The 72,089-nt window shown below is 35.5% G+C and overlaps 4 protein-coding genes across 4 annotated transcripts; 3 read left to right on the top strand and 1 right to left on the bottom strand.

Moving 5' to 3' along the window:
* Positions 1-13,602: 13,602 nt before the first annotated feature.
* LOC132281182 (cysteine-rich receptor-like protein kinase 10) lies at positions 13,603-48,633 on the top strand. The gene is made up of 7 exons (XM_059782910.1): positions 13,603-14,452; positions 14,739-14,876; positions 14,987-15,108; positions 15,242-15,458; positions 15,718-15,955; positions 16,187-16,337; positions 46,531-48,633. Exons 1-7 carry the CDS (start codon positions 13,603-13,605, stop codon positions 46,840-46,842), a joined length of 2,028 nt encoding a protein of 675 aa, XP_059638893.1. The 3' UTR covers positions 46,843-48,633.
* LOC132285549 (cysteine-rich receptor-like protein kinase 25) lies at positions 44,532-46,013 on the top strand. Its single transcript, XM_059787738.1, has 3 exons — positions 44,532-45,440; positions 45,646-45,780; positions 45,892-46,013. Exons 1-3 carry the CDS (start codon positions 44,552-44,554, stop codon positions 46,011-46,013), a joined length of 1,146 nt encoding a protein of 381 aa, XP_059643721.1. The 5' UTR covers positions 44,532-44,551.
* A 7,106-nt stretch (positions 48,634-55,739) lies between the features above and the next one.
* LOC132281181 (vignain-like) lies at positions 55,740-58,474 on the top strand. The gene is made up of 4 exons (XM_059782909.1): positions 55,740-55,788; positions 57,279-57,514; positions 57,608-57,748; positions 58,018-58,474. Exons 1-4 carry the CDS (start codon positions 55,740-55,742, stop codon positions 58,279-58,281), a joined length of 690 nt encoding a protein of 229 aa, XP_059638892.1. The 3' UTR covers positions 58,282-58,474.
* A 398-nt stretch (positions 58,475-58,872) lies between these two features.
* On the bottom strand, positions 58,873-70,611 carry LOC132283291 (peptide methionine sulfoxide reductase-like). The gene is made up of 2 exons (XM_059785227.1): positions 70,163-70,611; positions 58,873-59,339 (listed from the first exon to the last, which is right to left on the bottom strand). The coding sequence occupies exons 1-2, from the start codon at positions 70,493-70,495 to the stop codon at positions 59,085-59,087; spliced, it is 588 nt and encodes a 195-aa protein (XP_059641210.1). The 5' UTR covers positions 70,496-70,611; the 3' UTR covers positions 58,873-59,084.
* Positions 70,612-72,089: the final 1,478 nt, after the last annotated feature.

Genomic DNA, 72,089 nt, shown 5'->3' with positions numbered 1-72,089 from the left:
GTTTTAATTATCAGTCAAGCATACATAAAAGTTTGTTTAAGTATTCATTTAAACTCCTGGAGTCCATCTAAGCATGCACAGATCACAAGCTTAAGGGAAAGAGAAGAACAGAGACTTGCCTTGAGTTTCAGTTTTGAAACTCCAAACCACTGCCTCTGAATTGTCCATCAACGTTGTAGACCGTTGTTCCATCTTTGTTGCTCTTAGTTTTACCAACGAACAACCACGCCTTCCTCTTCCTTGGTCCAACCTTGGTCTAAACCAAACCCTAGCTTTCCTACCTCTGCTTTTCCCACACAACTCTCTGATTCTCTGTGTCTACGGGAACTGTTTTTTTTTTTTTTAAACCCTTGGCCATCATACTATTCTTTAAATAGGTTAACGTTAAACCCTAATCCGCTTATAATTGGTGAAAGCAAAACCCTAGTTCAATTCTAGTCGACCACAACAGAGAGAGAAAAATAAAACAAAACCCTAAACTATAATATGTAAAACTAATAAACAATTTACACAATAATTAAACCCATTAAATAGTTAACAATTAATCAAGTAATATAATTAATGCACAAAATCAATTAAATAATTAAATTAACCAACAATTTTAAGTAAACCATTAATTTAAAATAAATACACACTTAATCATTTAAGCAAATCAAAACACATAGCTCACATATTAAAAATGCCATAAAAATCAAAATTAAATTCCCATCTTATCCTTTTAAAAACTAGGGGTATTACATTAATTCACAAAAGCACAAGAATGCATGGATTAGAGACCCCTATCTCAATTTGTAGAAAAACCCCAAAATGGGTCCAATTTTCAAAAATCGTAGGGTGGCCAAAAGTGTGAATTACTTATATCAATGCATAGATCTCGCCAGGCTCTTTGATTTGCCTCAAACAGCACCCAAAAATCCTAACAATTGAAGAAGTAATCAAGGATTTAAGTTTGCAAACAAAGAAAAAAGAAAAAAGATGAAAAAAAGTGAGGGAGAGAGATATCTTATGGGGAGAGAGAGAAATGAGACCAAATGTGGTCTCTTGACCATTAAAAATGGTAGTGGTGGGTCCCACCATTTTAAAATATCTTTTTCTTTTACTACTACAAATTCATATACATTCTTTAATTTAATACAACCACACAATTAAACACTTAAACAATTTACTTTGGCATAAAAATAATTATGCATGGCATGCAAATAATCCGAAACATAACTCCTGTACACAACAATTCTGGTAGCGGGTCTCACCTAGGACCGTCCGACCTGAAAAAAAAAAAAAAAAAAGCCAAAATACCAACCTTTACATTTTAAAGAATTCTGAACTCAATGAAATGTCCCAATCGACTCTCAAACACACCCGGCACACCCCCACGGTGTCCGGTAAGAAAACGAGAAATGACGAAAATGCCTTTGCAAAAATAGAAAATTTTAGAAAATAAAAAAATGGTAAAAAAAAAAAAAATTGAAAACATTACAATCTACCCTCCTTATGGTGAAGGCCCACAGCTACACACTTTATTAGAACATCTCACAAAACCCAAGACCATGAATTCACTAACTTTATTGCCTTTGACATCGAATGTCACCATGCAATCACACACCACTGCCATTAAAACCTAATGCTGTACCCATCTCTCACCTCATCATAACACAAGACCAACTAGACCTTACGCCTAACTCAAAACGAACATCCGTCTACTCTACACAGTGATGAAAGGATCCAAAGCCCGAGAAAAGAACAGTTATAAGACCACCCAAAAAGATAACATCAAACCTCAACTCATCCTCTAAAGGACACACAAAATCTCAATTCTATACATTTTCGCCAGACCAAGCACTTGCTATTAACCACATAGCTACACTACCGTACCATATGATAATCATTACACTTAGCAACCTCCAGATAACCAAATAACGAATCTCCTAATGCCTGCATAAACATCAGTCACTAAATCAATAAAGCGCACTATCCTATACCTAAGACACAATTCCTCAAAATGAGATCTTTAATAATCAAATGGATTGGACACTTGGTCCCACTTAACACACATTGTCACCCGAGATAACTACCTAAATCCACACCACCATACCGACACACGTCCAATACTATACTTTCGCTATTCGTGACAACTCGAAATAATCATTTAACCTTTGACCCGACATCGTGCTAAAGAGGGATTGATTCAAGAGAAATGGTTGGTCAGGCCATCCTCATCCTCGATCCGACCTCAATATAGACGTTGTTCATGTCTTCAGGTCCAAACTTCAAACACAATCTCACATAGTGCATAAAACAATAGTGAGATCCACTCACTATCCCTCCATCGCTATACGTAACTTCAACAACTATACAATCACATACTAGCTTTAATGATCTAAAATTTTTTTCTATCATACCATTTGTAACTAGCTACAATGACATAGAACCAAATGTCACACTCATCAACCAGCACAAAAGATCTTTAATTTTCTCATAATGCCCATATCAGGTAGACTACTTCATAACATCATTCGGTTTAATTCTTACTTCCTTAAAACACATAACACGACTATCTTACGCCTGAAACCTCAAAACCAAAGTCAATCATCCTCATTATTCCTCAATGGAATCACACACTCACTCTTTAGCTGTTTGGCACTCAAATAATACCAACATCTGTCCTCAAGACATTGCCTAAATCAAATATCAATGAAAACACCCAAGAACATAACTCACATCACATTACCTAATCATCTTTAAACTGCTGTTTACGACACATTCCCTAGCTATCACCGCTAGTACTACACACTGGAAACATACAATCCCTATTCGGCAACCCGTGCTTCTTATTCTACCAGTCAAAACCACTCTCAAAACAAACACTATAAAAACCAAAGACTCCACCTCCCTCTGTGGGAGTGAGTTGACCCTCTTCAATCAGGACCTTAATCGATCAACTCTAACAACACAACAAACCATTTACAAATCCGTCCACCCATGGATGTGCGCAACCTCTAGATAGAGAATAAGTCTCACGACAAATAATGTCCTTACCAAGACTAGAACAAACGGAAAGGGTAGCGAACCCCGCTCTCACAAGAGATCGACAACTCATACCTGAATCCACCCGACACCCTATCACACGCTACTCACCAATTGTCCAACCGTAGACACCCAATCTCATCTGAGACGAAATGAACTCCCTACGCACAAGGAGGATAACCAACTAAAAACACATACAGAGCTACAACCTCAACTGTAGGCGACCTCGCCACTAATGAACCGTCATAATTTATCTATATAGAAACCTCGCATACGCTACATCACGATACCCATGCTAACCAAAATCAATCAGATAAAAGCACCAATGCCTACAACATACTAACACCAGAAACCATCACTGCACGCTGGATACTGCATCCCATTCTTCCTAGAATCAGTCACTCCCAAATGGCAACCTCAAAGCCATAAAAGACACTTTACCACCCATTCCACCTTTACCTTTCAAAACGACACTACCTTGAATATCGTGCACACAAGACCCGTGACCTCAGTCACAACAGTCCACTAACTCATCTAAGAAAAAGGTGCCTATCCGGTAACACCGCTCTCGCTGGCTCTAAGGACTAAACCGTCCATAGTTGCCTCAACTGGCGCACAATCCCATTACCTACCTGACAACATACAACACTCACAATCTCTAATCCATCCTCGGATCATACTTGAAACCATTATGCTCATCATTACAAAACATCCCATCATTGCACCTTCATTGCCATTCACTCTAGACAATAATTCAAATCTATCATCCCACCGGGCTTTCAAGCCACTACCAAACAATTCTACTTTCAACATCCTCAAGATAATACCATCATAACAAGAAATAACTATTACTCTCGATACTTCCCCAAAACAACAACTATTTACCACCAGGAAAGAACCTTCATGCGGTAAAGCTCAAATGAAAATAAGCACAATACCCAAAATGCTCAACACCCAACTGTCTCCTTAAAACCACCAATGATACTCCCTTCCTAAATATTGGGGTCACCCCTAAACTGACTTACTCTCCAATACAGGAACCTCAAGTTCTAAAACCCCCATGATCATCCTTCCCAAAATAACTGCACAAACTCCAATCCCTTGGAAACAACAAGCCTTCACTCACCAACCTCTTCCTCTAAAGTGACACTAACTCGACATAAAAACACACATCACTTATGATACCCAACACCATAGTCTATAAGAATAGAATCATACGTAGCACGCTATAGAAATAGTCCCTAAGAGGGAAACAAACACAACACCAAATGGTTAATCTCATAAATTATACCCCACAAACGGCTACTACATAATGAACTATCATTGAGATCTAACTAGACACCCGAGTCATATATCCCAAATGACATTCTCAATGACTTGACAGATCCATCTGTTCCAACATTATCGTCCTTATCATCACTATGCTCATTACCCGTCGGACCAAACACCAATCACAAGAAAACATTAATATCCCTCTAGGGACTCAACAGAAGAAACAACCAGACTAACTATACGACCATGAGTCTCCCATTCCTGTGACTCTCTAGGCTGAACACCAAACTGTAATACTGAAGGTCGAGTAGGTCCTTGCCCTGAACCTACCCCACCAACTGGAGTTTCACCTCTGTTGGGACAATCTTTCTTCCTATGATCAGGCTGACCATATTTAAAACATACTTCAAAACTAGGCCGACTCCAAAGGCACTCTACCTTTAAATGACCTGTTTGCTTGCACCTATAACAAACCCTCTCCAGCGGTAACGTAAAAACAACGGGAGAATAAGACGAGTCACCCTTTAATATCTTTTGTGCATGACTCTCAAATAATATTTCCTCCTCCTTAGCCTGACTCCACGAGCCCCTATCTCCCTGTCTGTCCGTAACGTCTATTCTCTTCAACTATACCATCGACCTCTGAGTCTCTATGACTACTGCACGTACAAAGTTTGTCATGACATCAACCAAATTCTTAACCAAAGAATCCTAATCAGAGAGCTCATCCTGCTCCCCACCATCATCTGTTTCTCTACATATTTTCGGAGGCATAACTCTAAAAATGATAATAAGGAAATCATATACAACACAATCATGTGACCCAAACTGAAAACTTTAAACACTTACATAACTCGAAACTGAAACACAACACTTAAGAACACATCAAATAACTCACCCCATAAAACCATACCCTTCACAAGCGTAGACACCTATCACAAAATCGTATACAATGCCGCATATTAACCAGTTCTAAGTATATATGGCGTACGACACCATCATCATAACTTAAGCCTATAATGGGTGATCAAGTTATAATTTCCTAACATATAAACACATAAAAAAAAACATGCTTCCACTTAACACATACGCTTCTTTTACATATACCAACATCTAGACACGTAAGCACATAGGAAATAGGTATGCCTTCAAACTGTAAACATATAAGCATGTGATCATGTAAGCAAATAAACAGGTAAGCAAATAAACAAGTAGGCACGCTTCTCAAACATTTAAACACTTTAACACGTAACACATAATCATGCAATTCAACTCCCCTATGCAATCCCAAATAGTCCTCTACCCGTCGTCCTAATGGTATTTGTACCATTGCTCTGATACCAATTCTGTAACTGTAATACCCCTAATTTTAAAAGGATAATCTCGACATTTTATTTATTGATTTATTTTATTTTTGTGTGATTAATTGCGTATTTGCTTAATTATTTAATTATTTTATTAGTTGTTCTATTGCTTGTATTATTGGACTTAATTGATTATCTGCTTGTTTGTCTTTTTATTTGAATTACTTGTTGATTTATTTTATGTAATGGTGTTTTCATTTTCTTTAATTAAATTAATTGTTTTAATTTGCTTAATGGTGTAATTGTATTATTTATTTTGTTTATATGCATTATTTGGTTAAATTAGTTTTATTAATGGTTTTAACTGTATAAAATAATTATTAGATTTTTATTTTTTATCACGTTGTGGGATTTAGCCGACTTATAGTTGGTTTAGGTTTTCAAGTAAAGCCTATAAATACGTTATTATACGTCTGTATAAGGGTTACAAACAAACTCTATTCACGTATTGAGGCAGAGAGAAACATAGAGTAAATTAGAGAGAAACAAAGAGTGAACCTTGAGAGACTTATAGAGAGGTTCAAGGAGAAAGGAACGTGTTTGTTTCTAGGTTGAACCAAGAGCACCAGAGGGGTGGAATGGCAGTCTAGGACGTTGACGAAAAACTCAAAGACGGTTGTTTAGAGTTTCAAAATCTGAAACTAAAGGCAAGTTTCTGTTCTACTCTTTCCCTTAAATCTGTGTTCTGTCCATGCCTAGCTAGACTCCAGGGGTTTAATGAATGCTAAAATTGAGTAATTATGCATACTTAGTTGGACTAAAACAGAGGGTGTATGATTTTGTTTTCATATTCCTGTTTTAAATGATTATGGAAATTCTTGATGAACAATTGATGTTTAAGTTTAATCTTTGCATATTAAAACATCTAAAATAGTTTAGTGTGGACGTATGAGACTTAGGTTGAAGCTTAGTGGCCTTAACAATGAAATTTTAGGGTTTACAAAGGCTGAACAGACGAAGAAGACGACTTCAGCAACAACTCAGCCGACTAAGTTGGTAACTCAGCCTGCTCAGTTGGACCGTGACCTGAATTTTGGTTTTAATTACCCAGAATTATTTCTAAACCTATTTTAATAATCTAAATGGGTTTAATGGACTTAGGAAGATCCCAGAATGTATCTTATATCTATATATGCTAAGAAGGTGGATGGTTTGGAAATTAAATAACTTATATGTTGTTTAGATCGGATGGAAGGGTAAATTTAATTGCTCTGACAATTGAAATTAATGTTTAAACGGATTAAACAATGTTCATGAAACGTTATATTTGTTTATCTGAGATGTATATTAGTGACTTGGAGGGTAAGTTAGTTGTATGCTATTTATAATGTGGTATTGCTTAAATAAATGCAATACTTATCTATATGATGTGTATCATATTATCTGTGGATTAAATTGATGTATTATTTTTATATTGCATCATTTATTGGACTGGATGGTTTAATTTTGTAGCATAATATTTCTAGTTTAATTGATGTATTATTATTTTGTTGCATCATTTGTTGGACTGGATGGATTAGTGCACCGGTATGGGACGGTGGCATTCTAAGGACGGATTAACCAAAGAAGTTAAATCCTACCTAATCTGGATTGAGGTATGGATTAACCATAAAGGTTAAATCCATCTCCTACTTGTGTCATGTCAATAAAATAATTGAATGACCTATATTGGTTTTTAGATGGATTGTTATACATATATTAGACCACTATACTAGATGGATGATATTTTGTATTTGGAGTATACAGATTTTATATATTTATGATATGGTGCCATGGTATGAGCTTGAGTCTCAGAACCATGGTTAGGGTGCGTAAATCGCCTAGGATGGATAACTGGATATAGGTGTTATTCCCTGGTAGGTCTAGGTACTCATGCCCACCTTTGGGTGCATTTTCGCATGTTGCCTTCTATGCAGGTTAAGACAGACCTATTAAACTAGCAAGCGTCCTGTAATGTGTAATATATACATATATGGACTACTTCAGATAGTGTTGAGCTATTTAGGATGTATCTGCGTATTAAATTTCTGTATGGATCGTAGTAGGATAGGACTTGCATGTAGGCCTGACCCAATCTCTTATTTTTTCAGGTGTTCGTCAGTTCCAGGGTTAGAGTTTGGACATACAGAGCAGATACAAACACTCATTCCTCCAAATTACGTAGGATTGCTTTCAATGTTTAGTTTTAGATTCTACTTCAGTTGTTTTAGTTTTAGTTTGGGATTTTCATAAGGGGTCTACTGGATGGATTCCCGAGTTATATGGATTGGAGGTTCTGGAAAGTTTGGTTTTAATGATTAACGATTGAGGATTTTATTTTTTGGTTTTTGTTTAGCGTTATTATTTATTTCTTCTTAATTCATTTTGTAATCTGTGTTCATTTAAAATATTAATTGTTTGATATTCCCTCGAGTTTGGGTTTGGGCCTGATCAACCCGTGTCTCAGATCCGAGGGGTGTCACAGTAACAACCCAAACCCCATAGGTCCGAACTATTAACTGGATCCTTACCCGAACCCGAGGCCACCTAAGTTGAATTTCGTTAAGTTTAGTGTCATTACATCATTTTTAAAATCATAATCATGCTTCACAAAGGTTCTATGTGACTTCCCACAACTTAGGATGAATTTTGCCGAAGTGGAACAAAATGGGACAAGGTAGCACAGTTCGGTCGACCGAAGTGGAGCTTTGGTCGGCCGAAGCAACCTCCCCTGTACCGGTCGACCGAAACAAGCATTTCGATCGGCCGGATATGATTTTAATAGTAACTGAAGTCTCTGGAAGAACCGGTCGGCCGAAACAGGCATTTTGGCCTGCCAAAATGTCTTTGCAAACTGGTCCTGCTATTGGAAATGTTGAAATTTGTGGAAGTGATAAAAGAAGACTTTGAAAATGCTCTAAACCTGCTCTAAGAACACTTCAAATGATAAAACCACCTACCATAGTCATGATCATCAACATTTTAATAGGATACAACATCCTTAAAATACTTTCAAATAGAAAATCATGCATAGTTTTTACATTTAATTCAATTTACATCAAAATGGTGCTAAGGCACATAGTTGAATTACAAGGCCATGTTTACTAGCTTAAATACATTTCCAAAGTGATGTTATACAAAAGAATGGCTTGAAGACAAAAATAGCAAAAAAAAATGGACTCCTAGTATCCATTAAGCTTGTAGCGGATTGTCATCCGCCACCTCCTTCCCATGACCTGAAAAATGTTAAATATAAAGGGGTGAACTAATTGCTCAGTAGGTGGTACCTAAAACACACCTCTTGTGACCCCATGAATTCAAACAATGAATAAAATAATAGGGAATTGGATCATGCTATGTTGGGAGAAAATACAACAAATTACAAGACCAAAATGGATAATGGGATGATATGAAATACTATGCTATGCTATGTCGCTTCACATTTTCAAAATCACTTTCATTCTCCACTTTTAAAGCTGTTAACATAATCTGTCCTTCGGTGACTCCTCGACGACACGAGAGAAGGATTTGCTACTATCCTTGACCCTTAGTAACTCCGTGGCGTCATTTGGGGCCCAAATAGCTCAACTACGTTAGGGTGATTTTTCTAATTTCCTCTAGGTTACATTAACACCACGGACCCTCGGTACCTCTTCGGCGTCTGTGTTTTCTCAAAATCATTTATCAAAAATCTTTCTTAAAACCCCTTTTCATTACAAAACAATTATTTTCTATTTTTTTTCTTACTCAATGCTATGCATGAATGCATCATGCTTTTCCATGTCATGTCAATGACCACTATCATACATCTAATTTAAGTTCAAGTCGCATAGCATAATTTTATAAGAACTCCCAAAGGAAATATCATGCTTTCACATCATGAAATTTGGTAAATTCTAAACATAATAGACATAAAATATTATCAATTAAGCATGTTTTTCATATAAATCAACTACTACACATAGTCATGAACTTCATATACCACATTTAAATCATTTTAAGCATAATCAATATGAATTAAGCATGCTTGATAACAAATTACATACAATTAGTTAACAAAAGTACAAGAATGCATGGATTAGAGACCCCTACCTTAATTTGTAGAAAAACCCTCAAATGGGTCCAACTTTCGAAAATCCTAGGGTGGCCAAAAGTGTGAATTGCTTATATCAATGCATAGATCTTACCGGGCTCTTCGATTTGCCGCAAACTGCACCCAAAAATTTCAACAATTGAAGAAGTAATCAAACAGAAGCCCTTATTTTCATATTTGCCCTTCCTTGCCTTAATTCTGAATCTACTTCTTGGAAGAAAATAAGTAGGTTGACTCATTTCGCTGCTATAGGAGACTCCACTTTTTCCATTCTTTGGTCGTATAAGTGCGGAAATTGGGTTTACAGCTTTTCCAGCTATATCTGACAGCATTTTTGCTGTTTTCTCTTAGTCTTCTTAAGTAAAAGGACGGTTAGGACGATTTTGTGGGGTTTTTAGCCCAACTTCCACCTTTGCTTGGAAAGCTATGTTGCATGCATCAATCACTATGAAGGCCATTCCCCCAACTGAGTCAGCAACAGGAACTTGAACCAGGGATGCAAACTCAAAATCTGGTGAGAAGTATGCAAGAAGCTGGAAGGCTGAGGGAAGAACATTTTTTTAGTATATCATCCCCTAATTCAGCTATTGCTACATTCATTGTCTTTCCGGTATGGGTTTGGTTGCGAAGATGGATAGCGTTCTCCTCTCTGACTTCAATGACCCCCTTTTGGGGGGTGAATGAAAGATTGAGACCTTGAACAAGTTGCAAAGCGAGTTCTTCTCTCCATTCGTTTCGGTGTACATTGATGCGTTGAACTCTGTTAGGAGCATCTGCCCTCGGGCTATCTTTAATGTCAGAGAGGGCTTCTCAAATATGTACTTCAGGGGGTCCATCCTTGCTATAATATAAGCATGGTGATTGAAGTTTCCAAACAAAGGATAAAGAAAAAAGATAAAAAAAAAAGTGAGGGAGAGAGATATCTTACGAGGAGAGAGAGAAATGAGACCAAATGTGGTCTTTTGGCCAATAAAAATGGTAGTGGTGGGTCCCACCATTTTAAAATATCTTTTTCTTGTAAATTTTCTACCACAAATTCATATAAATGATTTAATTTAATATAACTACACAATTAAACACTAAAACAATTTACTTAGGCATAAAAATAATTATGGATGGCATTCAAATGATTTGAGACACAACTCCCGTATACAACAATTCCGGTAGCGGGTCTCATCCAGGACCGTCCGGCCCGAAAAATGAAAAAATGCCGAAATGGTAACCCTTACAATTCAAAGAGTCCTAAATTTAATGAAATGCCCCAACCAACTCTCAGACCCACCCGGCACACTCAAAAAAAGACGAAAATGCCCTTGCAAAAACAAAAAATGAAAAATGGTTAAAAAAAATAAAAAAAGAATTGGAAACATTACAGAATTTTCTTATTTATTATATATATATATATATATATATATATATATATATAAAGTAATATTAGGGGAGGTTGTTCACTTGTTCATCAAATCAAGAAAATAATTATTTAAATGGCAGGAAATAATAAATTTTTCGTTGGATTGCATTTATATTACGTTTCAGGGCATCTGTTTTAAAATTGGAATTGAAAATTTTTTAATATAAAATTTGAATTAAATTTTTTCCAGTGTAAGCTTTGCACTTGTTTTATATGATATTTTTGCTTCGTGATATCAAAAGGCTATATAGAAGATTAACAGTACACATCAACTTTGCATAACATTAAATTCATTGATCATCAAGTCGCCAGCTAGCCCTCTGCATACGCAAGTTATTTATGAGGTCGGAAGTGGGGAGATGTTCATCTCGTCCATATTATTAATCTATCATCCTAACCTATCAGATGTTTTAAAGATGAGGTAACCATATTCATTATCAGATGGAAAAAATATTGGTTCGCATTTTTTTTTTTTTTGTGTGTGTTGATAAACTGAAAATATAGGTTTTATGATGATGATGATGATGGGGTGATGGTTGTGGTTGTGGTTGTGGCGGTTGAGGTGTGAGATGCGGCGGTGGTGGTATATGTGGCGGGGGTGGTTGGTGGTGATGTATATATACATATATGTGATATATATATATATATATATATATATATATTGCGTGTGGGTGATTGGAGGTTGGTGGTCGTCTGGACGTCGCCTCTTCTTCTCCGACTCTAGACGTCACCGCTTCTTCTCCGCCATTGAATCCATTGCAGACGATGGTGATGGTTGTGTTGGGGAGAGTTTGCGATGCAGAGATCTTAGAGAGTGAAACAGACTTAAAATCCAAAAAATAATACTAATAATAATAATAAAGTGAAATAAAAAAAAAAAAAAAGGTCAGCTACGGATGTAGACACGTGAGTGAATTGAAATAATATGTGAGGTATAAAAGTTTAATAAATTAAGGATAAAAGTATACATAAAATAAATGAAGGGTAATTCAAGTATTATATTTTATCAATTTGAAAAAAATAAATAAAATAAAAGTGCCATAGTTAGATAAACCAAATGAGAGAGTGTCATAATAAAAATGGTTGAGATTTAATATGAAAATAATAAATCCAAACTTAAAAAAGCATGAGAGCGTTTAACCCATTATTAATTTATTCACTGCAATAAAGGGAAAAGTCCTTGGTCCAATTGATCGCCTTGTTGTGGCAAAGCCCTATCACCACCTTCTTTCTAGTCCAGTCCCTAATCCCTATAAATGCAATTAGTCTTTCTTATAAAATTACTTTATTGACTGCAAAAGTCCTCGGTTTACTAGTAACGACTCGTTTCCCGTGAGTGGTGGCGGCAGGAAATCGAGTTTTACTTCGAATTGTTGCCCAACAGCTAGGTCAGCACCTCTTAGGGCCAATATTACAAATTATTTTGTAGTCTATAGTCACATGATTTCGATTAATCCCACCGTATTCCAATTAATGTGTTAGTTTTATTTAAATTTTTAATTGCATAATTTTCTTTCATTGGTGGAATCAGGAAAAACCAGAATTTTATTTTAAAGGGGTACAATGCACTTGTTAAAAAATAATAATAATAAATTTGACAAATATGAAGTATAATTTTTTTAAATCAAAGACAAACAAAAATAAAACAGTTATAAAATAATATGCTAAATAAATACTTTAAAAAAAAATATAGTTACAAATATAAGAATCAAAATATTGATTAATAATATTTTAATTAAATATAATTACAAATGTCATCAATAAAAAAAAAAAAAATTAGAAAAATACATAATTATACATAAGTGAAAAAGGAAAAAAATTAGAAAAGGAAAAATATATGGTATCCTTGACGAAGGGGATATATGTAATTTTTTGTTTTTTTTAAAAGGAAATTAGAAGAATTTGAAAATTGTAAGGGGATATTATTTAAAATTACCATATAAGTATATGTATATAGCAAAAATATGTATTCATGTATAGTAGATTGGAGCAAGTTGGGGGGGGGGGACGTATCTACTCTGGCCTTAATTGACTCCGCTTCCAAGATCGCATAGAATTTTTAATGTCACTAAGAAAATTTCCTAATTTTCAACCACCGTGCACGAGAATTTATGCTACTTCAATCATAACAAAGATGACGTTCATTTGTTTCAGTGGAAGACCTGGAATTTTATAGCAAACAACTGATAAGATGGTATACCATATTAGTCAGGCTAGTCTCTAATGACTTTTCCGTTCAAAGGGAACAATGTAAGGAGACCATAAATTAGGAAAATAATGTGCATTTTTCACCATCTTTGAATTTTGAATTTCTGATTCATTGACTTCTTAGATCAATTACGTGCTGTGACAGTTTCTAGTACTTCACAACTCCACCATTTTTATTTTCCTTCCTCATTTTAGGTTTATGACAAACGGTGATCAACCACTCATTTTAATTATCATTGTGGTTAATTACCATGTTTTCTTACACATACAGTTTCTGTAAGAGTTTTGTGATTGTTTCCGTGCTTTGGTTGTTCTTTCCCAATACTATTATAACAGAAGCTGCCCCATCCTACCGCGCCCATATATGTACTAATGAAACAACATACACTTCCAATACCACTTTTCAATCTAATCTCAATCTCGTCCTCTCTTATCTTTCTTCCAATGATACCACCATTAATGGATTTTATAAAGCAACAGCTGGTCCTGATGTCCCTGACGTGGCTTATGGCCTCTTTCTGTGTCGTGGCGACGTTGCAGGTACTGATGTGTGTCAAGACTGTGTGGCTCATGCGGTGAAAGAAACAGTCGAGCAATATTGCCCCAACCAGAAAAAGGCAATTATTTGGTACGATGAGTGCATGTTACGTTATGCCAACCAGTCTTTTTTCTCCACCATGGAGGAATCACCGAATGTGAATGTGTGGAATCCAAATAATGTGACAGAACAAGATCGGTTTGAGCAATTGCTGGGAGAAACGGTGGATGATTTAGCGAATCTGGTTTCAAATGATGAGTCTGGAAATGTTACGAGGTTTGCAACTCAAGAAGCTGACTTCACAGCTTTTCAGAAGCTACATAGCCTGGCGCAGTGCACACCAGATCTATCCCGGAGTGATTGTAATAGATGCCTTAGAGTGGCTATATCTATTCTACCAACTTGCTGTGTTGGGAAGCAAGGGGGGAGGGTTTTACTTCCCAGTTGTAATATTAGGTTTGAGATTAGCCCATTTTACACTTCCGTAGCCACCGTGCCACCGCCTACACCAATACTACTTTCTCCTCCTCCACCTGCTCGAACCCCTTTAGCAAGTCCTCAAGGTAAAATTTTAAAGAATTAAAAAAAAAAAAATTAGTTTTCAAACTGGTAGTTAAAACTAATTAAAGCAAACTGATTTAATTTCCTTAGGTCGAATTCAAAAAACTATACAGGAAGTGCTCATCTGCTCACTGATTAAATTTTCACTTCCTCTTTGGAGAAATTCTCTTTTACCTTGTTTGATATATATATATATATATATATATATATATATATATATATATATATATATATATATTGCTTTTCTAGAATATTGAAGGGATTTTTTTTTTTTTTTTTTGGATGCAGGGAAAGGGATAATTTCGTCGCAAACAATTGTTGTCATTGTTGTTTCAGTGGGTGTGTCCGCGGTACTTCTCTCAGTAGGTTGCTGCTTCCTAGTTAGGAGAGCAAAGAAACGGTGTTATGCCATGGAAGAAGAAAACGGTGAGAGACAAGTTAACAAGTTTATTTCCTGAAGCATATAATAATTCTGTGACATTAATTTGTGCTTCTTTTGTGATGTAATTCAACACTCGCATTATTTGGCTGTGTAGTTGGGAGTGATATGACGACGGTAGAATCATTGCAATTTGATTTGGGTACGATTGAAGCAGCCACGAACAACTTCTCCATTGAAAACAAGATAGGTCGAGGCAGATTTGGTCAGGTCTACAAGGTAAGAAGTTAGTAACATCTAATGTACTACCTATAATATATGTTAACCAAATCTGATCAGTTTAAAGAAATCAAATATTCTTAAAGATGAAATTCTATGGGGAGATCTTAAAATTATTATTGCATATTTACAGGGTACTCTCCCCAGTGGACAAGAAATAGCTGTGAAGAGGCTGTCAAAGAGAGAGAGTTCTGGCCAAGGCACAACAGAATTTAGGAATGAGGTGGTCGTTGTAGCAAAGCTTCAACATAGAAATCTAGTGAGACTAATGGGATTTTGCCTTGCTGAAGAGGAAAAGATACTCATATATGAATATGTTCGCAACAAAAGCCTAGACCTCTTTCTGTTCGGTTAGACCCTTTGAACGTATCTTTTGAATTATCTTTTTGCCTTTTGAATCCAATAACAACAGGTGCATGATTTCCATGGTTGAGTGCATTTACTGTTTGCACAAGACGAAGTTAAAACTTAAAATGTGCCAAAGGGCAATTGAATATATAGGGAATACAGAATATCGTTCCTTTAGGAATTAAACCCCTTTTATTTACTTGAATCATTCTAACTCTGATTCTTCATATTTTAGTTGAGTATCTATTACTATGAAGGTAGATGTTGAAAAACAAGGACAATTGGACTGGTCGAGACGCTACAATATTATAGGAGGTATAGCCAGAGGGATGCTTTATCTTCATGAAGATTCCACGCTAAGAATTATTCATCGTGATCTCAAAGTCAGCAATATTTTGTTAGATGGGGATATGAACCCTAAAATTTCAGATTTTGGCCTCGCAAAGATTTTTGGTGTGGATCAATCTCAAGGAAATACAAGAAGAATTGTTGGGACAGTGTAAGTTCTTGATTCTTCCATTCACTTTTCTATGTGTGTTTTACAATTTACAACCCTCTGTGAAGAATCATTGGCATTAAGAACAATGTTACCAATTTAAAATAACAAGTACAAAATCATTAGCTAACTGGGTAATTTCAAGAAGCAATCTTCCTAGTCTTTTAATTTGTATTTATTTGCTTTTTTTCTTTCTTTTTGGGTTCTAGACTAACTGATGGTGCTTGCTTGTAGTGGTTACATTTCTCCAGAATATGCAATGCATGGAAAGTTTTCTGTGAAGTCCGATGTGTTTAGTTTTGGCGTTTTAATTCTAGAAATTATCAGTGGAAAGAAGAGTAGTAACTTCTATAAATCACGCACTGCCGAGAGCCTTTTGAGTTATGTGAGTACAAAAATGAGATTATTATTGTTTTTTTCCTTTGTCATTGCTGTTATTATCATATCCATGTTGAAGAAAAAAAATGGAGGAAACAATATCAAAAGTCTGAACACCACTTCATATATAATTGTAGGCTTGGAAACAATGGAGGAATGGGACTCCATTGGAATTGATGGATTCAACATTGAAGGACTCGTATTCAAGAAATGAAGTGGTCCGATGCATCCATATAGGTTTGTTGTGTGTTCAGGAAGATATGAAAGCAAGGCCCTCTATGGCATCTGTATGTCTCATGCTCGACAGTCTTTCTGTGAGTCTTCCATTGCCTCGAAAAACTGCATTCTCTGCTTACAGCAGAACAGAGTACTTGAGCGTGCAAAGCTTAGGCAATCAAGGGAGTGGTCTCTGAATGAAGCATCCATGACTGAGTTTTGCCCCGGATAAAGTGAGAAAGCTTAGGCAATCTAAAAATATATGTATGGACCATATGGTGTGGAAGTGTGAAATCCATGTGTAATCTCACAGTATATGAATGTACTGCCTATGGTTGAATGGTTTTAATTATATCCAATTCATGATAAATAGATTCATTCACTATATAGGAGTTATGTTCTCCGGAGGGGAGAAAAATCAGATCAAGTTTACAGGCGTTGTTAAACTAAAAAGAGCTAGCAAAAGCTCAAAATATGTTCAGCAACTTTGTAACAAGTTTGCATACATTTTAGTTTCTCATAGCTCGATAATGCTCGTATATGAGAGAAGATAATCACTACATGTCCAACTAATTAAAATATACTATTATATGAAATTGGTGACACTTATTTTTGAAACTTATTCTCAATATCCACTCCGCATCTGTCAATTCATAGGCATAATTAGACTGACCTTCCCTCTAAATATGCTAAATTACACAAACCTCCATTTAGTTGTAAAAAATTACTCTGTCTCCCTTTTAACAAATCTATAAAGAAATTGACAAAAAGATTTTTCAATTTATTAATGCATCATTTCTTATTCTATAATGTCAAACTACTAGTTATACAATTTTCACTTTTTTTTTGTTTTTTGTTTTTTTTTTTTTTCCTTAGCTAGTAATTACACACCCATATCTCCATGGAGGCTCGAACCCTAACCTTCCTTTGAGAAATAGAGATCTGGTACCGTTGGGCCACGGCTCGTTGGTCACTTTTTTTTTTTTTTTTTTTTTTTTTTAGAGAGGTCTTCTGAAAGAAATAATTTATTTAATTTTTACTTGTAACGACCCAAACCCAGGGGTCCGAATTGTTAACCAGGTCCTTACCTGAACCCTAGGTCATGCAAGGGTACCTTGGTCATTTCCCATTAATTTAATACTCTAAGGCCCAACAAGGGCAAAATGGTCATTTAAACATAATTATAATGGTTTAAGACCCAAAAAGGGTAAAACGGTCATTTACCAATGTCATCCAATGATTATTATGAAGTCCGAGGGTAATAGAGTCATTTTCTTGGTTAAAAATAATTAATGTATTTTATTGGGCAATATAGTAATTACAAACAACTTTAAATGGGTGATAAAAGATAATTAGGAAAATTAAATCACAAATGTGTATAAAACAGGAACCGGTCAACGTGTGTACATTACACGTTGACTGGTTTGGGTCATCTACAGTGACGTTGCTCACTGCCTAAAAATAAGAGATACCAGTCAACGTCAACTAATAGAGTGAATCGGTCGACGTGAACACTTTCAGGCCGATCGGTTTGTGCCGTGTACAGTGGAAGCACACTGTCCGAAATTTGGACATACCGAAACTTCCCAAATTTGTGTGTCTCTGTCTTTATTTGGCCAATCAATACGCACTCAATTATACGCACTTACACCACCACCAAAACACTACTCATTTACCACCATCGGACGCATTTAATCCAATTACAATTTTAATTGTACAAAACCCAACCATCCAACAACAAAAATAAAATACGTGGCATACGTTACATGTTTAAGACCATTAAAGTCTTGAATACAATGCTTATACAAAATAAATGAAGTATCGACATTTTTCAAATAAATTACATCTACTAAGCATAAATTACAAAATTTCCAAGAATGTATCAGCCAATCATAACTATATTTGTGAGGTCCGTCTTCAACCACGTCATGGTCATACCCTTAAAAATGGTAATAATGGGGTGAGCACAACGGCCCAGTAGAAAGTGCCTAAAATGCACTCCTTAATGACCCCGTGAATCCAAACAAAGAATGCCATAAAAAGAGAGGGATCACATTTATTTCGGGGAAAAAATATATAATTACATACAATCCACACATCACAAATGCAATGTTATGCAAGTCCATGAAATGAGATGTCACTCCCCATTTCCAAAGCCTTTACCCAAATCAATTTCCTTTGTTTCCAAACCAAATTCCCCTTTTCTTGTCTCGTGCTAATGCATGAATGCCACATACACTTCAATACCATAAAAACTCATAAGTTACACGACAAACATACTAGCATGCCTTATCCATCAAACACTACCACAATTTTCATGTTCTCAACTACACAACCAAAACAGGTTAACAAGTAAGGCATAATTTAGATATGTAAGAAACTAGCACAATTACCAAATAAGAACACCCAACTCATTTTTCATAGAAAAACTTCAACAACCATAACAAAAATTCAAAATTTTCACATGCTATACTCACATCATAGGAAATAATTCGCTAAAAACAAAGGTTTTACGGTTTAGGAACCCCTACATCAAGGAAGCAAGCCAAACAAGCCCTAAGCTTCCCAAAATTTCGAAATCCTTCCAAGCCCTAGCAATATTGGTCTCAATTTGAAGGTTATGCCAAGCTCTCCACTTTCCCTTATATGGCTACCTTGAATTTTCACTCTAAACTCCTCAAATCAAAGGTTTTAAGCATGGAGGTGTATATAGTTTTATAGATATAGGAAGAAAGAAAAGGAAATCTAGGGGGAGGGGGTTTCCAAAAAAAATTGAAGGAGAAGAGGTTGATATTTGGGTTTTGCCTTTTTGCTCTAAGGCCACAAGTGTGCCACTTGTCCTAACACTACAAGAAAAACTGTTTTTTACCATGCTTTTTTTTACTATGGTTTTAAAAAAATCGTGGTAGAAAACCCTTTTTACCACGGTTTTAAAGTAACCGTAGTAGAAAGTATATTTGTTACCACGGTTATTTTAAAACCGTGGTAGAAGACCCTTTTTACCACGGTTTTAGAATAACCAATAACCGTGATAGAAAGTATATTATTTTACCACGGTTATTTTTATAACCGTAGTGGAAAGTAAATTATTTTTAATATAATTTAGGTGGGTCTTTCTACCACGGTTATTTTAAAACCGTGGTAGTAAGTATATTCTTCTACCGTGATAGAAAGTAGATCACAGTTTTAAATACTTTCTTCCACGGTTTTAAAATAACCGTGATAGTAAGTATATTCTTCTACCAAGGTTATAAAATAATCTTGGTAGAAAGTGAATTATTTTTTATGTAATTTAGACGGGTCTTTCTAACATGATTATTTTATAACCGTGATAGAAAATGAATTTATTTATCCTACCCCGGTGTACGCACCATGAGAGAAAGTGAATTTACTGTCACCCGCTTAAGCGCGGGTCTTATTCCCGCTGGTTGCCTAAAAAAATTTAAAAATATATATATTTTATATACAAAAATATATTTACTCACATGTGTTAGGGAAAATCATTTCAGCCCTCCCCAATCGCCTCCATCTCTATTCTCGTTCTTAACTTGGCCCTCTCTCTGTCTCTGCAACTGCAAAGTACAAATTCTACAAGAATCAAACCCATATCGGCATATCAGATATGATTTTAAATAACGATGACGATGATGATTTTGAATCACCCACAAACCCTCAAGCTTCTCCGGCGAGGTCGCACCACCGAATCCACATCGGCCACCCAGAGGCGGGAGTTATGGCGTAGTGTCAATGAAGAGATTGAAGAGTTTTCTTCACAGGAGGATAAGGGTGAAAGTAAGACTAGTGACTTGTCTAATCTTTGAATGCTGTTTCTCTTTTGTTCTTGAATGTTATTGCTCGTATGGTTGCTGGGAAAATGTGGAAAAGAAAATGAATTGAAAATTCACATTTTAGGGTTTCATTCATTTGGTACCCAAGTATGTATCTTTGGTAATTCGAGGTTTATTAAACTATATTTAGCTTGATTGAGATGGGCTTTTCGTTTTTCTAACATCCTAAAATAATAAAAGGCATAAGTTTTAAATTTTAATTTGTACTTTCTGTTTCCCCTTCTCATGTTGCCTGGCAAACAAATGGAAAATGATACTCTGTTTATAGTGGAAACTTGAAATCGCCTCCATCTCTATTCTAGTTCTTAACTCTGAACTTGCCCTCTCTCTGTCTCTGCAACTGCAAACTACAAAATCTACAAGAATCAGAACCCATATCGGCATATCATTTTAGATTGTTCAAAATATCAAAACCATATCCTTCAGCTTTCATCGCTTGCTGTTCCAGTTCGGGTTCGCCGTTCGCAAGCTTCAGCCTCTGGTCCGCTGTCTCTCAACTCTCAAGCCCTCTTTTTGCAACTGCTAACTTGTACACAGCCAGTCTCAAGTAAAGTGATGCACTTCTTGCAAGGCCATGGTAACACAACTTGTAACAGCCAACGTTGAAATTACATGCTATGGGTTAATATTATGTGGACTAGCTCAATTAAGGATTAGGCTTTGATGATTTTTTTGAGACCCCTTGACGATGAGCTGCTACGTAATAGCTCTTGCTTAGTTTGAATTCACGTGTATTGATGGACAACATTCTTTTATGATGTTTGTATGTATTTTTGGAGGAAGGAAAAGATTTAGAAACCTACCCATTTATTTTGGTGTGGCATAAGAAGCTAAAAATTTGTATAGGGTTAATTTTTGTATAAAACAATGATTTGGAATTGGTTATATATATATATATATATATATATGTATGTATGATGTTATTAGTTAGTTGTAAGTTATTTTGGTTATAATGCTATTTTAATTTATTTAGTGTAGTCTTCTGGAGTCTTTGCAAGGCCAGCAGTAAGGAAAAAAAAGGCCTCGTGGGGGCTGCACTATTTTATTTTTAAAAAATTTATATACACTTTCTACCACGGTTTTGAATCGTGGTAGAAAGCCCCTTTTCAACCACGGTTCTGCACTGTGGTAGAAAATTGACTTTTTAACACGGTTTTGCACCATGGTCAAAAATAGACTTTCTACCACGGTGCGGAACCATGGTAGAAAGAACGACTTTCTACCACAGTTTTGCACCGTGTAAAAAGTCTCGACTTTCTACCACGGCTGTTTCTACCACGGTTCAAAACCGTGGTAGAAAGCCTTTTCCATCGTAGAAAAAATGACTTCTACCACAGCTGTTTCTACTACGGTTCAAAACCGTGATAGAAAGCTTTTTCCACCGTGGTAAAAAGTCATTTTTCTTTTAGTATATAAATTGGTTGATTTCTAATTCAAGCCAAGTTACTATAATGCCCCTCCTCTTTCAATGAAATGCCATTCTTACCCCACAAATATCTACCTCTAATATATAGATATAGATGTATACATATATGTGAGAAAAGTCCATTATGCCCCTTTCTTGAAATGACAAAACCGGTAGAAGTTCCCGAGTCTGGAAATCGTCCCGACTTCTAAAAATTCTAAAAAAAAAAATAATATCGTTACTTCTAATTGACTTAAAATGATTAAAAAATAATAATTTTTCCAAAAACTTCGGCTCGGTGAATAACCAAAATGCCATTCGGGGCCCACGTGGCACGCAAAATAAGGTAAGGATTAAAATAATCCAGAAAAATTAAATAAATTCCCAAAAATAGGAAATAAGAAAAATTGGTAACATTACATGTAATACTCCTAATTTTAAAAGGATAGTCATAGTATTTAATTAATTGTTTATTACATTTTTAATTATTTAATTGTGTATTTGTATGTTTATTTGAATTAATGGTGAATTATGTTATTTAAATGAATTGTTAAGTTAATATGTTATTTAAATGAGTTGTTTAATTTAGTGGTTTATTTAAAGGAATTGTTGATTTGAATGAGTTGTTAATTGTTTAATTTAATTATTTAAGTATTGTTTTAATTATATAACTGCATTGGTTGAATTACATTGGGGTTTGGTTTTTATTTATGAAATCACGGGATTTGGTTTAGCCGACTTAGGATTATTGGGGAATTAGAATTAGGTTTTCATAAGACAAAGCCTATATATATATGAGTATGTGGTTGCCAAGGGTTTTAAAACCCTAAACACGTAACAGTGGAGGCGACGAGATACAGAGAGTTTTGAGAGTGAAACTTAAGAGATAAACAGAGAGGTTCAAGGAGGATGGGACGGAGTGCTTTTGGGTTGAACCAAGAGCAACGGAGGTGTGGAACGGAAGTTTAGAAGGTGGTCGGAAAACTCAGAAACGGAGGTTTAAGGTTTTAAACGAAAACCTAAAGGCAAGTCTCTGTTCTAACTCTTTTCCCTAAACATGTGTTCTATGCATGCTTAGGTAGACTCCAGGGGTTTATTTAATGTTAAAACAAGTCGTTTATGCATGTTTTAACTATATTTAATTTTGTTGAATTAAACTGGGTTGCAAGTTGTTACAGTTTTGTTAATTGGTGCATGCTGTATTTGAGTTTAAACTTAGTTTAATTGATGTCGTTGATGCATGTCGATGCCTTATAACTGTTCTGGGACATTGATTAAACACTGGAACAAGTATTAAAAGAATTACAGAGGGCCTGGGTATCGCCGGAGGCAAGGAAGACGAAGCAGAAATCGCCGAACGGCTTTAGGGAATGAGAGAGAGGGCTCCCAAAAAGAGGGAGCCAGCTCCCTCACCAATGGAGCCGGCTCCAAGGGGTGTGGAGCCCGCTCCTAGCTCCATAAAGCCTGCTCCCTAAGTTAGGGAGCCGGCTCCCATGCCAAGGGAGCAGGCTCTCAATTTGTGAGAGCCTACTCTCGCCCAGAATTGCGTACTGTTGGATTTTAGGGCGCTGTTTAGACTGTGCAGGGTATTTTTACTTCGTTTAAGCTGTGTTAAATGATGTTTATGATTATGATAGACTTGTAAAAATATAGGGGAACAATAATTCATAAATGGATTAAGGACTGCACAGGGTGAACTTAGGAAAAAATCCTACATGTTGCGCTTTGATTGTTAATCAACTTACATACTGGAACTTGGAGGTGATTCTATATGATTTTAAATATTGTTAATCATATTTAAATAGAGATATAAGTATAGTGAATCACTTGAAATTAACTATGCTTGATTTGGAATAAATTAATACTTATTTGCTATTTAACTGCATCAATTTATGGACAATTTGGAGGTGTAAATGCTTAGATTTATTTTCGCAGTTTACATTGTTGAAATATGATTTTTAGGTTCTATAATGAATGCCTAATACTGATATATATGTATGAATTTATATTGATGCATATTTTGGAGAATGGTTGATGAATACCAAATGTTGTTTTATCAACTTTGCTATTCGGAGGATTGTATGCACCGGTATGGGACGGTGGCATACTAGGGATAGATTAGTTCAAACACTAAGTCCTACCTATTCTGGATTGAAGTATGGATTAACCATAAAGGTTAAGTCCTACTCATATTTGTGTCATATCAATAAAATAATTGAATGACCTACTCTGGTTTCTGGATGGATTGTTATATATATATCAGGCCACTATACTAGATGGATGACATTTTATATTAGAAGTATACGGATTTTATGTATTTAAGTTATGGTGCCATGGTATGAGCTTGAGTCTCAGGAACATGGTTAGGGTGCGTATATCGCCTAGGATGGATAGTTGGACAGTAATTGTTGTTCCCTGGTAGGTCTAGGTACACATGACCAAGTTATGTACGATTTGTATGATATCTCTACTCAGGCTGAGACAGACCTATTGGGTTAGTGAGCATCATCTAGTGTGCACTTATACATTTATGGACTACTCTAGATATTGTTGAGCTATCAGGATGTATCTGCATATTGGGTTTCTGTATGGATTGTAGTAGAATAGGAATTGCATATGGGCTTGACCCACTCTCTTATTTTTCAGGTGCTCGTCAGTTCCAAGGTTAGAGCTTGGTCGTGCAGAGCAGATACAGTGACTCATTTCTCCTACTACGTAGGACTACTTTCTATATTTAGCTTTGGATTTTGATTACAGATATTTCCTTTTTAGTTTGGGATATTTGATAGGGGTCCACTAGATGGATTCCCGAGTTGTTAAATATATGGAGGTTTTGGATTATTGGATTTTAACATTTATATTTTGAGGATTTTTATTTTAGAATTCGTTCAGCTTTATTATTTATTTCTTAACTCTTTTTATATTCTGTGTTCGTTTATATATTAATTGTTTAATATTTCTCTCGGGTTTGGGTTTCGGTCTGATCAACCCATGTCTCGGATTCGAGGGGTATCACATTACACCTGTACAGAACTATGAACTCAATTCTAGGCGATTTCACCACTAACGGACCATTATATGCTATCAATACCAAAACCTCGCATACGCTATACTGCAATACCATACTGGGCAAAACAAATCAGATCCACACCACCCATTCGTCAAGTACTAGGATACAGCTCAAAACACGACCATCAGATAAGAGTTCCAATGCTAACAACGTACTAACACTAAGGACGATCACAGTATATTGGACACCACATCCCGTTCTACCTAGAATCAGTCACTAAATCACTGATAATCAATTCCTTTATTCCAAAAAACTAAATCACTAATAGTCATGCTCCAATTCCCTTCCTTTCGCAGGTTGTCCCTTTCCATCCAATATACACTCCTTCAGAATGCAGCATAAACTACATGGTTTACCAATTGACTTTGAAAACTCAGGTTGTTTTGTCCTTAAACATTTGAAATTACAAAGAGGTACACAGATTTCTTCTGTATTACATTTATATAAAAATTCAAATGAGAGATGCCTAGTTACCTCATTTTATTTCTTGTTTTATACATTTCGTTGTTGTTCTTTAGTTCCGATTAAATTTACCATCTTCAAAAAACTAAGTGAGAGTTTTTAAAACGAAACAATCAATTCACTCCAAAACATACCTCAAGGGACTTTCCTTGATACAATAGAACAAATATATAAGGTTTTCAGATTGTTCCTTGTTGTGGAATAATGTAAACCAGTATTGCATAAAACATGCATTTAAGTGCAATCTTACTTACTTTTAAAAAAATAAAAAATGAAACATACATTTTAGTGGTATACTGAAGAGGACCAATTATGTGATACTGTGAAATGCTCCCTAAAGAACTCATTATTGCAATCATTAGATATTAATATCGTGCAAACAAAGGGAACTCATAAAGAAAGGAAAAGAACAGATGTTCAGTATAATTAGAAGTGGGGTTGGAATATGCTTAATTATGTGATTTGATTTGAATATGCAAAGCTAAAACATATTGAAGATGGTTGCTAGAATATTATTTCATAATGCAATCCATCTTTATATTTCTTATATTTCCATTCATTATTTCTCACACACCCAACAAACCAACTTGGGGCTATTTGGTAGTTTAACAAACCAACCCTCCTAGCTTGGTCTACCACTCTCCCCTAAAACCTACTAAACCTGAAGTGTTTAGGTCTTGTATTCCATTCTTACCCATATGTAAGCCCAAGCCTTTGTTTGGTTTCGAAGTATGTAGAGGAAAAATTTGGAACTTGCCACAAATATTAGCAATCAGTGATAAATTTTCAAATCTCCTTTCCGTTCTGTGTCCTAACTAGGATCTATAGGATAGATTAAGTGGTTTTTTTTTATTATTAATTTATTTTTATTTTTATTTTGTTCTCGCAAATAACTCACACACAATTTTCCCCTATGGGGGACTTGAACCCTTAACCTTTCGCTTGGGAAGTTGAGGAGATACAACTAAGTTACAACCCTAAATCGTTTTAAACTTTGAATTCTACAACAGTTACTCTTGTATATAAAATGTAAATAATACTAAAAGCATTTTTCTGATGGATTAAAATCCTTGCTAATACCGGTTACATTTGACGACCTGTTTATGTGCTATGGTGGTGATGTGGGCACTCAGTACCGCTCAGGGATATACTACTACAATGAGGCCCTGGCTCAGCAAGTACGTCAGTCAATGGAAGCTAAGCAGATGGAGCTCAAAGATAATAAGACTGTGACAGAAATTCTTCCAGTGAAGAGCTTTTATAGAGCAAAGTAGTACCATCAGCAGTATTTGGAGAAGGGTAGTGGTCGCGGCACGAAACAATCTATTGCAAGGGGCTGCAATGATCCCATCAGATGATATGGCTGACAAAATATGTATGCTTAAACATTCCCTAATTGAATTTGGTTTGTTACATGGTATGTCTCTGTTCGCACGATTTTTTGTCTTACTCCGATTGATGGACTCTTGCAGACGTGCCAGAGTATTTGTATAAAATACTCAAAATATTGAATTGAAAATCAGCCTATCCCTTTTTTCGATGGCTGACTTCAGGCGAATGTGTGGGAAAGAGACTAGTAAGAACTCCCAGAAAGGTTCTTTTATGCCTTGGTGCAAGGAATTTTTATCTAAGGTGTTTAAAAGAAATAAAAATGCAATTACTAAAGTAAAGTAATTTAAATGAAAACGGCCGAATTTAAATTTACGGTAAAGAAAGAAGGCTGAATTAAAATAGCATGAAAAATAAACGGCTAAATTGAAATGACAATAAAGGAAATAGTTGAATGGAAAATAATGAAGTGAAATAAGATGGCCAAAATTAACATGACACAAATCTGATCAAAGATTGGCCATTGAATCCATTTACATGAAACAAATGACTGATAATGTAAATTGCATAATTAAAGCATTGTAAAAGAAGAGTAAGAGTAAGTTACTGGAACTTAAATTCTTTGAATGAAATTTGCCATTTGGACAAAAGAAATAAAGATAGGTGATGTAGAGTCAATTGAATGAATTTTGATTTATGTTTTGTGGGTGGTGCTGGACAAAATAGTTAAAGATAATAAGATGACGTAGAGTCATTTGATGAATTTTGGATTCATGCTGTTTTGTGAGTGGTGGTGGACAAAATATTTAAAGATAATAAGATGACGTAGAGTCATTTGATGAATTTTGGATTTATGCTATTTTGTGAGTGGTGCTGGGCAAATTGGAATGGAATTACAACACATTTATTTATAAATTCCTAAATTAGCTTATTTTCCTAATTAGTTGCTCTCAAGATCCTCTTCTCCTTGATTTTCTTTCCTTCATGATGCTTACTAGGTCAAAACCCAATATATTTCTGCTTCTCTTCGCGGGTTGCTTTTAGTAGAAAAATCCTTGCTAAAACAACCTTCATTGATTTAGTCACATGTAAGTTGCCAGAATGTTGCTGAAAAGTTGCTAATTTTTAGCAACTTTTTTCCACAATCTTAGCTGACGTTCTTCCTTTAAATGGCCTAATAACCATTTGAACTTAGCCATGACTCATGTAACTGCCCCTTTTTAGGTTTCCTTCTCCAATTAAATCCCTGTTTCGTAAGGATTTCATTCTAACCAGATTTCTAGTGTTTCTTTTCTAATCAATAACCAAATTTGAATTAATTCAAATCCCTTTGCAATATATATATATATATATATATATATATATATATATATATATATATATATATATATTCTGCAACAACCTTATCGATAAGGTGGCTGAAATATATTTCCCTAGATTTTCTTCTTTTGTCTCTCTATTGGTCGTCTTTCCTTAAAACCAAATTGAACACGTGTCAGCTCCTTACTGGTCCACATCACTGCTAGGTGGCTGCCAAGTTTTGGTGCCAATAAATACCCCCTGAATTTCAAATGTCCTTATCACTTATGATAAGAGGCTTTTGGAATTTTAATCGGCCAAAACTTGAATTTCAAATTTTCAGTAATAACTCTTTTCATCACCCAACCACCTGCCTTAATGGTTATTAGTTCCCATTTAAAGCGATGATTAGATATATCCCGTCATTACATCAAACTAGTATTTAGCTCCGTGTTTTCTAAAACCCTAAAATCATTCTTTTTCCCTTGAATCGCTATCTCTGAAATTCCCTTTCTCAAGTCTCAACAACCCAAATTTCAACATTCTATTGGATTAAGGGAGACTGATAAAGTTTTATTATCTGAATCTACAAAAAAGGGTAAGAGAGTTTAGTCTAAAACTTTTAATATACATATGTATGAAAATAAAGGAAGATAATACCTTTGAGTAGGCTGGCTATGGCCTTGGCCTTAGCTTTTTTCTCTTTATTAATCTTAGTTGGAGCATCTGTTGGCTAAGAGAAATGAAGTTTCTTGGCTGTTTGTTTCTTGCCTTTGGGAGGATCTTTTTGAGGCACTTTCTTTAGAGTAACAGCCCGAGTGATTATGAAAGCCCCTTCAAAGGCAACAGATATAAACTTGAATGATTTTAGGATTTTGATGATAAGGGACCGGCATTCAACTGTCCTGGTAGAAGCAATATAAGAAGACCACCATTGGTTAAAACTGGAATATGAGGCTGGGTTTTTTATGAAAGGTTGGAATTTGAATCCAGCTTGCAAATTAGAGAATTGAGAGGATACATTTTGAACATAAGAGTCATCCGGGAATACCACACGCCGATGAAAGTTTTTATTGAAGGAAAGATAAGGAGGCATGGAAATCATTTGGGTTAGGCCGAATTACCTAGCAAGCTAACTGGAGTTATAGAATTTAACCCCAACCTTTGTATTCACTGTCCTTAAAGGACCAGTATTGAAATAAAGATCCCTTGAAATAAGAAAACTGGCCCACATGGCCGAAAGTTCATCAGTAGTGTTCTTTGTGGATAATCCTTGAGGAAGAGTCAGCCATCGAGGTGCTTAAGAACAATAGGAAAATGGAAGAAATTGGCTTATGGCCCCGTGCTCGTAGCCAGAGTAGAAAAAATTGAAGCAATCTCTAAATGAGTGAGATTTGGGTACGGCCGATGCATAACTCACAGAAAGGAGTGGGTTATTGGCCGAAGGCCTTACCACGGGCCCTAACTCAGGAAAATAAATTCGTAGTCAAATCTGAAATAGCCAGAGGGGGCCACCATAACGTCCAAAGTTGGAGGTAAGCAGGTCATAAATTCCTCTGTATAAAAGAAAAAAGGACTAAATGGGCTAAAGCAAAGGGTTTACCTCTAAAAAAAGCAACGGCCACATGGATGTAATCTTTAGTAACTTGAAAGGCCGGCACGCATAGAAGAAACTTATTCAGCCAGGCTAATAAGAAAGCAATGTGATCGGCATCATTTATAGGAAAACGAGGATCCATGGTGGAATTTAAATACTCGCCATATGAAGACTTAGAAGATTTGGTTCCGGTTTGTTTAGAGGGAAAGATGAAGGGAGAATCCTCCTCTAGCAATAAGCTGCTCACATCAATCCCAAAAGGCCTGAGGCCGGTTAAAAAGCATATATCTTGAATGGTTGGAGCCATCATGTCACACTTCAAGTGTAAGGAGTTGGTGGCGGTCGACTAGTTGAACATATCCACTACCATTAAAGCCTTATCTTGAGCAATATTTGTTTTGCTCAGTTGGATGGCGTCATAAATACCACAAGCCTTCCACGTCTTTCCTTTTACAGCCCTAACCCGATCGACCCAATTGATCCAAGCATCATTGGGAACATGCCATGTCCTAAAATAAAAATGTGACAAACTGCCATTTCAATTAGGATGGAAAGTTTGAAGAAACGAAAACATATCGGCTAAAGGGTTGACTGGCGAAATGAATCCAGGGGATTCATCAAGGAAGGCAAGACCTAAACCCTTGAAGTCAGTACGAAGATCTATGAGAGTATTGAGGCAATACTTGTAAGCAAAAAAGGTTTTCAAGGATTTCTCGATGATATTGCCATGAGTCGAAGGATCTGAAGGTTGAGGGGCTGAGGTAGAATCGGTTGATTTGGTTTTCTTAGGAGTTATAGAAGAATATACGGGGAAGAAATTTGGGTTGTTGAGACTTGAGAAAAGGAATTTCAGAGATAGCGATTCAAGGGAAGAAGAATGATTTAGGGTTTTAGAAAACACGGAGCTAAATACTAGTTGGATGTAATGACGGGATATATCTAATCAACGCTTTAAATGGGAACTGATAACCATTAAGGCAGGTGGTTGGGTGATGAAAAGAGTTATTATTGAAAATATGAAATTCAAGTTTTGGCCGATTAAAATTCCAAAAGCCTCTTATCATAAGTGATAAGGATAATTTAATTAAAGATTGGCCATTGAATCCGTTTACATGAAACAAATGACTGATAATGTAAATAGCATAATTAAAACATTGCAAAAGAAGAGTAAGTTACTGAAACTTAAATTCTTTGAATAAAATTTACCATTTGGACAAAAGAAATAAAGATAGATGACATAGAGTCAATTGAATGAATTTTGATTCATGTTTTGTGGGTGGTGCTAGATAAAATATTTAAAGATAATAAGATAACGTAGAGACATTTGATGAATTTTGGATTTATGATGTATTGTGAATGGTCCTGGACAAATTATTTAAAGATAATAAGATGACGTAGAGTCATATGATGAATTTTGGATTTATGCTGTTTTGTGAGTGGTGCTGAACAAATTGGAATGGAATTACAACACTTTTATTTATAAAAGTCCTAAATCAACTTATTTTCCTAACTAATTGCTCTGAAGATCCTCTTCTCCTTGATTTTCTTTCCTGCGTGATGCTTACTAGGTCAAAACCCAATATATTTCTGCTCCTCTTCACGGCTTGCTTTTAGTAGAAAAATCCTTGCTGAAACAACCTTCCTTGATTTAATCACTTGTAAGTTGCCAGAATGTTGCTGAAAAGTTGCTAAGAGCATCTCGAGCTGTATGTTAAAATACCCTTTTGTGTAAAATATACGCTGCCATCTATGATGTGTAAATTTTTTCCATCTCCAGTAGTCTATTAACCTACATTGCCACATCACCAATGTGTAAAAAGATTGTATAAAATACACAATATTTTTATACGGCTAAATCAACATATTTCTTTTTTCATCCCTCTTTCTAATTCCATTAAATAATCAACCATATATTAAGTAAGTTTGTAAAAATTATGTGGGCCCTGACATGACACATGGTTGATTATTATTGAGAGATATATTTTTACACAAAATGTATAAAACAACCGTTGGAGCTAAAATTAAATAATTCAAATTTTTTTGTATAAATCCATCATGACACATCAAATTTACACAAACAAATATACACAATGATTGGAGATGTTCTAAAAAGTTGTTAATTTTTAGCAACTTCTTTCCACAAGCTTAGTTGACGTTCTTCTTTTAAATGGCCTAATAGCCATTTGGACTTAGCCGTGACTCATGTAACTGCCCCCTTTTAGGTTTCCTTCTCCAATTAAATCCCTATTTCGTAGGGATTTCATTCTAACCGGATTTCTGGTGTTTCTTTTCCAATCAAAAACCAAATTTGAATTAATTCAAATCCCTATGCAATATATATATATATATATAATCAGCAACAACCTTATCGATAAGGTGGCTGAAATATATTTCTCTAAATTTTCTCCTCTCTCTATTGGCCATCTTTCTTTAAAATCAAATCGAACACGTGTTAACTCCTCACTTATCCACATCACTGCTGAGGTGGCTGCCAAGTTTTGGCGCCAACAGTCTCAACTATGCCATTCCTCATATTGTGCGCTGGGCACAATATCTTGGACAGAATACAGAAATAATTCCTTATTTATTTTGTGTTTATGGTTGGGATAATTATTTGCATCTCTGAAGAATGTAATACGGAGTAATCATTTTCTCGTTTTCATAAATGTAATAATCTTTTAGGGGATAATTTTGTGTTTACGATCTATATCATTCTCACCGGTCAAAGGCAAAAAGCACTCAAATGTGTCAATTGATTCAGTAGTTAAAGACAATGAAATACAACACTAACCTGAGCAATTTGCAGCGGTTCTGCTACTGTAATTTTCGGTCCGCTCGTTGGGTGGGGGTTGGTTTGGCGGTTAAGGTTGTGAGAATGGAGAACAAAAAAATAAAAAGAAAACACAGGAGGGTTCAGGAGACTTGGCTGGGCTGGGCTGAGTTGGGTTGGGCTGGGCTAGTTTTAAATTCAAAAGAGAAAATATTATTAAAAAAATGAGTTGGTTTGAATTGTTGGACTTGAAATTAAAATAAATTTAAATTGTTAAAACGCCTATTATATTATCTCTATCTATATTTATATTCTATATACTACTCTATATACTAGTCCGTGTACAAATAGTTTGAATACATTTTTTGACTTTAAGTACATTTTTTATTTATACTAATTCATTTTAATAATATAAATTTATCTTTTTCTATTCTATTATTTTTTTAACTCTTTCTTAAATATAAATTTTCTATCTTTTTAATTTTTTTTTCCTAGTTCTATAATACTCTTCCCATTATAATAAAAATTTAAGTTTTTCAACACAATTTCTATGTTTATAAATTATGTTTCTGCTTAAAGTCTCCAAATTGCATTTTAACGTTGAGAGAGAATAATTAAAAGATAATTCTAATTCTATTTTTTGTTATAAATTGTTGCTATATATTTTTTTATTATAAATTATAATTCTTTACTTTAGCAAAATCAATATTAATGTATAAAAATTTTAAATAAGGATTTAAAATTTATCATGTGTCCATTCTAATGAATCTTCCATTAAGTATGCTATATATCTATTATCATTAGGTTTTATTATATTTCTGTGGGCCAAATACGTGAAGTATTCTATTCAATAAGGGTAGTTTGGTGCGGTGGAATGAATTGAAATGGAATAGAAATAGAGGTGAGAATGGAATGACAAGAGAATGAAATGGAAATGATGATTCTCATTCTACGTTTGGTTGTTAATATGGAATGTGTAAAAATAGAATGCTCATTCTTATTTTTGTTTTTGGTATGAAAGTTGAAATATAAAAAATTTATACTATTTTTTTAAATTATATTTTATTATTAGTAAAAAATTTAACTAAAAAAATAAACTTCTACAAAACAAAAGGGAGAATAGATAATAGAAAGACAAAATAAACGAGATAGAGAAAGAAAGAAACATAAATATATGTATATGTAAATACATGTATATATATGTGGGTATTATAGATATAACAGGGAGAACAAGAAATTGAATCCGGTGAAAGAAATCATTTACAAGCAAATCAGAGCTTGATAGAAATTGAATATGAAGCGTTCATTGTGCCCAAGCAAAGAAGGGAGTCTTCTCAGTGTTCCGGCAAAAGTTCAGACCTTCGGCTTCCGTTAAAACCGGTGAACACTGAGACTCTCGACTTCCATTACAACCGGTGAAAGCCCTTCAGCCCTAGTAAATCAGCGAGCTGCATTCAAAGACTCAACGGTTCCGGTGAAGATAGACCCAGCTATAATATGGTCAGGTTGTTTTTGTTTTGGAATGGTTTTTGTTTGGTGTTATATTTTACTTTCTGTTATGTGGCAAATGTTGCTTCTGACTGTTCTGCCTTTCGTGGGTTCACTTCTCAACAGATTTTCAAACGGAGCCAAATGATTGCCATTCTTGTACATGTCCCGGACCAATGCCCTTTAGGTCATCCATCCTGGAGAAATATGGAATTGAGTGATAAGAGATTTTTAAAATGAGAACACAGCACATGCTGCCTGAGCCAAATAAACAACTCCGCATATGCAATGCAGATATGTTTTGAGGGAGTTTCTTGAGTACATGTCTCACCTATTCTGATACACAAAACAAAAAAAATGAAGTGACATGGCCTTAAATTTCCTTTTTCAACGCATGTCTCCTTCCTTGCATTCAAAATGAGTTATTGCATTCCTTTTTCGACGCATATGCAATGCAGATATGTTCCTTGCATTCAAGAATCCAAATACCAATGTGAGTGCAGTTTTTTTCTGCGTTAGGTGTGGATGAGTAAAGATATGTTCAATACTGGTTGTTCGCTGATGCCGTTGGTCTTGCTTTAGTGAAATTTTTAACCACATCAAAGGAATTGCTTACTTGGGTTGTTTATTCGCTATGAGGAAAGGATTGAGTTATATGTTGGTCATAGAACTAGATGAAGATAAAAGACTTGAGTATGACATAAATACACGTGGAATCAACCCCAAGTTGGTCATGTACAGTAACTACCCAATGACTGCGAGCTGGAAGTGATGAGTATAAACTAAACGAAAATGCAGGACAAAACAAAGTCTTAGAAGAATGATAACTCAACCATGCGACGACATGCACAAGTATGAACAAAAAATAAAAATAAAATTCATAAGCAGTTGTTTAACTCCATATTTGTTCATAATTAGTATTTTTTCCCCCCATAGGGAATTCACATTTACACAGCTATTTTGTTCCGCTAGGACGGGGATTGATGAGGGGGGAGGAGGTACAATCCACGCACAGATTGTTTAAATAGTTGTTTAGCCAGCCACAGATATTTGGGCTCATGTTTTGCTAACTGTGGTTGGACATTCCAACTGAACTGGAAAAAGGAGCATTAATTCAAGAAAGGTGTAAATTCTGCTTCTAGGTTTTTGAGAAATACATACAATTTTGCATAGGTCAGAATGATAATGTTGGCCTGAGGAATTCCTTATGATGCCTCCGCTGGTGGAGATACCTGGATTTCCTGTCAACATTCATCAATATTCGGCTTCAAAAACTCCACTGCCCACAGGAAGATGGGTTCAATGGTCGAGTAATTATTTTTTAAAAACGGATAATCAGGCATGTGACTCTGCTAATTGTTAGAAATCTGGCATTTTAAAGGAGACTATGATTATTACATTCTTCTGAGATGGCAATAATTATCCCAACCATAAACACAAAATAAATAAGGAATTATTTCTATATTCTGTCCAAGATATTGTGCCCAGTGCACACAATACGAGGAGTGAGATAGTTGAGACTGGTATGATCAACATACCATGTAACAAACCAAATTCAACTAGGGAATGTTTAAGCATACATATTTTGTCAGCCATAGCATCTGATGGGATCGTTGCAGCCCTTTGCAGCAGATTGTTTCGAGCCGCCACCACCACCCTTCTCCAAATACTGCTGATGGTACTCTCTGCTCTATAAAATCTCTTTGCTGGAAGAATTTCTGTCACAATCTTACTGTCTTTGAGCTCCATCTGCTTAGCTTCCATTGACTCACGTGCTTGCTCAGCCTGGGCCTCATTGTAGTAGTATATCCCTGAGCGGTACTGAGTGCCCACATCACCACCCTAGCACATAAACAGGTCGTCAAATGTAACATGGATTAGCAAGGATTTCAATCCATCAGAAAAATGCTTTTAGTATTATTTACATTTTATATACAAGAGCAACTGTTGTATAATTCAAAGTTCAAAACCATTTAGGGTTGTAACTTAGTTGTATCTCCTCAACTTTCCGAGCAAAAGGTTAAAGGGAAAATTGTGTGTGTTATTTGCTGAAAAAAAAAAAAAAAAAAAAAAAAAAAAAAAAAACCCACTTAATCTATCCTATAGATCCTAGTTAGGACATAGAACGGAAAGGAGATTTGAAAAGTTACCACCTGTTGCTAATATTTGTGGCAAGTTCCAAATTTTTCCTCTACATACTTCGAAACCAAATGGAGGCTTGGGCTTACATTTGGGTAAGAATGGAATACAAGACTTGAACACTTGAGGTTGACTAGGTTTTAGGGTAGAGTGGTAGACCAAGCTAGGAGGGTTGGTTTGTTAAACTACCAAATGGCCCCAAGTTGGTTTGTTGGGTGTGGGAGAAACAATGAATGGAAATATAAGAAATATAAAGATGGATTGCATTATGAAATAATATTCTAGCAATCATCTTCGGTCTGTTTTAGCTTTGCATATTCAAATCAAATCACATAATTAAGCATATTCGAACCCTACTTCCAATTATACTGAACATCCGTTCTTTTCCTTTCTTTATGAGTTCCTTTTGTTTTCACGATATTAATATCTAATGATTGCAATAATGAGTTCCTTGGGAGCATTTGACAGTATCACATAATTGTTCCTGTTCAGTATACCACTAAAATGCATGTTTCATTTTTTATTTATTTTTATAAGTAAGATAGATTGCACTAAAATGCATGTTTTATGCAATACTGGTTTACATTGTTCCACAATAAGGAACAATCTGAAAACCTTATATGTTTGTTCTATTGTATCAAGGAAAGTCCCTTGAGGTATGTTTTGGAGTGAATTGATTGTTTCATTTTAAAAACTGTCCACTTAGTTTTTTGAAGATAGTAAATTTAACCGAAACTAAAGAACAACAATGGAATGTTTAAAACAAGAAATACAATGAGGTAGCTAGACGTCTCTCATTTGAATTTTTATATAAACGTAATACAGAAGAAATCTGTGTACCTATTTGTAATTTCAAATGTTTAAGGACAAAACAACCTGAGTTTTCAAAGTCAATTGGTAAACCATGTAGTTTATGCTGCATTCTGAAGGAGTGCATATTGGATGGAAAGGGACAACCTGCGAAAGGAAAGGAATTGGAGCATGACTATTAGTGATTTAGTTTTTTGGAATAAAGTAATTGATTACCAGTGATTTAGTGACTAATTCTAGATAGAACTGTAACGACCCTAACTGATGACAATTTTTTAAAAAAATTTGGCATAACCTCCACTAAAAAAGGGCCCTACGATAACTTGTTTACATGCATTTTTTTTTAACCTGTCCCAACACAATAAACATATAATACATTCCAACATCCATTTCATCCATTCATCATGATTAATATAGTTCATCTCAAATCCACATATCGTAATTATAGTCCCAACAATACATGGTTAAGGTCTAAAGTCCATGTCTTACAACGTTTAGACAACTTATAATGAAATTACAGCCCACAAATATAATTGCAATAACAAGAGTTCATGAATCTCTATATCAAATATAAAAAACTAAGATTTTACAAAAAAATATGGGACTTAAATACAAAAATAGCAAAAACGATCTTCTAAATCCAGTTTAGGCCTGTGGTAGAATGTCATCTGCCACTTCCTTCCCGTGTACTGACAAAAAAAACATTAAATAAAAGGGGTGAGCAAAATTGCTCAGTAGGTGGTGCCTAAGACACACCTCTTGTGTCCCCGTGAATCCAAGCAAGGAATAGGACAATAAGAATCGCGGGCATACTATGTCAAGAAAGTACAACATTAAATTCAATCTCAGCATACACAATATGATGCTATGAAATGCAATGAAGGCCAATGTCACTCCCCATTTTCAACATTCAAATCCATCGCTTTCAAACTGTTAATATAACTCACCCTTTGGTGACCCCGCAGCGACACGAGAGAAAGATTGGCTAGTGTCCCTGACCCTTGGTACCCCAACGGCATCATTTTGGGCCCAGCTAGCTCAACCACATTAGGGCAATCTCCCTATTTCCCTCTAGGCTATATTAACACACCGGCCATTTGGTACATGTGATACCCCCAAATTTCCGGATGTGGGTTGGCCAGGCCCATGCCCGATTACCCGAGGATATCAAACCAATTAACAATAATCGAACACAGAATAATTATATCAAAAGAGATAAATAAAATTTGCTGAAATGAAAACTAAAAGAGTAATCCAATATTTGAAAACCTCAGAATAAATAACTCCATTGATAAATAAGATATTTCAGATACAACTGATTCACCACGAACACATATCGTTCTCCAACTTATACAACTTGGGAATCCATCCAGCGGACCCTTAAAATAACCCACTGAACTCAAAAGACTGGAAACAAAACCCAAGTCTAAACACAAAATATATTCCAATGTCATCGGTGGAGTGAACAACTATATCTGCTCAGCACGATTAAGCTCTACAGCCTGGAACTGACGAACACCTATAAAGAATAATAGAAGAGTGGGTCAGGCCCACGAGCAAGTTCTAATCTAGCTGCAATCCATACAGTGACCCGATACGCAGATACACCGTAGATACCTTACAATATCTATCTAGTCCATATATATATATATCCACACTATGGGACATTCACTGAACTACAATAGGGGTCTCAACCTGAATAGAAGGCAACATGTGAAAACGCACCCAAAGGTGGGCATGAGTACCTAGACCTAACAGGGTACACCTCAACCTACTATAGCTAGCTACGCATCCACTGCAGATACGCGTCCTAACCAACGAGTCTGAGACTCAAGCTCATCTCGTGGTACCATAACCATATATTTAAAGTCCATTCAAATCTATCCATAGGAACTCCAATAACTCGTTCAGCTTATTCAGCTGCACAGACTTATATAAGAGATCCAGTAAGTCGTTCAGTTTATTCAACTGCACAGACTTAAATATAAGGAGAATTATGTTTTTATAATTCATACCCTTCTTCCCAAAATAGGTAGGACTGAGTATTTTGAATCAGTCTGTCCCTAGTATGTCACCGTCCCATACCGGTACATACAATCCACAAAATCCATATAATTGATAGAATAGGCAAAGCTGTTCACCAATTAAAATCCATAAGGTAGGAATTAGCATTTTGAGCTAAACCATACCTAGTATGCCACCGTCCCATACCGGTGCATACAATCCTCCATATCCATGTAAATTACAACATTCAAATGATAAACAAGTAATTTACAATGCAAAACCAAACCCAGATAATTGACAGAATTTTAATGTGAGAATTCAGCAATTAAAATCCAATACATAATTCCAAATAATTGGCCAAATTTAATATAAGAATTCAGCAATTATAATCCAATATATTATTCCAAATAATTGACCGAATTAAGTATAAGAATTCAGCAATTATGTTCCAATACATAATTCCAGGTAAATTACAAGGCATAAATAATAAGCACGTAATTTATAGTCCAAAACCAACCATCCATATCATTGCAGAATAGTATTTAGTATTTCAGCAACGTAAAACCAAGCGTTAATCCATGTAAAGTTTAATATTCCAACAACCACCTCCAAAACCATAATCCAACTCCAAGCCAAAATCCAGTTAATTGCTTAACCGTGTGTATATTACCCCAATTAAATCCTACAATACCATTCCGTTCAAAACCATGCAAACTACAGATTTATAACAGAGTAGTTTAGCAACCAAAATCTGAAACATGCATAGGACCAACTCTGTTCACTAGAAGACCCTAATATGCATTTAAAACAAGTTTTAAATTCATGCTATACTAATTAAATCACTAATTTAGAATTAGGTAATTTAAATCTTTTCCATCCGTTAATCGCATGCAAATAGGTTTAATTCCGTATTATGCATTCTACTTGTCTACCTGTATAAACCACGCACGGAGAACCATTAAGAACACCCAAGTGACATGTTAAACACCTCAGTTTACTTCCAACTCAGTCCCAGACTCACAACCCTGCAACAGTAACAAATAATTCGTAATAAAAAAAAAAAATCAAAAATGAAATTCCAAGAGAGCCTGCTCAATTTTTGGAAAGAGCAGGCTCTTTTAGAGCCTTGAGCCGGCTCCATTACTTCATGGAGCCGGCTCTTTACCTAGAAAAGATGAGGGAGCCGGCTCCCTCATTCCATGGAGCCGGCTCTCTCCCCTTCTAAGAGTCGTCTCCAACCTCTGCAATTCCTGCGACTCTCTGCTTTGCTTCCGGTCACTTTCCACCTCTACCAGCCTTTCTATTTGGCTTTAAAACAAATCCTAATAGTTTTAATAACACCCAATAGCATCTCAATGGTTTGTTTACAGTTCGTTGGAATCAATTACAGAGATTGGACTTTCAACAGTTTTAATAGGCATACAGAACCAACACTAAACCCAGATTTGCAACTACTGTAACAGAGTTATTTTAACACATATAGATTATCAAAATATCATATAATAAACATGTATTCTCAGTTAACGATGAATTAAACCCTAGAGAACATCTAGGTGCACAGAACACAGGTCAGGGGAAAGAGGAAGAAAAGAACTCGCCTTTACAATTTTGGATGAAACCATGTCGCCGTCTTTCTAAGTTTTTCCGGCGATCTCGACTGCCATCAAGGACTCTCCTACTTCGGTTCTAACCCTCGAATAGCCCTCAACCATCATCCTTGGTCCAGCTCAAATCCCTTGTGCCAAAACCTTCATCCCCTTCTCTTTAAACTCTCTGTTTTTCTCTCTAACTTATAGGTACGTGCAAAGAGTTTTGCTAACCCTAACAGACCACTCTATTCTCTATATATATGCTAGAACAGAACCCCGTCCATATATAATTAGAGTAAAACCCTAATTAAATCCTAGTCGGCCCATAGAGCAACCTAGGTTACAATACTCAGCCGCCTATACTTGAATTGCTATCAAAACTATAATTGAACTTAAATAAACTAACTTAATTTTAATTAAACTAAATAAAGAATAACACAATTAATGAAAATAAACAAACAAATAAAGAATTACACCCTTAATTAAAATAAACAAACAATTAGAAAATAACACAATGAATTAAAATAAACAAACAATTGGACACATAAGCATATTACAAAATCAATTTAAAATGCACAAAAATAAAATTTAAATTCCATTTTTATCCCTTTTGAAATTAGGGGTATTACAGTACCCCCGCGGCGACCAAGTTTTTATAAAACCATTTTATCAAAAATTCTCCCCGAAAATTCCCCTTTTTCGTTTCAAAACAATTTTTCCCATTTTCATGCCCAATTACATGCATGAACATTACATACGTTCTCAATGCCATGACAAATGAAAGATTTTCATACTACACGAATTAACATGCTTCTATTTAGCAATTTCCAGTAAGTTACTAACACCATAGGCATAAGAAATTAACACATAAACATGCTTTCCACATAGTAAGTTTTAACAAGTTATCGAGCACACAAGCATATAAAATCAACATTTAAGCATGATTTTCACACAAATCCACTTATACATATAATCATGAATTTTATATACAAAACCAAATCATTTTAGAGGTATTCATCTCAAATTAAGCATGCTTAGCTATGATTAACAAAGAATAATTCACAAGGGAGCAAGAATCTCATGGATTAGGAACCCCTACTTCACTTTTATGCAAAACCTCCAATTTTCATTTCAAACCCTAGGATTTTTTGAATTTCCTATAGTGTACCAACCAAGAAATTGCTCGTATCAACTTGTAGGCCTCGTCGTGAGCTTCAATTTGCCGCAAACGACACTTAAAAACACGAAGAATAGAGAGAGAAATCAAGCTTTGAATTTGGAAAATAAAAAAGAAAAAGAAAAAGAAAATGCCGAGAGGAAGAGATACTGGCAGCGTGAGAGAGTGAATAAGATTACAGAAAACCAAAAAAAAAAAAACGTGGTCTTATGACCACTTAAAAAAAAAAACTGTGGGTCCCTCCACTAATATATATATATGTATATATATAAAACTTAAACATTACAAGAACGGGATGCGGTGTCTAACGTATTGTGATCGTCCTTAGTGTTAGTACGCTGTCAGTATTGGTACTCTTATCTGATGGTCGTGTTGTGAGCTGTATCCTAGTATTTGACGAATGGGTGGTGTGGATCTGATTTGTTTTGTCTAGTATGGGTATCGCAGTATAGCGTATGTGAGGTTTTGGTATTGTTAGCATATGATAGTCCGTTAGTGGTGAAATCGCCTAGAATTGAGTTCATAGTTCTGTACAGGTGTAATGTTACTGATTTTCCTTATTTCCTATTTTCTGGAGTTTATTTGATTTTTTTGGATTATTTTAATCCTTACCTCGTTTTGCGTACGTGCCACGTGGGCTCCGAAGGGCATTTTGGTCATTCACCGAGCCGAAGGTTTTGGAAAAATTATTTTTTTTAATCATTTTAAGTCAATTAGAAGTGATAGTATTATTTTTTTTTTTAGAATGTTTGGAAGTCGGGACGATTTCCAGACTAGGAAACTTCTGCTGGTTTTGTCATTTCAAGAAAGGGGCATAATGGACTTTTCTCACATATATTTATACATCTATATAGATATTTGCGGGGGGTAAGAATGGCATTTCATTGAAAAAAGAGGAGCATTATAGTAACTTGGCTTGAATTAGAAATCAACCAATTTAGAACAAGTGGCACACTTATGGCCTTAGAGGAAAAAGGCAAAACCCAAATATCAACCTCTTCTCCTTCAATTTTCGGTGGAAACCCCCTCCTTCTAGGTTTTCTTTTCTTTCTTCCTATATTTATATAAATATATACACCTCCATGCTTAAAACCTTTGATTTGAGGAGTTTTGAGTGAAAATTCAAGGAAGCCATAGAAAGGAAAGTGGAGAGCTTGGCATGAGCTTCAAATTGAGACCAATGTTGTTAAGACTTGGAAGGATTTTGAAATTTTAATCAATACCGCATTTAAGTTAATACAAGCCCAAATTTGGTTTAATTTAAATGGAACATATTATCATGGTTCGTTAATCAATACCGCGTTTGGTTCATGAAAATAGTAATTGTTGAATTACCCTAGTCCATTTAGCTTATTAGCTTATTAGTTGTCCTCTTTGAAAAGTCAAAATAATTTTTCATTATATTTCTATCATTGTCCTTTATTTTTTAAAAAAATTTCAAATTTTGTAATTATATATATTTAAATTAAAAACAATAATTTAATAATTTAAAAAAAGAATAGTACATTAATTACATACAACCTTAAAAATTTTAATTTTTAAATATAAACTTCTATTTAGAAACAGAGGTAGCATCATCAAAATGGAGTACACAATGGAGTAGTTTCTTATATCGTGCCGTGTAGTTGGTAAACATCATCAAATTACTTCAATGCACCTGTAAGGCTGCCGGATTGACTTGAATGCGTCTAACCGCGTCCCATCATTCATCCAGCCTGTTAGGTTCATTAATTCATTCCATTTTTTTCTTTTTATTTTTTTTTTATGGTAAGAATGTTAAGAGTCAAGCATTCTAGCCTTCATAATTATCAGTTTTTTTTTTTTTGTTTTTACTTTTTTCATGATAAGAATGTTAATGGGGTGCGGAGGATGCGAGACTGAGTAATTTAACTATTTGGGCACTTGCATTCCCTTCTAATTAGGGATGGCAAAAATTCCGATTCCACCCCAAATATACTATAAATTTTTTAAATTATCCTTACAAACTAGGGATGTCAATTTATACCGCCCCGCTGAGGCCCCGCCCCATTAATAACGGATATGGGAACACTTTTTATACTGTTGGGGTGGGCATGAATACAAATTTTGTACCCGTCGCGAGTCATGGGGCGGATAAGGGTTCAGTATATATACATATCCTAGGAGCCCGCCCCGCCCCACCCCACTAAGCATATATATATATATATATATATATATATATATAATATTAATAACTTATTTTAGTGGCTTACCCAGTTACCCATCTTTTACAATCCTAATTTGGGATGTAAACTTAGTATTAAATTTGCTTTTGTTTTGGTTATGGTGGAAGTCGGAACTTAGAACTTTTTGTGATTTGGTTGTATTAAATTTTTATTTTTGTTTGTTATGTTCTCTCAATTATGTTATGTGCATGTTATTTTTTTATTTTTGTTGGAATACATAATTTGATTTATGTTGTGTCATTCCCAGGCTTTCCACATTTAAATAGCAGGAGTTAAGTTTCAAAAAGTGGGAGAAAAAAATTTATTAGTGGGGTGGGCATGGGGGCACAGTATTTCTCAACGGGGCAGGGCTGGACATGAAAATCTAATCCGTTACGGGTCTCGGGGCGGGCATAAACTTGTCAAAAATTAAAAGAGGCAAGACAGAATTTAGAGAAACCCGCTACAAATCCTCCCCTGTTGCCGTCCCTATTACAAACTACTCCGTATGGTATATGATAATATTAAGTCAATGAAAAGAACTTTCAAGGTTATCAACACCTTTTCAGTCTTGTCCCTTTTAAAATTGATAAAGAGAGCATAAATTAGAAAAGTAATGTGCTTTTTTCTCCATCTTTAAAGAGAGCATAAATTAGAAAAGTAATGTGCTTTTTTCTCCATCTTTGGCTTTTAGTTTTCAACAATTACCAAATCACAGAATCCGTGGTTCTCATTCACTCATGTCCCTATCAATCTCTCTCCTTCCTCACCTAATTTTAATAGGGGTTGTAAATCTGTGTAAGTCTACTGTACATAGCTCTTAAAGCACGGCAATATGGTTTCCTCTTTAATTACAACTTCATATTTCTTTTTGTCATTGTGCTTAATTATGACGCTCTCTTACACATACAGTTTCTCCAACTCCTTTGTGATTGTGTCCATTCTTTGGTTGTTTATTCCCAATAGTATTACTGAAGCTGCCTATATATGTACTAATGAAACTACATACACTCCGAATAGCACTTTTCAATCTAATCTCAATCTCCTACTCTCTTCTCTTTCTTCCAATGCAAACAGCATTACTGGATTTTATAACACAACAGCTGGTCTTGATGCCCCCGATGTGGCTTATGGCGTCTTTCTCTGTCGTGGCGATATTGCCGGTGCTAATGGCTGTCAAGATTGTGTGGCTCATGCAGTGAAAGAAATAGTCCAGCAGTATTGCCCCAACCAGAAAAAGGCATTTATTTGGTACGATGAGTGCATGTTACGTTACGCCAACCAGTCTTTTTTCTCCGCCATGGAGCAATGGCCCTATACGTATTTGTGGAATGCAAATAATATCACAGAACGAGATCGCTTTGAGCAATTGCTGGGAGAAACTGTGGATGATTTGGTGACTCGTGCTTCAAATGATGAGTCTGGAAATGTTACGAGGTTTGCAACTCAAAAAGTCAACTTCTCAGCTTTTCAGAAGATATATAGCCTAGCGCAGTGCACACCAGATATATCCGGAAGTGATTGTAATAGATGCCTTCGACAGGCTATAACTTATTTTCCAATTTGTTGTGATGGAAAGCAAGGGGGGAGGGTTTTACTTCCCAGTTGTAATATAAGGTTCGAGGTGTACCCGTTTTACAGTTCCATACCCACCGCTCCACCGCCTACACCAATACTACTTTCTCCTCCTCCACCTGCTCCAACTCCTTTAACAAGTCCTAAAGGTAACATTTAAAATTGAACAATCTCCAATTAATTAGTGTTTGTTTGTTGACCATCTAATCGCAAGTTCATTTTGTAAATTAATTGATATACAAACTATGCTGATTTTGATGGTTTAAGCCAGTTAAATAGGATCAATTTTTTTGGACTGTGATTAACTTCGAAGGATGTAAATAAAGATGAGACTCGAACTGGTTGTTGATGCAGGGAAAGGGAAGATTTCGTCACAAACAATTATTGCCATTGTTGCTTCAATTGTGTCAGTGGTACTTCTCTCCGTAGGCTGCTGCTTCCTAGTTAGAAGAGCAAGGGAATGGTATTATAATATAGAAGAAGAAAATGGTAAGTACCCTAACTAGTTTACTTCCTGAATCAAATAATAGTACCCTGACATTTGTGCTTATGTTGAGATGTAATTACGAAATTCAGCACTTCCATTCTTTGGTTGTGTAGTTGGGAATGAAATTACGACAGTAAATTCCTTACAATTTGATTTGGGTACGATTGAAGCTGCAACAAACAACTTCTCATTCAATTTGTGCACTTCCATTCTTGAATTTTTGAGTCATAAGTAGAATAGTTGGGACATTGTAAGTTCTTGATTACCCTATTCTTTTTTTTCTAAAAGGTGCATTACTACTTACAACTATATGCGGAGAAAGGTTCACATTCAGAATGACTGGTACTAATTTAAAATAACAGGTACCAGAATCTTTAGCTCTCTGTAATTCAAGAAGTATCTTTTGTTATCTTTTAATTTGTGCTGGTTTGTTTACTCTGGAACTAACTGACGGTGCTTGCTTGTAGTGGTTACGTGTCTCCAGAATATGCAATGCATGGACAATTTTCTGTGAAGTCCGATGTATTCAGTTTTGGCGTTTTAGTTCTAGAGATTATAAGTGGCAAGAAGAACAGTGATTTCTTTCAATCAGGTCATGAGGATGGCCTTCTGAGTTATGTGAGTGCAAAAAGAACATTGCAATTGTCTTTTTCCTTTGTCCTTGCAATTGATTTCTATCATCGTGTCCATGTTGAAGAACAAAAACAATGACAATAACAACACTGTAAACACCATTTCACATATAATTGCAGGCTTGGAAACAATGGAGGAATGGGACACCATTGGAATTGATGGATTCAACATTGAAGAGCTCTTATTCAAGAAACGAAGTTGTCCGATGCATCCATATAGGCTTGTTGTGTGTTCAAGAAGATATGGAAGTGAGGCCGTCTATGGCATCTGTAAGTCTCATGCTCAGCAGCCTCTCTGTTAGTCTACCATTGCCTCGAAAACCTGCATTTTTTGCTCACAGCAGAACAGAGTACTTGAGCTTGCAACCTACAAGCAAGTCAAGGGAGTGGTCTGTGAATGAAGCATCCATTACTGAACTTTACCCCAGATAAAGTCAGAAGTCTAGGCAATTTAAAAATGTGTGTATGCTGTGGAAGTGTGAAATGAGTGAACTTAATTTCCAAGAATATGAATGATACATCAGTCATTGTTGATAGGTTAAACTAAAAAGAGCATGCTGTCACGGGCCTAGAGATTTGGCGCAGCGGCACGGCCCGTGCGGCACCAAGGCGTTGCTTCAGCTCGCGCAAGCGCCCTGGTCAGCCACCACGACCTGCCCTCCCAAGGATACATGCTGACTGGTTTCGGTCTGCCATGGCCTCGTCAGGGGAACGGCTCCAGCTCCCGACCAGTTTGTGCAGGGATGGCCAACTCCCTTCTTCATAGTCAAGTCCACGACCAGCGACAAGCACCTCGAACTGAACCGAGTCGACCTGCCTGAACTCTGAAGAGGTACCATCCTGTGCTCCTGCACGCCCCTTCCCTGGAACCATTCCCAGTCAAACTCTGCTCTTTGCCAACCAGCATGCGTGTCTTCCATCCTCCAAGCGTCTTAGGAATCACTTCGTGACATTCTCCCCCACCCAAATCCTGCGACGTCCTCGTCGCAGTGCGGCGCTTCACTACTGCGTCCACTCCCTTCCAAAGTCTGCCTCCATGCGGTATGCTCGCCTCCCCACCATCGCTTCCTTGTGCAGCTCCCTGCACTGCACTCGCCCAATGATAGGCCTCGGACCAAGGGGACGTCCACTCCTCAAGGACGTGACTCTTCTCCGTCATGCCGCCTCCGCGACATCCCGAGCAAGCAATGGCCTTCTGCCGACTTGATGCTCGCCCTTCACCATGGTTTGCATCACCCAAGGACTAAGCACGAACTTTGGTGCGCGCGGCCCTCCGGCCCTTCAATGCGCAACTTCAACGGACGCCTCTTCCTGGGGAGATGGAGGCCCTTCCCCCCAACTGCATTGATTCCTCCACATCGACGCAACTTCAATGCACCGTCTTCATTCTCTGACCCCTCCCGGACCGACAAGGGGGCACCCCACCGTGCTTTACCCCAAGTCCTGCTCTGATACCATTTGTCACGGGCCTAGAGATTTGGCGCAGCGGCACGGCCCGTGCGGCACCAAGGCATTGCTTCAGCTCGCGCAAGCGCCCCGGTCAGGCACCACGACCTGCCCTCCCAAGGATACATGCTGACTGGTTTCGGCCTGCCATGGCCTCGTCAGGGGAACGGCTCCAGCTCCCGACCAGTTTGTGCAGGGATGGCCAACTCCCTTCTTCATAGTCAAGTCCACGACCAGCGACAAGCACCTCGAACTGAACCGAGTCGACCTGCCTGAACTCTGAAGAGGTACCATCCTGTGCTCCTGCACGCCCCTTCCCTGGAACCATTCCCAGTCAAACTCTGCTCTTTGCCAACCAGCATGCGTGTCTTCCATCCTCCAAGCGTCTTAGGAATCACTTCGTGACAATGCGCTCAAAAGATAATCAGCAAGTTTGCAACTAGGTTACATAAATGATCTAATACAAGCCCAAATTTGGTTTAATTTAAATGGAACATATTATCATGGTTCGTTAATCAATACCGCGTTTGGTAATAGGTATAGCGAGTTTGAGGACTTTTTTTACCACAGAACACCCTTTCCCGGGTCTAAATTTTGACAGTTTTGTTTTTGTAACACTTTTTGCACCAAGTGCAAGCTCGTTCATGAAAATAGTAATTGTTGAATTACCCTACTCCATTTAGCTTATTAGATTGAACAGCCCCTTCAAAGTAAATTTGAAATAACGGAGTATTAATTTATTTTCCAATTTTCAGCTCATATTTAATATCATCACAATATAGTTTCTTTTCCTTTCATCTACTTATTATATGTTGTGCCGGGTACTTGGTAAACATCATCACCTGACTTCAATGCACCTATAAGGCTGCCGGATTGACTTGATTGCGTCTAACCGCTTCCCATCATTCATCCGGCCTGTTAGGTTCATTAATTCATTCCATTTTTTTCTTTTTATTTTTTTCATGGCAAGAATGTTACATAGTCAAGCATTGGAGCCTTCATAATTATCAGTTTTTTTTTTAATTTTTTTTTTATTTTATTTTTTTTATGGTAAGAATGTTAGAGGTTAGTGGGGTGCGGAGGATGCGAGGCTCAAGTACAGGCTCTCGAATACGCGGAGCATTATAACTATCTGGGCACTTGCATTCCCTTCTAATTAGGGATGGCAAAAATTCCCACCCCACCCTACCCCATATATATTATAAATTTATTAAATTACCCTTACATACTACTCCGTATGATATATAATAAAAATAGCTTAAAGTATATATGTCTTGAAAAAAAAAAAAAACCAGAGCCCCAAGTAGGGATGACAAAAATTTTCACATTGGCGGGCCTTGCCCCGTTTGGGGTAGTTTATAGGGGACTGATTATACAAATGAGGACGGGGATGGGGGCAGCTTTGTATGGGGATGGGGAATGAGATATCGGCCCAAACTGCTTCATTGCCATCCCTAATTTCTAATACTCCTTGTTCCATATTAGTTGTCTAATATTTCATTTTTGAATGTCCCAAATTAGTTGTCTCATTACAAAAGTCAAAGCAAATAAACATTATCTTTCAAACATTGTCCTTTATATTTTTAAAAAAATTCAAATTTAGTAATTATACATAATTAAACTAAAAATGACAAATTGGTAATTTTAAAAGGAGCCAGTGCATTAATTATTAAAAATTTCTAATTTTAAAAATGGACATTTAATATGGGAAATGAGACTGTATTTAAAATTAAGGGAGTTTGTAACGACCCGAACCCGTAGGTCCGAACCGTTAACCGAGTCTTTACCCGAATCCGAGGCCATCTAAGTCGAATTCTGTTAAGTTTAGTGTCATTACATCATTTTAAAAATCATAATCATACTTCACAAAGGTTCTATGCGACTTCCCACAACTTAGGATGAATTTTGCCGAAGAAAGGAACAAAATAGGATAAGGCAGCATAGTTCGGTCGACCGAAGTGGAGCTTCGGTCGGCCGAAGCAATCTCCCTTGTATCGGTCGACCGAAACAGGCATTTCGGTCGGCCGGTTTTGATTCAACAGTAACTGAAGTCTCTTGATAAACTGGTTGGCCGAAACAGGCATTTCGGCCGGCCGAAACAGGCATTTCGGCCGGCCGAAATGCCTTTGCGAACTGGTCCTGCTACTGGAAATGTTGAAATTTATGGAAGTGATAAAAGAGGACTTTGAAAATGCTCTAAACCTTCTCTAAGAACACTTCAAATGATAAAACCACCTACTATTGTCATGATCATCAACATTTTAATAGGATACAACATCATTAAAATATTTTCAAATGGAAAATCATGCATAGTTTTTACATTTAATTCAATTTACATCAAAATGGTGCTAAGGCACATAGTTGAATTACAAGGCTATGTTTACTAGCTTAAATACATTTCCAAAGTGATGCTATATAAAAGAATGGCCTGAAGACAAAAATAGCAAAAAAAAAAAATGGACTCCTAGTACCCATCAAGCTTGTGGTGGATTGTCATCCGCCACCTCCTTCCCATGACTTGAAAAATGTTAAATACAAAGGGGTAAGCTAATTGCTCAGTAGGTGGTGCCTAAGACACACCTCTTGTGACCCCTGAATTCAAACAATGAATAGAATAATAGGGAACGGGATTATGCTATGCCGGGAGAAAATATAACAAATTACAAGACCAAAATGGATAATGTGATGTTATGAAATGCTATGCTATGCTATGTCGCTTCCCGTTTTCAAAATAACTTTCATTCTCCACTTTTCAAACCGTTAACATAACCCATTCTTCGGTGACTTCTCGGCGATACGAGAGAAGGATTTTCTACTGTCCCTGACCCTTGGTAAATTTGCGGCGTCATTTGGGGCCCAAATAACTCAACCACGCTAGGGTGATTTCCCTAATTCCCTCTAGGTTACATTAACGCCACGGACCCTCGATACCTCCTCGGCGTCCGTGTTTTCTCAAAACCACTTGTCAAAAATCTTTCCCAAAACCCCTTTTCATTACAAAACAATTCTTTTCCATTTTTTCCCTTGCCCAATGCTATGCATAAATGCATCATACTTTTCCATGTCATGTTAATGACCACTATCATACATCCAATTTAAGTTCAAATCACATAGCATAATTTTACAAGAACTCCCAAATGAAACATCATGCTTTCACATCATAAAATTTGACAAATTCAAAACATAATAGACATAAAATATTATCAATTGAGCATGCTTTTTATATAAATCAATTACTACACATAGTCATGAACTTCATATACCACATTTAAATCATTTTAAGGATAATCAATACGAATTAAGCATGCTTGATAACAAATTACATACAATTAATTCACAAAAGCATAAGAATGCATGGATTAGAGACCCCTATCTCAATTTGTAAAAAAACTCCCAAATGGGTCCAATTTTTGAAAATCCTAAGGTGGCCAAAAGTGTGAATTACTTATATCAGTGCATAGATCTCGCCGGGCTCTTCGATTTGGCGTAAACGGCACCAAAAAATTCCAACAATTGAAGAAGTAATCAAGGATTGAAGTTTGCAAACAAAGGAAAAAGAAAAAAGATGAAAAAAAAATTAAAAAAGTGAGGGAGAGAGATATCTTACGGGGGGAGAGAGAAATGAGACCAAATGTAGTCTCTTAGCCACTAAAAATGGTAGTGATGGTTCCCACCATTTTAAAATATCTTTTTCTTTTAAATTTTCTACCATAAATTCATATACATACTTTAATTTAATAAAACCACACAATTAAACACTTAAACAATTTACTTTAGCATAAAAATAATTATGCATGGCATGCAAATGATCCGAGATACAACTCCCGTACACAACAATTCCGGTAGCGGGTTCCACCAGGACCGTTCGGCCCGAAAAACGAAGCTTTGCACTTGTTTTATACAATTTGAATTGAAAATTTTTTAATATACAATTTGAATTAAAATTTTTCCAATGTAAGCTTTGCACTTGTTTTATATGATACTTTTAAAATAGGAATTGAAATTTTTTTAATATAAAATTTGAATTAAATTTTTTTCAATGTAAGCTTTGCACTTGTTTTATATGATATTTTTGCTTCGTGATATCAAAAGGCTATATAGAAGATTAGCAGTACACAGCAACTTTGCATAACACTAAATTCATTAATCATGAAGTCGCCAGCTAGCCCTCGGCATACGCAAGTTATTTATGAGGTCGGGAGTGGGGAGATGTTCATCTCGTCCATATTATTAATCTATCATCCTAACCTATCAGATGTTTTAAAGATGAGGTAACCATATTCATTATTTATCCCATTAAAATTATTTTGATGGATCTAACAATCAACCAACCGAAATGATAAGGTCAACTGTAGAAAATTATCATAAAATTTGCCAGTTTGTCCCTTACCAGTCACGTATCCATCAATATTTCTCTCCTCCAAATATATATATATTTTTTGTTCTCTCTTATGATCCAGTCAATTTTGACTTTTCATATTAATTCTTTTTTGGAGAGTTATTTTTTACATGTTACTTGGGGGTAAAATATTTTTATTTTTTGGTATTCGTAAAAGTCTAAATCAAGATTGAAGTTAGTCAATTAAGTGAAACGTGTTGATGAATAAATTATTTTTGTTAAAATTTTAATTTTTTTTATTTTATAAATATTTTATAACAATCAAACACTGAAAATTAAAAAATAATAATTTCTAAAAACTTATTTTACACAAACAAATGAATTGTTAATCAAAACTTATTTGTGTAAAACTTTGAATTAGCAAAATAGTAGATTCAGTTGTCAAAACCCACAAAGTCAAACACATGCTTTTATAAACACCACGTATGAGAACTTGGATGAATGAGAGATGCAATTTTCACATTTTATAACCAACCCTTGTACGCAAGACATTGGGGGACTCAAAAAATTTCCACTCACAAGGATTCAATTATTTAATGTTTATATATGATAATATAATATAATAAATTTAAATCATTTCTATAGCATAATCATATAATTAATGACTTCTTTTTTTTTTTTTTTTCCTTTCTTACTAAAAGGCCAAGCTGCATCTGGTGGCTCTACTCGCAAGTTTGCCACCGGAAACAGGACTGGACCAGACTTCCAAACAGTATATGCGCGTGTGCAGTGCACCCCTGATTTATTTTAGTTGCAATGCATCAATTGCCTAGATGAGGTTGCAGGAGACATTCCGGTATGTTGCAATGGATAAACAGGAGGAAGAGTTGTTGCAGGCAGCTGCAATCTTAGATTTGAGGTCTACCGTTTCTACAACGACACCATCATTGATGCACCACCACCACCACCATCACCAATACCAACATCACCACCACAGCCACCAGGTACAGGACATACACATACTGCTTGTAGCTGTTAGGGATATTGATTTACATATTGTAAAATACTTCAATTTATGGAATGGGAAAGATGTTTTCAAATATGAGAATAATTATAATAAAACAATTAATATTTAAAAATAATTATACAACAAATATAATTGTATTGAAATAAAAAACAAATCAGAGCAGAGAAAGATCGATAGTTCTGGCCTGTTAGATGGAGAGACACGCAATGCGCTATCCTAAAGCCTTTGAAGTTCCCTTACGTGCAGGTAATTACGATCCACCAAAGACTCCAAAATACAACTCCAAGGGTTCTCTATGCGCACAATCATAGAGAAGCTTTCACCAAGTTTTGATGTCACGTTGCCCTAGAGAAATAGAAATATATATAATAGGAGTAAACAGTATAATTGCAGAGAGATAATATAATTGCAGTAGGTTTTCTGAGAGTAGAAGAGAACTTGTTTTATTAAACTCTCTGCTAATCAAAACTTACATATTAATAGAATTTATCACGTATTTTCATCAATAGATGCGCCGTTTGGCTTAACAGTTAGAACATTTAATTTAATTTCTTTTAATTTAATTATTATTATCTACAGTTAATTAGTTAAGGGCTTTTGAATTTCTAACTAATAGAAATTCTAGACTAAGGAAGATTTAAAACTTCTCTAATAACTCTAACAATCCCTCACAAGTTTTAAAACTTATAAAAAAATAATAATAAATAAAATAAATATCATATAGAATATATACGTAATTTTAAAAAAAATATCATAATAGGGCAACTGAATACTATGCAATGGGTGCAAGAGTCTTCCGGACTTGAACTTACACTTAGTGTCGATAGTTTTCATTTAAGGGTCTTGAGAGACTAGGTCTTGAACTCGACCCTTGAGTCAAACTTTAACATATCACACACACAGTATTGACAATAAACTTGGTTTCACGATTTAGCGCTATTAATGGCCATGCGCTTGTATCTTGATTCTCATGAGAGTTACTAGAGAACAATCCAATTCTCATAGTCGCGGCCTCACGACAGCTCCCATTTAGGTGAGCCCTCCAAAGGTACATTTGACAGATACCTTGTAAGAGTATGCTTATCTTGGCTCATTCAAGGCAATGCCCTTCCTAACGTCACATTCAACAACACAAATGCCATAGGGATGGGTAGGAGAAAATCTTCGTGAGAAACCTCCTAAATACAGTGTTGTACATGAGTCGAGCAGTACGGATTGTTTCTACCCATTGAACCTTCTTCATGGGATCTGCAATCACAAAGGATGGGTTACCTCCGAAGGTGACTCCCTTATGGGCTTAAGCCCATCCCCCTCGACAAATCTAGGACTACGCTCCTAGACAGACCTTTAGTCAATTGGTTGGCTAAATTCTTTACCGACTTAATATATTCTAAGGAGATTATACTTCTATTCAACATGCTCCTCACAGACTTATATCTTACTTGTATATGTCTATTCATTTTCTTATTTGTATGGGATTGTCTCACTAGATCAATAGTTGCCTTACAATCACAATGTATATGTATTGCTGGAATTGATTTATTTACTAATGGTAAATCTAATAAGAGACTCTTGATCCATTCAGCTTCAGTGCATGTTGTATCTAATGCTATAAGCTCAGATTCCATTATACTTCTGGATATAATTGTTTGTTTTCTGGAACTCTATGATACTGCAGCTCCTTCTAAGAAAAATGCATAGCCACTAGTGGATTTAACCTCTAAACTATCGGTAATCCAATTAGCATCACTATATCCCTCTACCATCTCAGGAAAACCTTTATAACATAAAGAACTTTCAATAGTTCCTCTTAGGTATCTAAAGACTCGCTCTAATGCTGTCCAATGTTCTATACTCGGGTTATGAGTATATCTACTAAGTCTTCCCACAACATATGAAATATCAGGCCTAGTTTTATTAGCTATATATAGTAAAGATCCAATCATTTGTAAATATTTTAATTGGGAAATAGGATCACCACTATTTTTCTTCAAATGTACATTAGGATCATAAGGAGTTGATACAGGTTTACTCTCAAAATAATTAAATTTTCTCAACATGTTCTCAATTGTATTGGATTGACTTATAGTAATTCCTTCTAAATTTCTCTCAATTTTCATTCCTAAGATCATATAAGCTTCTCCTAAATCTTTCATATCAAAACTCATAGATAAGTATGTCTTAATATCTTTTACTATTTCCAAATTTGTTCCAAAAATTAAAATGTCATCCACATAAAGACATAGTATCACATGATCTCCATTACTCTCTTTATAGTATTAACATTTATCATGCTCATTTATTTTAAATCCATAATCCAAAATAACTCTATCAAATTTTTCATGCCACTGCTTAGGAGCTTGCATAAGACCATATAATGACTTGACTAATCTACATACCTTGTGTTCTTGTCCTTTTACAATATATCCTTCAGATTGTTCCATATAGATTTCTTCATCTAAATCTCCATTTAAAAATTCGGTCTTTACATCCATTTGATGAATTACTAAGTTATGTATGGATGCTAAAGCTATTAATATCCTAATAGTGGTAATACTAGATACAGGTGAGTAAGTATCAAAATAATCTATTCCTTTCTTTTGTGTAAATCCCAATCTATTCATTTCTTTTGTGTAAATCCCTTAGCTACTAGTCTTGCCTTATACTTGTCTATACTTCCATCAGGTCTTAATTTCTTTCTAAATACCCATTTACAACCAATGGCTTTATTTCCAAGAGGCAAATTAGTCAGCACCCAAGTATTATTTTGAATTATAGATTCAAATTCACTATTTATAGCCTCCTTCCAAAAAGGAGCATCTTTGGAAGACATGGCTTCCTTGTAGGTGTTTTGTTCTCCTTCTACTACAAATGTATAGAACCCTTCTCCAAATTTCTTCTCTATTCGGAGTCTTTTACTTCTTCTAAGTTCAACTTGAGATTCAGGTTCCTTTTCCGAAGATATACTAGAAGAAGGTTTCTCGTAAGTAGAGTTTGATTGTTTATCAACTATATGGTGTGGAATTCTTGTTTTAAATGGAAAAATGTTTTCAAAAAATATAGCGTCTCTAGACTCAATTATTGTATTATTTGATATTTCAATAATTTCAGAGTTAAACACTAAAAATCTATTAGCACTTCTATTTTGGACATAACCTAAAAAAATAGCATCTACTATTTTAGGTCCTATTTTCTTTTTTTTTAGGTTCAGGTATAGCCACCTTTGCTAAACACCCCCACACTTGTAGGAATTTAATATTAGGTGATCTCCCTTTCCAAATTTCATATGGGGTCTTTTCATTATCTCCAACAGTTACCCTATTAAGTATCAAACATGCAGTGAATATTGCTTCCCCCCACAAGTTCTCGGATACACCAAAACTAGTTAACATAGCATTTACCATGTCCAACAAAGTCCGATTTTTCATTTCTGCCACACCATTAGATTGAGGTGAATAAGGGGCAGTAACTTCATATATAATTCCACTTTCTTCACAGAATGTACCAAGAACATTCCATTGATACTCTCCTCCTCTATCGGACCTAAGTCTTCTAAGTTTCTTCTCTAGTTGATTCTCCACTTTATTTTTGTATACTTTAAATCTTTCAAACACCTCATCCTTTGTTTTAATCAGGTATACATAAGAATATTTTGAACAATCATCTATAAATGTCACAAAGTACTTTTTCCCACCTCTAGTTGGAGGTCTATTTGAATCACATACGTCACTGTGAATTAATTCTAAAAGTTGGGTATTTCTTTTAACACAGCTTCATGTATGAGAAGGTTAATAAAGTCCCTAACAGAAAGGTGCTGTCACCGATGTCAAGGACCAAGGACAAGGTGGTAAGCCTATATCTTCATTTCCTACCATGTTCACTTCACCCTAAGTCGTCGTTTATTCGCCAATCATAATTCATAGCATGCCACAGGAACACATATAGGGGCATAATTGTCCTTTTACAAAAAAACAACAAACAAATTGAATTGTATGTGTCATATAATATGCATGAAACAAATTGCTTGTTGTTCAATAATTCTGGTTGATGTCACAGGTAGTTGTTGGGCATTCTCAACAGTTGTTGGAGTTGAAGGTATAAACCAAATCAAAACAAAGAAGTTAGTTTCTTTGTCCGAACAAGAGCTGGTTGACTGTGACACCAAGGAAAATCAAGGCTGTAATGGAGGGCTGATGGATTATGCATACAAGTTCATCAAACAGAAGGGAGGCTTAAATACGGAGGATAACTATCCTTACACAGCCGAAGACGGAACTTGTGATGCTTCAAAGGTACATAATATATGCAGTACCTAATAATATTTCAGTAAAATTATTTACAGCTTTGATTCTGATATTGCAGGACTAAATTTGATTATTTTGCAGGAGAATTCTCCAGTAGTCTCAATTGATGGACACGAGAACGTACCTGCTAATGATGAGGATGCACTGCTGAAAACCGTAGCTAACCAACCTGTGTATGTCGGCATAGATGCCGGAGGTTCTGGTTTCCAGTTCTACTCAGAGGTAAATCCATGATCCAAGAAATTACTTTCATCATCAGAACTCTACATTTTTCTTTCGAAAGTTTCTATCAAGACAAACACATCTTGTAGAATGACAACTATGACCGGAGGCTGTAAACAACCAGTATATAAACCATTTTGAATCATCTGAGACAGAAGCTAGAGTTATATTCTCATGTTTTGAACAATTCTAATTGAAACATAATTGGACAGCTCAAATTTAAACAAGGAATTGAATAATTTCTGAGATTTGTTTTCAACTGAACACACGGAGTATTTAGTGGAGACTGCGGCACTGAACTGGATCATGGGGTGGCAATAGTGGGCTACGGAACAACCCTTGATGGGACAAAATACTGGACAGTAAAGAACTCATGGGGTCCTGAATGGGGAGAGAAGGGTTACATCAGGATGCAGCGTGGCATCTCTGCAAATGAGGGACTGTGTGGTATAGCGATGCAGGCCTCGTATCCTATCAAAACCTCCTCAAATAACCCTAAAGGACCTCCATCTCCTCCTAAGGATGAACTCTGAACCACATTGATACCATATATTAAGCACTGCTTTTCAGTCTCAGCCGCTATTTCATCTCTGCTAAAGTTGCATCCCTCATCTCCCCATAAAAGTACATAATTTGTGAGACTGATTTGATGATGGTCTCATCTAATGTATCTCCTTAACTCTTTCAGGATTTTGAGGATTAAATAAATTATTTTCAACTCTCTTCGCTATCATTTATCTTTTTCATAATTGGATAGGATGACGCTTGTCTGTAATGCAGCAGGAGCCAAGGAGGATAACTTCAAATTTGGCCTCTATGTTTTCAACTTCCTCAAGCATTAAAATGATGCATTAGTTAATAACTTAAAGCAATTTCTTCTATCTACTTGAAGAACGACTATAAAATAAGGATCGCTTGCAAGGTTGAAAAAGTAGATAATTAAAAGTCAGAAGTCATATGTAAGTTTTATGCAAAAATGAACAAGATAACATTAGCAAGATGCTGAGCCAAAAAATAGTATGCAATAGAAACAAATTTCGGTCACAACTTAATATTTTGTCATTTATGACATCATTGCAATGGGCTCTCCTCTATAGAGATCATCCATGTTATAGGCAGATAACTTGTAACGAGAAAATGATTATTACATTCTTCTAAGACGGCAATAATTATCCCAACCATAAACACAAAATAAATAAGGAATTATTTATGTATTCTGGCCAAGATATTGTGCCCAGTGCACAATAAGAGGAATGAGATAGTTGAGACTGGTATGATCAACATACCATGTAACAAACAAAATTCAATTAGGGAATGTTTAAGCATACATATTTTGTCAGCCATAGCATCTGATGGGATCGTTACAGCCCTTAGCAGCAGATTGTTTCGAGCTGCAACCACCACCCTTTTCCAAATACTGCTGATGGTACTCCTCTGCTCTATAAAATCTCTTTGCTGGAAGAATTTCCGTCACAATCTTACTGTCTTTGAGCTCCATCTGCTTAGTTTCCATTGACTCACGTGCTAGCTGTCTTTGGGCCTCACTGTAGTAGTATATCCCTGAGCGGTACTGAGTGCCCACATCACCACCCTAGCACATAAACAGGTCATCAAATGTAACATGGATTAGCAAGGATTTTAATCCATCAGAAAAATGCTTTTAGTATTATTTACATTTTATATACAAGAGAAACTGTTGTAGAATTCAAAGTTCACCACCATTTAGGGTAGTAACTTAGTTGTATCTCCTCAACTTTCCAAGTGAAAGGTTGAGGGTTCAAGTCCCCATAGGGGTAAATTGTGTATTATTTGCGAGCACAACATCAAAAAATAATAACCAAATAAATAAATAAAACTACTTAATCTATCCCATAGATCCTAGTTAGGACATAGAACGGAAAGGAGATTTGAAAAGTTACCACTTGTTCCTAATATTTGTGGCAAGTTCCAAAATTTTCCTCTACATACTTTGAAACCAAATGGAGGCTTGGGTTTCTTACATACAGGTAAGAATGGAATACAGGACTTGAACACTTGAGGTTTAGTAGGTTTTAGGGTAGACCAAGCTAGGAGGGTTGGTTTGTTAAACTACCAAATGGCCCCAAGTTGGTTTGTTGGGTGTATGAGAAACAATGAATGGAAATATAAGAAATATAAAGCTGGATTGGATTATGAAATAATATTCTAGCAATCATCTTCGGTCAGTTTTAGCTTTGCATATTCAAATCAAATCATGTAATTAAGCATATTCCAACTGACGATTATACTGAACATCCGTTCCTTTCCTTTCTTTATGAGTTCCCTTTGTTTGCACGACACTAATATCTAATGATTGCAATAATGAGTTCCTTAGGGAATATTTGACGGTATCACATAATCGTTCCTGTTTAGTATACCACTAAAATGCATGTTTCAAAATTTTTTTTTTTTTTTTATAAGTAAGATTGCACTAAAATGCATGTTTTACGCAATACCGGTTTACATTATTCCACAACAAGGAACAATCCGAAAACCTTATGTCTGTTCTATTGCATCAAGGAAAGCCCCTTGAGGTATGTTTTGGAATGAATTGATTGTCTCGTTTTAAAAACTGTTACTAAGTTTTTTGAAGATGGTAAATTTAACTGGAACTAAAGAAGAACAACGGAATGTTTAAAACAAGAAATACAATGAGGTAACTAGGCGTCTCTCATTTGAATTTTTATATAAACGTAATACAGAAGAAATCTGTGTACCTATTTGTAATTTCAAATGTTTAAGGACAAAACAACCTAAGTTTTCAAAGTCAATTGGTAAACCATGCAGTTTATGCTGCATTATGAAGGAGTGCATATTGGATGGAAAGGGACCACCTGCGAAAGGAAGAATCATTTCCCATGTCTTATTTGGTTGAGTGGGGAGAAAAATTCTATTAAAAAGAAAATAAGAATGTATTCGGAATCGAGTGATTTGACCATTTCTTGTGAATGGTTAAAAAGATAAAATCTTAAGATTCAAAAAAGTCAAAAAGAGAACGAAATATGCTACCTACTCCTTTTCGTACACTTTCAGAGGCTAATTAAATATTGACATTTAGTGATAAGATTACTTTTATTTATGTAGCGAGATATAATGTTGACACTTAGTGATAAAGATTAAAAGACTATATTTATTTATGTAACGAGATATAATTTATTTTGTTAATGACACCAGTGACCCGTTCAATGAAGTCCCCTCTTCCTCTGGATAATAGGAGACAATGTCAGCCATTTTTTTGGTCAATGTTACCGACAAACCTATCCAAAAAGTGATCTTTGACCAAGCTTAAAGCTGAATTAGTCATACCCAACTTAGCTAATAGCAACTAAGGGCCTGTTCGGAGGCCCATATCTGATATTGTTTTGGTGTTTTGATTTTAGTTTTGGGCCAATATCATGTTTGGAGTGGGCTGATATGGTATTTAACAGTGCCAAAACATTATCATTTTTGGGCCAAAACCCATATCAACATTTTGGTGATATATGGCACTGTCGGTGAATTGTTCTGAAACCAAAACCAAACCAATCCTCGTTTATACTGTAGCGGTGATATCATGTATATAAGGTCGCATATCAGATTTTAGGTCATTTTTCAGCATCGTTTCTCTCTCTTCGCGTAGCTCCCTGAAAGGCGACTTCAGTGGCGATCCAACCTTTTCCACCACCGATCTGGCAGAGCTCCTCCACCAGGTACGTCATTTTGTGTCTCTGTTTGTATCTATAGATCACATATATCTTCGCTTTCGAGATTTACATTTGGGAGGTCCTCGTGTTCACTTTCTCTCTCTAATATTGTGACAATCAGAGTCTATATTGCGTTTCCAAGTTCTGATCTTTATTCGAATCATGTTGTGAGTGTTGTAATTTAGGGCATTTGTGTCCAGATCTCAAGTTTCTCCACCACCGATCTGGCAGAGCTCCTCCACCAGGTACGTCATTTTGTGTCTCTGTTTGTATCTATAGATCACATATATCTTCGCTTTTGAGATTTACATTTGGGAGGTCCTCGTGTTCACTTTCTCTCTCTAATATTGTGACAATCAGAATCTTTATTGCGTTTCCAAGTTCTGATCTTTATTCGAATCATGTTGTGAGTGTTGTAATTTAGGGCATTTGTGTCCAGATCACAAGTTTCATGAGAGGGTTTGATTTTAGCCCTGTTTCTGGGTTGTTTCTTCTATCAACCATTGTTCTGATATAAGGGTTTATATGTCATCCATCGATTGTGTGTGTTGCAATGTGGAAGCAATTAGAATGTTGACTGAGTTAATTATAACTATCGATTTTAGCGATATTTTCAAGATCTGTTCTTGGTCCAAATTACAATTTTGCAAAGGATCTGTATTATGTATAAATCAACCTAACAGGCTCTTATATCATATCAGGCTTGATCGTACATTAAAAAGCAAAATTAAAATTGATATTTGTAAATTATTAAATTGTTTGAATGATCAATTTGTTGTATTATATTATTTAAGGACAAATGGGAGGACAAAAGATTCGACAAAAGGATAAAATTTAAACATTCATCAACTTTTAAATTCTCAAACTTAGGATGATGAAATCTACAGCCAATATATATTTTCAAACAGATAAAAGAATGCTTGTGAATAGCTCCTTTAAACCAAACAGTCTCATTCCAAGCAACAACATTTTTCTTAGGTCTAATATTTTCCCAAGCAGTTTTAATGGTAAACTACCCCTTACTAGGTAACAAAATAACTTGATCATTATTTAGAAAGGCTGGAAATCTGAAGGTATGGCATTCCTTAGCTCAATAAGCTCAAGGGTGTTGGTTTGAGGCCACTGCCAGTGGTTATTAACTATAATATCAGCCACAGTTGTTTGTTCATTGTAAACCTGAGTCAAAGATGACTCTATTACCTATTCTCATCACAATAGGGCTCATAGGGAGCCAATAGTCATTCCATAACCAAGTGTGTGTCCTTTTACCCACTTGATGCATAATAAACATTCTAAAGTTAGTTCTAATTTGTAAGATTTTCCTCCAGCTCCAAGAACTACTTTGAGGAATTTTAATAGACCAAAAGTCTCTATTTCTAAGGAGATGAACTTTAAACCATTCAGTCCATAGAGATTGAGGCATCAGTTGAATAACTTCCCATAAGTTCTTAGCCATAGCGGCCCTGTTCCAAGCATTCAACTCCAAAGACTCAAACCACCTTCCTTTTTAGGGTAACAAACATCCTCCGAAGCTACTTTTGAACCAGCATTCATTAAAGAACTACCCTTCCACAAGAAATGCATTAAAACTGAATTTAATTTATTAAAAAGAATAGCCTTATTATTTTATATTTTTTATAAGTAATAATATTTAAAAAGGCGTTCAATAGGGGAACTCGTCCCGTAGACATAAAATAAACCGGGGTCTAAGGCCCCAAAGAATCCAAAAAAGAAATTAAATCAACAGAAGAGGAACACGAACTTTTGTTCACATAACTAAATAGAGAACGAATCGCTTGTTGAATATTTGAATATTCATTGGTAATATAAGAAAAAGAATAAACATTTACATCTCTTTGAAAAAAATGCACTGATAATTTGTCAAATCTTGTCAATTCACATTCGCATATTTGTTGATATTATACAAAAATTCATAGGGTTGCAATTAAGTTTCTAAAGAATGGCCTAAAGAATACTATTATACATTTATTTACTGGAACACTCACCATGCACTAAATGATTAGAATATTCTCTCAGTATATTATGCACACATCTGAAACAAAAATATGATTGTTGCCATCCAGAGGTATTACTTCTGTGAAATGTACTTGCAATAATATTTCCCTGAAATTTCGTAAAGAGATAAAGACAGTACCTTGTGTGTTGTACTGCTATATACCACTTTCCTTCACCTTGCTCTTCGTGAGATGAAGTGTTTTATAGACAGTACATTTTTTACTTATCATTGACGTGTTGAATTATGAGTCAAAACACAATTCAATATACTAAAATGTTCAATTACTTAATAATAATCAGATGGACATGAACAATGACAATGTTGAGCAATACCCATCAAGAGACATTCATTCTCTTGATGGTGACAATGGTGAGGATGTTGTAGTTGTTGAACAGGCCGATGCCGCTGTTTGGTGTAATGCCCATCAAGAGAAATTCATGCTCTTGATGGAGGAAGAGGTTGGAAAAGGAAATCGTACAGGCACGACTTTTAATCCAAATGGGTGGACACATATTGTGGACGCAATGTTATTAGAAACTGGAAAGAAGTACACAAAGGACCAATGTAGACAAAAATTCAATAATATAAGAGCATTGTACAAAGATTGCAAACAAATATTATCTGAGACTGGTGTAGGGTACAACAGTGAAACTGGAATGATTAACTTGGAAGCTGAAAGATGGGTTCGATTGTGCAAGGTTAGTATTTCAATACGTGTCTATTTACCATACATACAGTAAGTAATTAGTGATTTAGTATTAAAATGGTTTGATGAACAATAATTGTAAGTTGATAACGTGTAGGTTCTCAAGCATGGAAAAAAAATAAAAAAACAGGGGTGTAAGAATTATGAGCAGATGGTAAGGATTTTTGGGAATACACATGCTACTGGCAAGCATGTTCATCCTTCTACAAAGCCACCCAGACCTCACCAAGTGCTAACAATGCCTCAAGTGGCAACACATGAAGCTCAAATTCATAACATTGAGGGCAATGTGGGCATGACTGATGTAGAACGACCTAATGTAGAAGGACCTATTGACCTCAGTCCTACTCCCAAACCTATAGCTAAGAAACAGAAGAAAGAAACTTTTTCAGAAACAATGTCTTTAGTGATGGAATGTTTGACTAATATTGGGAACGCAAAAGCTGAAAAAATTGCAAAAGCCATAGCAGAATCATCTTCTAGTTGTCAACCATCTCGATTTACCGAAATGCCTGAAGTGACATCTCCCAGTAAAAAAGAAAAAGAAATGGATCCCCAGCTTGAAGAGTGCGTCAAGATCGTCAACACATTAGTGGGGATTGATGATACCCATTATGCTAAGATCATAAGGATGTTTGGTGAGGACAAGGTGTGGAGGGATATATTTCTTCGCATTCCTGATGAAAGGAAGGTTGGGTGGGTGATGAATCAGCCTCTATGATTTCTTCGGTATCTTACTTTTATGTGCTTTTGGATGACTGTTTTATAACTGCTTTTACATTACTGTTGGATGACTGTAATGAATTTTTCTTATCTACTGCTTTTACATTATTGTTGGAAGACTATATTTAATTCCTCTATCTACTGCTTTTAAATTAATGCTGGAAAACTATTTATGTTCTACATCTATTGCTTTTACATTGTTGCTGGATAATTGTATGATTTGGTATGTCTTTTCCATTTTGCTTCATTTTTGTTACAATAACTGCTTCTGTTTATTCTTAAATAGGATAGTAGCTATGGATATAAGGACAATATTAACCATTTATGATGATGATGATGAGGAGGAAATTCTTGTATTGATCGCAGCCGTATATGAGTACTATTATAAACATTTTGATAAACAACGTTGTAGGGATTCCATGTTACAAGGGGAAGATTACATATTCGAGGTCTTAAATGGACATGAAGATAGGTGTTATGAAAATTTTCGGATGTACCCCAACACCTTTAGGGCATTGTGTCGTGAGTTGAAATTGTTAGGATTGAAAGATTCAACATTTCTAACGGTGGAAGAACAAGTTGCAATTTTCCTACTTACCGTGTCTCACAATGAAAGGAATCGTGTCGTTGCTGAAAGATTCCAACACTCTACATCCACAATTTCATATCACTTTCATACTGTATTAAAGTTAATTTGTGAGTTAGGGACTAAGATTATTGTTCCCCCGGATTTGAATGAAATTCCTAAAGAGATAAAGAACAATCCAAAGTTTTACCCATACTTTAAGAATTGTGTAGGAGCCATAGATGGTACTCATATCCATGCTGTAGTGCCAGTTGACCAACAAATACCCTTTCGTGGTCGAAAGGGTGATACGACTCAAAATGTCATGGCCGTGTGTTCATTTGATATGAAATTCACATACATTCTAGCAGGGTGGGAAGGGTCTGCTAATGATTCGAAGATTTTAAATGAGTGCATTCAGAATGAGGATTTCAATTTTCCATCACCACCCGAAGGTAAAAATATTAAGTTTTCATATTTGTGCATTTTACATTACAAATACGTTAACTTTAATACTTAACATACTTAATATGACAGGTAAGTTTTATTTAGTCGACTCTGGGTACGCCAATCAACCGGGGTTTTTGGCCCCTTACCGAGGTCAACGTTACCATATGCAGGAATATCGTAGACATACTAGAGGACCACATGGTAGAGAAGAGGTGTACAATTTTAGGCACTCGTCATTGAGGAATATCATAGAGCGATGTTTTGGGTTGGTAAAGATGAGATTCGCTATATTGAAGCAAATGCCCCCTTATCACTTTGACACTCAAGTTCTTATTGTCATTGCCTGTTGTACATTGCATAATTTCGTAAGATCCCAAGGTGAATCTGATGAAATTTTTGATTCTGAAACCCCTCAATCTTCACAAAATGAACTTGATGTGGATGACGATGTTCAGGTGGTCAGTGCTACTAATACACAGATACGACAGATGGATATTTATCGTGATGGTATTGCCAACCTAATTTGGGAGCACTGTAATCACTAATTATAAAACTGTCTAATAGTGTGTAGAATTAAAATATGGATGCCTGTAATAACTAATTATATTACGTAAATTAAACTCAGATGCTCCTTATTTATGGATAACTGTAATAACTAATTATATTAGGATATCAAATATTAAATGCTTTAGTACTTGTAGGCGCACTTATGTATAGGCTTGAAGGTGAGCGACCACAATGTGCATGTGGTAGAGGTCCTATGCATCTGTATAGGGCTCGAACTCCAAAAAATGATGGTCGACAATTCTATAGGTGTCCGGCTCGGGAGGTATGGTCAATTACTTTTAGGTGCTATTTCTGTTACTGTTTCCTAATTGTATAATTTATATTTCTTGTAGTCACATATGAATGCATTTATGTGGGTGGATGAGTTGCACCAAGGTGCACAAGTTGAAGAACAGGTTCAATCTGACTTGGACAGAGTCATTGCAATGATTCAAAATGAACAATGTAGACAGAAGTACATGCTCTTCCTAGGTTGTGGATGTCTTGCTATCACAATCATATTTATTGTGATTGTCCTCTTGTTGCTCATTATCGTTGTTATTGAAAGATGAAGTTAGATAAACTTCCATCTTTTGTAATATATGACATGTAATATGTATTTAGTTAATTTCCTGTGTTTCATTTGGTATGTAATATATACTTAAATGGTATATTTTGAACTACGTATTAGTTGTTGTTGTGTTATCTTCTCTGTCATTTTGGGAGTGAGCTTTAGGGTATTTGTAAAATTTGCTACTGAGGTTATTTACACTCTATTTGCGACATTAGAGAAAAAAAAAGGTTAGATATATCTTGATTACTACTTCTAATTATTTCATTCCTACCGTGTGTTATTTTGTTTTTCTCTAATGTTGTTCATGTCTTTTGTTTTGCATGAGGTCATTTACACTTTAAATTTACAACTAAGCTTGAAAAAAGGTTAGATATATCTTATTTATTACTTCTAATTATTTCATTCCTACCGGGTGTTATTTTGTTTTTCTCTAATGTTGTTCATGTCTTTTGTTTTGCATGAGGTCATTTACACTTTAAATTTACAACTAAGCCTGAAAAAAGGTTAGATATATCTTATTTACTACTTCTAATTATTTCATTCCTACCGGGTGTTATTTTGTTTTTCTCTAATGTTGTTCATGTCTTTTGTTTTGCATGAGGTCATTTACACTTTAAATTTACAACTAAGCCTGAAAAAAGGTTAGATATATCTTATTTACTACTTCTAATTATTTCATTCCTACCGGGTGTTATTTTGTTTTTCTCTAATGTTGTTCATGTCTTTTGTTTTGCATGAGGTCATTTACACTTTAAATTTACAACTAAGCCTGAAAAAAGGTTAGATATATCTTATTTACTACTTCTAATTATTTCATTCCTACCGTGTGTTATTTTGTTTTTCTCTAATGTTATTCATGTGTTTGGTTTTGCATGATGTCATTTACACTTTAAATTTACAACTAAGCCTGAAAAAAGGTTAGATATATTTGTTTACTACTTCTGATTATTTCATTCCTACCGTGTGTTATTTTGTTTTTATCTAATGTTGTTCATGTGGTTTGTTTTGCATGAGGTCATTTACACTCCAAATTTGCAGTTTAGCCTGAAAAAAGGTTAGATATATCTTATTTACTACTTCTAATTATTTCATTCCTACCGTGTGTTATTTTGTTTTTCTCTAATGTTCTTCATGTGTTTTGTTTTGCATGAGGTCATTTACACTCCAAATTTGCAACTTAGCCTGAAAGAAGGTTAGATATATCTTGCTTGAATTAAATTTGTGGACGGTGTCCCTTGTTAGTTGAATTTTGTGGGCGGTGTCCCTTATTGAAATAAATTTGTGGGCGGTGTCCCTTATTAAATGAATTTTGTGGGCGGTGTCCCTTATTGAAATAATTTTGTGGGCGGTGTCCCTTGTTAAATGAATTTTGTGGGCGGTGTCCCTTATTGAATTAATTTTGTGGGCGGTGTCCCTTGGGTTTATTGTGTTTTGAAATTTTGGAAATGTCCATTTTTAAGGGGAAGTCATGCCGGATTTTTTTTAAAAAAAATAATAAAAATTTAATTTAACTCTGCTTTATATTTTGCTACTATAGGTAATGTCTTGTTTTACATTCAAATTCATTTTTTGCTACTACATTGAAGGACATGGCAGTAAGTTGTAGGCAGTGGCACCAGCGGGATTGATAGGAAGCATTCTCTAGTTGCTGCAACTCCAGAAAGCTAGTGATCTCTAAGTTAATCAAATGGAGGCCTATGCAAGTATAAAAAAGTGGGTGTACATTTTATGGAATGAATATTAGTGATCTCCAATTATGTGTATATTTTTTGTAAGTGTAATGAAGTGTGTGTGTACTTTCAAATATTTTAAAGGAATGTCTAGCTTCTTATATGTGGAAGTATATATGTGAATGATGCAACACTCAAGTTCTTAAGATTGTGATGTATAAAGCAAAACTATACGTGGAAGTATATATGTGAATGTCGTTCAGTCTTGTAAGAGGGATCTTCCTTGATTGCTTACTTTTAATCTTTATTCATATTTATCAATTCTGCTTATGGTTGGATATTGTATGAAATATTCACAAGTCCGTTATCAAAATAAATACTCAACAAAAGGGGAAATGGTCTTATGACTAAACAAAAAAAAATATTACCAATTTGAAGGACCTCCACTGCAAAATTTCAAACTAATCTAAGTGAAGTAAAACTATTTACAAGCTTCAATGTTCACCAAATTTCAACTCTGACCAATTCAAGACGATTAACGTTTTGGCTTTGTTTCTTGTTAGTTTTAACTACAAGGATCTCTCTCTCTCTCACATTCTTCATGAATATATATATATATATATATATATATATGAAACAAAACAAAGTTAAATGGAATGCAAGCGAAAAGAAAAAGATAAATGGAGTGCAAAGATCTACTCTCATTAAAAGATTATTACAAAGTTAGATTTGTAATTTGGTTGCCATTAATCATGTTTATGCAGATTTATTCATTATTACAAAGTAGTTTGGTTGCCATTATACTTGTAAATTTAACAAAAAAAAAATTTCCCAACTCTAATGCAGATTTTTTTTTTTTTTTTTTTTCCATAAATTATTTCAAATCATAAAGAAAAATGGACTATTTTACATATAAACTTATAATTGTATTCATATATATAATTTTTCAAAACAAAACAAAACAGTCTTTACCAAACAGGTATTCTGTTATTGATTCAGAATTTTTAATAACAAAACACTATTCTCAAACGTGTTTTGTTTTTGAATTTCTTAAAACGCATGACAATACCAAACGCGTTATCATGTTTCTGATATACAATTATTAAAAACAAAACAATCGTTACCAAACATGGATCCGATTTCTACTAAAAACATACCAATACCAAAACAGTTGTTTTCATATCGTACCAAACCATAACATATAACGTTATCGCCATCCAAACGGACCCTAAGTACCACAATTGTGTTTTTCAAGTGATTATTTTCTTCAGCTTTTTTCCAATAACAATCTAACCATGGTTATGAAATTCAAGAACAACAAACAAATGCAACTTTATTAAAATTCCACATTAAAAAAAAAAAAAAAAAAAAGAATCTTGAATATTGAAAACAGAAAATAGAATAAGGATTGGCAAATACAAGAATATTATTTCAATAGGTCGAGCAGAGAATATCCAAATACCTGGCGATTAACAGTGGTGGGATCGTGGCGGCCCCAGAAAACAGAGAGGAGGTTGGTGTATGGGCACACAGACGGGTCGAACTGGACCCGGACAACCTCGGCGTGATTGGTGGTTCCGGTGCAGACCCGTCTGTAATTCGGATCGGGCACTCGACCCTGAGAGTAACCCACCTCAGTCTTGGTCACCCCTTGCACCCTCTGGAACGCCAGTTCCACTCCCCAGAAGCACCCGGCTCCGAACTGAGCGAACTCGAGTCCAGGTTGGTCGGGGCAATCCAGATCGGGATCCAAAGCCGGATTCTTGGTGTCTGCACCTGCTTGCTTAGAAGCCATTTTTCTCCTTCGCTCCAGTCTCCACCTTTGAGAAGCGATTAGATACTTCTATAATGCGTGTGGCGTAACTGTGTGTGTATCCTATTATCTTTAAAGACACCGGTGACCCGTTCAAGCGATTAGATATTTCTTTAACGACACCTCTCAGGTTTAAGGTTTGACCAAATATCAATCGTTTCGAAAATAACTTAACTTTTTGCTTTTCCACGGCCTCCGTTAAAAAAATAAAGAAAAAATAATAATTTATATTTCTAATTTTTTAATCACATTTATTCTAAAATATCATATAACCTAAATAACTATTATACCACTAATTAAATTCCTACCTACTGCCAATACACACGCTACTTCTCTCTCCTCTGTTTCTCTCTTCTCTATAATTATTACGTCTCTCTTTTCTCTATAGATAGGAGCCGCAGATTAACAAAATCGTGAAACCCTAGTTCTTGTAGTTCTAGAGTCTAAACTTCGTACCATCAAGCCATATACCTTCCATCCAACTGCATACGGCCGATCAAGTCCATTTCAGGCCCTTTTCATATACTATTGACCCATTTCAGAGTCGTGCAAACGCTAATGTTAGCGTTCCGATATTTGATTTTTATTATTGTTTTATATCAATATTTGATTTTTATTATTGTTCGTTTCACCGCACAAAGCTCTTCAATTGTGATCAATTCACCGGAGACAGAAGAATTCACAATCTCCGACACGTCCTTAATTCCTGTAAAATCCAACTGCTGAAGAAGGGCCATCGCGACGGTGGTTTGGTCCAGAAGCTTCCGGCTCTCCTCCAGGCTTCAGCCTAGCCGAAGCCGACCACCTTGAGAGGCAGCGAAGCCCATAGTGGTGGAAGTGAAGGCGGATACTTGTTTGCAAACGGAGGGCCATTCTAGGGTTTTCAAGGTCTCGTTATGGAGAGTCTCTAAGAGACTGACTCGATGCGTCGACTCGGGAGTGGCAAACAAAGATATGGGTATTTTGATGGATCGGTGATTGAGCACAAGATGGTGATTTGGAGGTGTTATTATGATTGTGAAGCTCTTCCAGAGCTCCATTGAAGTCGATGAAATTTTAATTTACAAAATTTTTGGCTTTTATAGACAGTATATTGTTGTGCGGAAAAATATATATATATATATATATATATATATATATATATAAATTATTATATTGTTATCTTTTCCAATTCGCTCCGTTTGAAACCAAATTCTTTGGAATTTGGATTTAGAATTAGAAAAGAAATTGGATTGGAGTCAAGGATTTTATATTTGTGTTTGGAATAAACTAGAATTTTAAAAAGTAATTGAAAATAAAATATAATTTTGGATCATTTTACCCTATATATATATATATATATATATATATATATATATAACGACGAATATTTATCAATTTAGATCAAACATATTAATTATACCGTAGTTGATGAGTGAGTTCTATTAAAATGGAAACAAGAGAGTTTCAACAATAATAATAAGAATAGTGCAGTTGCTAAGGAACGAGTAGTGCATTATTAGAACTAGTGAAAGACAATTTTACCCCCTATATAAAACTATGTCGTTTGGGCAAATATCCACTTAAATTGATGATA

This window comes from Cornus florida, unplaced genomic scaffold, assembly GCF_030987335.1.
Source record: "Cornus florida cultivar Cherokee Brave unplaced genomic scaffold, ASM3098733v1 CherokeeBrave_3.0.0_Hap2_Chr11, whole genome shotgun sequence".
Taxonomy (NCBI): Eukaryota; Viridiplantae; Streptophyta; class Magnoliopsida; order Cornales; family Cornaceae; genus Cornus; species Cornus florida.
Note: the sequence above shows the minus strand (reverse complement) of the source record. Positions and strands in the feature narration are given on the sequence as shown.

Coding starts and splice junctions, on each gene's coding strand:
- LOC132281182 (XM_059782910.1), top strand. CDS start 13,603: ATGTTTTCTTACACATACAGTTTCTGTAAGAGTTTTGTGATTGTTTCC. Junction 15,459..15,717: donor CCTAGACCTCTTTCTGTTCG/GTTAGACCCTTT, acceptor CTATGAAGGTAG/ATGTTGAAAAACAAGGACAA. Junction 16,338..46,530: donor CCGAGAGCCTTTTGAGTTAT/GTGAGTACAAAA, acceptor ATATAATTGCAG/GCTTGGAAACAATGGAGGAA.
- LOC132285549 (XM_059787738.1), top strand. CDS start 44,552: ATGGTTTCCTCTTTAATTACAACTTCATATTTCTTTTTGTCATTGTGC. Junction 45,441..45,645: donor TCCTTTAACAAGTCCTAAAG/GTAACATTTAAA, acceptor TTGTTGATGCAG/GGAAAGGGAAGATTTCGTCA. Junction 45,781..45,891: donor TAATATAGAAGAAGAAAATG/GTAAGTACCCTA, acceptor TTGGTTGTGTAG/TTGGGAATGAAATTACGACA.
- LOC132281181 (XM_059782909.1), top strand. CDS start 55,740: ATGGATGCTAAAGCTATTAATATCCTAATAGTGGTAATACTAGATACA. Junction 55,789..57,278: donor AGTGGTAATACTAGATACAG/GTGAGTAAGTAT, acceptor TTGATGTCACAG/GTAGTTGTTGGGCATTCTCA. Junction 57,515..57,607: donor GAACTTGTGATGCTTCAAAG/GTACATAATATA, acceptor ATTATTTTGCAG/GAGAATTCTCCAGTAGTCTC.
- LOC132283291 (XM_059785227.1), bottom strand. CDS start 70,495: ATGGCTTCTAAGCAAGCAGGTGCAGACACCAAGAATCCGGCTTTGGAT. Junction 59,340..70,162: donor CCACCACTGTTAATCGCCAG/GTATTTGGATAT, acceptor TTTATGTGCTAG/GGTGGTGATGTGGGCACTCA.